This window comes from Lethenteron reissneri, chromosome 66 (genome assembly GCF_015708825.2).
Source record: "Lethenteron reissneri isolate LAM-NWPU_2019-01 chromosome 66, ASM1570882v1, whole genome shotgun sequence".
NCBI classification, from domain to species: domain Eukaryota; kingdom Metazoa; phylum Chordata; class Hyperoartia; order Petromyzontiformes; family Petromyzontidae; genus Lethenteron; species Lethenteron reissneri.
Genome location: NC_083844.1, coordinates 1,349,975 through 1,401,514, shown reverse-complemented (window position 1 = coordinate 1,401,514; position 51,540 = coordinate 1,349,975). Strand labels below are relative to the sequence as shown.

The 51,540-nt window shown below is 46.4% G+C and overlaps 1 protein-coding gene across 1 annotated transcript; it reads left to right on the top strand.

Annotated features, from left to right (window-relative positions):
* The first annotated feature begins 6,471 nt into the window (after positions 1–6,471).
* LOC133359964 (chitotriosidase-1-like) lies at positions 6,472–51,174 on the top strand. The gene is made up of 12 exons (XM_061578530.1): positions 6,472–6,574; positions 14,343–14,391; positions 15,486–15,521; positions 18,189–18,402; positions 19,149–19,205; positions 26,083–26,248; positions 27,435–27,559; positions 29,203–29,314; positions 38,111–38,293; positions 39,491–39,622; positions 41,636–41,774; positions 49,674–51,174. Exons 2-12 carry the CDS (start codon positions 14,361–14,363, stop codon positions 50,054–50,056), a joined length of 1,578 nt encoding a protein of 525 aa, XP_061434514.1. The 5' UTR covers positions 6,472–6,574; positions 14,343–14,360; the 3' UTR covers positions 50,057–51,174.
* Positions 51,175–51,540: the final 366 nt, after the last annotated feature.

The window sequence follows — 51,540 nt, the reverse complement described above, 5'->3', positions numbered from 1 at the left end:
TTTGATGTTCATTCGAGAGACTGTGAATGATTAGCTCCTGGCAATGATTAAGCGCCTATTATCTCGTCTGTGGGATCCATGCTCATACCAAAGACAAAGATCCCCACATCGTATAGCCTTCGCAGGCTGTTGGGGACAAGTGATGTTAGTGACGAGCAGCGCCTATAGACCAGCACCACGCCCGGTCGCCTTTGTCTCCCCCAGTTGCTGGTGTTATATACACACTCGCACACGGACACCGCACAGGACTCAGGCCCTCGGAACCACGCCCAGCCGCCTTTGTCTCTCTCTCCCCAGAACTGACGTTCACGCATTATACCACGTATTCGGATCGACCTCAGGTGGTTAGCCTGGGTTCATTAAGGGGGAAAGGGGGGGAGGCAGCGGTCTATCCACTGCGCCACCGCTCCCCACATAGACAAAAACAAAGTTCCCCATGTAGCCTCTAAGAGACTGTTGGGGAAAGTGCTGTTATGATGGCCGGCACGGTGGCACACGAGGGGGTGATGTGGCGAGCAACACAGCCAGTCTCTACCCCTGGGCTGATGTTGTATACACACCGCTCCAGATACAAATTTGTGGCTAAGTCGACCAAGAGGGGAGCCAGGACCGGATTAAAATATTCACCGTCACTGATGTTTGGTTGTGAGCCAAGATCGAACTCGGGTCTCTGCTGCCGAGTTGGTTAGCGCAGTGCGACGCGCTAACTGCAGCGCCAACGTTCCCCGTGCAGAGGCAATTCGCGCACAGGGGGAACCGTGTTGATAGCCGAGCGGTCATAATCGACTGGGCTGCCCTGCTTATTACTGCGTCTGCTGTTCATTAACCTGTAAATATACTACTGCTGCGAGTTTGTGAGTGAGTAAGTGGGTGTGTGAATAGTTGAGTGTGTGTGAGTGGGTGTGCGAGTGGTTGGGTGATTAGGTAAATGGGTGAGTGGGTGTGAGTGGGTGGTTGAGTGTGTGAGTGGGTTTGTGAGTGGGTTTGTGAGTGGGTAAGTGGGTGTGCGAGAGGCACCCTCTCGCACACCCACTTACCCACTCAACTGGTCCCGCTCTTTAAGAAGGGGGACCGCACAGACTGTAACAACTACAGGGGCATCTCCCTCCTCAGTGTGCCGGGAAAGGTCCTGGAAAGGATTATTCAACATCGCCTTGCCAGGAACCTTGAGGAGAGGCTTGCGGAGCCCCAATGTGGTTTCAGGAAAGGGCGGTCCTGTACAAATGCCATATTATCTGTTCTTCTACGATAGCCGAGGTGTAGGGAATTCCAACAGGACCTACATATCTGTATTTGACCTGGTTAAGGCCTATGATACCATCAATAGGGCTGGGCTGTAGGTTGTTCATCGTGCTTTCGGAGTCACTCACTCTCTGCTCAAAATAATTAAGAACCTTCATGATGGTGGGCAAGCTACGTGGCCAGGAGTTGGAGCCATTCCCTGTTCACTTTTTTTCCAACCACATAGTTCGTGAAACCTTCAATGGCTGGAACGGAGGAATCTCCATATGGTACAGATACAATAGGAGGCTAATTGATGCCAAGGTGGGGTCGAAGGATGGCTCCCTATTGGTTTATCATGTTACGTATGCTGATGATCTGGTGATTGATGCTCACTCAGAGGAGGAGTTGGAGCCGCTGCTGCTGAACTTGGAGCGTTCCACTTAGAGGTGGGGCCTTACCATCAGCCCCACCAGAACTGAGCACCTGCCTGGGTATTTTGTGTCACCAAACACTCCACCCTCTCAACTCCCGATTGGTGACGGGAATAGTTGTGGAGAAAGTAGAGAGTTCCGCATACCTGGGAAGCGTGCTTATGACCAGCTCCGGTTTGACATCAGAGGTATCACTCCGAATCAGTCGAGCGGCGTTATCTTTTGATCGGTTGCGTAACGCTGTGTAGCAGTTACCTGGTCTGTTGCTCCACACGAAGCTTCAGGTCTTTTCAGCCACGGTCATGCCCTCCCTTCTCTATGCTTTTGAAACGTAGAACTCTATAATGGAGCCTCTTCTCTGGTTAGAAATATTCAGGCTGGCCTGCCTACGATCCATCCCAGGCTTAACCAGGATGGACTGTGCGATGAGCTCACAAATCCTCGAGAGATTTGGACACAGCCTCATTAGTGAGCTCATCCGGCAGGCAAGGCTGCATTGGCTGCGTCATGTAGCCAGGATGCCCAGCCACCGCATGCCCAAAGAACTTCTGGTCAGCCAGATTGAAGGAGCTAAATGGGCACGCCATAGGCTAGAGAGGAGATGGAGTGATGTGTTACAAGAGGATGTGGAGCTGAGTCGACTTGCAGATGACTGCAATCAGCGGTGTCAAGATCAGCCTCTGTGGATGAGGCTCGTGAAAGACGCTGCTACTTGGCAGTTGGAGACAGTCGCCCTCCAGCAACAACGGAGGGCAGTGGAGCGACGCTCAAGCAACGAGCGGAGCGCCAGATGGCTAAAACAGAGCAAGTTGGGACTGTAGAGGGCACAGGTGGTTCATCGGCCAGTCATCTCAGTCAACCCATGGCACTCCAAGTGGCCTTAAAGTGCACATCGCCTAGCACAAGTGCCGTGGTGGCGTCACCACCACTTAGTGGCGAATGGTGGTTGTTGTTGGATGAGTGATTTAGTGGTAGAGTGAGTGAGTGGATGATTGGGTGAATGCTTTGAGAGAGTGAGTGGGTGGGTGAGTGGATGGGTGAGTGAGTGCTTTGAGCGAGTGAGTGGGTGCATCAGTGAGTGGATGAGTGAGTGGGTGATTGAGTGGATGAGTGCGTGATTAACTGAGTGTGTGGACGAGTAAGTGAGTGGGTGAATAAGTGTGAATGAGTGGGTGAATAAGTGAGTGGATGAGTGAGTGAGTGGATGAGTGAGTGGGTTGATCGGTGCGTGAGTTGATGAGTGGGTGAGTGAGTGAATGACCGAGTGAGTGGGTGAGTGCATACCTGTCAACCCGTTATCAGTGCCTATCTTATTACAGACCAAGTCAGACCTTGTTGGTCACACGTGTAAGAATAAAAATAGTTTAAGCTTAAATATTGTTGAATTTGTTTCACTAGTGGCGATGTTTACTCCACACCACTACACCGGGTAACTCATTTGAGGCTGAGTCGACCTAGGAGAGGCTACGTGTACCGGTTCAGATAAACGTTACTGGTGGTGCCCGTCAGCGGGAATCGAACTCGGGGGTCGCCGGGTTCGTTCTGACCTCCCTCTCACTCCACGGCAATGACAAAGATTCCCCGTGTAGCCTGTTAGCAGACTGTCGGAGCAAGTGCTGCTAGTGAGCAGCACGTTTGAAGGGCCCAGCAATGTGGCACACGAGGGGGGGGGTTGGGACTGGCCAGCACCACGCCCGGCCGCCTTTGTCTCCCTCCGGTGGCGACGTTTACTACGCATCGCACCGGGTAACTCATTTAAGGCTGAGTCGACCTAGGGGAGAGAGGGGCCCCCAGGAATGGGTTCAGATGATCGTCACCTGGTGTCGGTGGTGGAATCGAACTGGTGCCTCTGTTAGGTTGGCAGCACAGCGCAGAGCTAAACCACCACCACCTTCATAACTTCAACCGAGAAGATGGATACAAATTGAGCAATCATTGGAAAGATGTTATTAACCAGGTAAAACCTTAACTGCTTTATGGTGTTGTCTTAATATCCACATCTCCAGTTTCTTCAGCCTCTCCCAGCCCCGCTCACTTCTCCCCCCCCCCCCCCCCCGGGATTTTGTCGTGCTCGTGCCTTGCTCGCCCTGTAATCCCTCTAACTTGCAGCACTCAACTCCCCTACCCCACACCCCCCTCTCTATCTCTCCTCCCTGGCTCCTCCCCCCTCTCTTACCTATATAGCCTCTTGTTACAGCAGCCTTTTTGCCCACTTCAGCAATTGTTTATTGTTGTGGTTGTCCCACCTGATGACGGACGCTTATGTTGCGCCCGAAACGTCGTGATTTAATTTATGTTATACCTACGTGACTTTACCGAAAGAACCAAAGAGTACACCACCGCCGCCGTCACCACACCGCGGACGTTAGTAACGCGGCGCATTGTGTGATCTGAGCCATTTTACTTGGGGGAGACAAAGGCGGCCGGGAAACTTCATCCCCCGTCGCGACCAAGACACAAATAGGAGCTTGCTAACTATGGAAGCGGTGGGGGGAGGGTGGGGATGGTGATATGGGGAGCGGACCCGGCTGGAGACCCGAGTTCGATTTCCCGCTCACGGCCACCACCACCCCTCAGTGATAGCGATTATTTGAACAAACCGTAACCTGGGCCTCCCCTATGTCGACTCAGCCTCAAATGAGTATCTTGTGCAGCGGTGTTCAGTAGTAAACATCTGAAGTCCTGCACCTAGCCTGGCACAGCAGTCATCCCATAGACACCTGCAGGGTTTGTCCCGTGACCTCCTCCTCCTGCACCTAGCCTGGCACAGCAGTCAATCCATAGACACCTGCAGGGTCTGTCCTGTGACCTCCTCCTCCTCCTGCACCTAGCCTGGCACAGCAGTCGACTCATGTGGCACCTGCAGGGTCTGTCCCGTGACCTCCTCCTCCTGCACCTAGCCTGGCACAGCAGTCAACCCATAGACACCTGCAGGGTCTGTCCCGTGACCTCCTCCTCCTCCTGCACCTAGCCTGACACAGCAGTCAACTCATGTGGCACCTGCAGGATCTGTCCCGTGACCTCCTCCTCCTGCACCTAGCCTGGCACAGCAGTCAACCCATAGACACCTGCAGGGTCTGTCCCGTGACCTCCTCCTGCACCTAGCCTGGCACAGCAGTCAACCCATAGACACCTGCAGGGTCTGTCCCGTGACCTCCTCCTCCTCCTGCACCTAGCCTGGCACAGCAGTCAACTCATGTGGCACCTGCAGGGTCTGTCCCGTGACCTCCTCCTCCTGCACCTAGCCTGGCACAGCAGTCAACTCATGTGGCACCTGCAGGGTATGTCCCGTGACCTCCTCCTCCTGCACCTAGCCTGGCACAGCAGTCAACCCATAGACACCTGCAGGGTCTGTCCCGTGACCTCCTCCTCCTCCTGCACATAGCCTGGCACAGCAGTCAACCCATAGACACTTGCAGGGTCTGTCCCGTGACCTCCTCCTGCACCTAGCCTGGCACAGCAGTCAACTCATGTGGCACCTGCAGGGTCTGTCCCGTGACCTCCTCCTCCTGCACCTAGCCTGGCACAGCAGTCAACTCATGTGGCACCTGCAGGGTCTGTCCCGTGACCTCCTCCTCCTGCACCTAGCCTGGCACAGCAGTCAACCCATAGACACTTGCAGGGTCTGTCCCGTGACCTCCTCCTCCTCCTGCACCTAGCCTGGCACAGCAGTCAACTCATGTGGCACCTGCAGGGTCTGTCCCGTGACCTCCTCCTCCTGCACCTAGCCTGGCACAGCAGTCAACTCATGTGGCACCTGCAGGGTCTGTCCCGTGACCTCCTCCTCCTGCACCTAGCCTGGCACATCAGTCAACCCATAGACACCTGCAGGGTCTGTCCCGTGACCTCCTCCTCCTCCTTCTGCACCTAGCCTGGCACAGCAGTCAACTAATGTGGCACCTGCAGGGTCTGTCCCGTGACCTCCTCCTCCTGCACCTAGCCTGGCACAGCAGTCAACCCATGTGGCACCTGCAGAGTCTGTCGCGTGACCTGCCAGCAGCGAGCCTTCGACACATAACGTGGCCTCAAGGTGCACCTAGCCTGGCACAAGCGCCGTCACCGCCACTTTGCGGCTGTATTGGCATTGGTCTGTGTATCTCTGTGTGCATCTCTGCACTTGCCCCAACAGTATGTTCAGGCTATACGTGGGATCTTTGCATGTGTATCTCTGTGTGTCTGTGTGTGTGTCTCCGTGTGTTTGTGTGTGTGTGTCTCTGTGTGTGTGTCTCTGTGTAACTGTGTGTCTCTGTGTGTGTCTCTGTGTGTGTGTGTGTCTCTGTGTAACTGTGTGTGTGTCTCTGTGTGTGTCTCTGTGTGTGTCTCTGTGTGGCTGCACTAGTGACGATTATCTGAACTGGTCCTGGGCCTCCCCTAGGTCGACTCAGACTCAAATGAGTACCTGGTTCGGTGTGTACACATCGCCACTGGGGAGACAAAGGCGGCCGGGCGTGGTGCTGGCCACCCACCCCCTCGTGTGCCACAGTGCCGGTAGCCTTCATCGGTGCTGCTGGCTGCTCGCTACTAACAGCACTTGCCCCGACAGTCTGTATGAGGCTGCACGGGGAATCTTTGTCTCTGTGTGTGTATAGGTGTTGCTCGTTACTAGCAACACTTGCCCACAACACTCTGTTAGAGGCTACCTGGGTCATCTTTGTCTTGTTGGGGTGCTGATGGATGGCTGCGGAGTCTTCGAGGGAGGGAGGGAAGGAAGGCCTCTGATTGGGTCCCCCGAGTCCCCAAACCTCTCCCCTCCTCTCTTCACGCGGCCCCCCACACCCCCGGGGTGAATTTAAAAGGCGGCGTTGCATCGGCTACTCCGGCAGAGACCAGAGGACCAACCCTCCTCCATCTCTCCCCATCTCTCTCCCCATCCCATCCCACCACGCGCAGCGCTCCCCAGATCTTCCGAGCGTCCACAGGTGAGCGGAGCAACTGTGGACTCGTTTCTCTGTGACTCTGCCTTGTCTCTGTGTCTCTGTGTCTCTGTGTAGCTGCCTTGTCTCTGTGTCTCGGTGTCTCTGCCTTCTCTCTGTGTCTCTGTGTCTCTGCCTTCTCTCTGTGTCTCTGTGTCTCTGTGTCTCTGTGTCTCTGCCTTCTCTCTGTGTCTCTGTGTAGCTGCCTTGTCTCTGTGTCTCTGTGTCTCTGCCTTCTCTCTGTGTCTCTGTGTCTCTGTGTCTCTATGTGTCTCTATGGGTATCTGTATATGGCTGTGGGTCTATATGGGTCGTTTTGTGCCTCTGTGGGTATTTATAACGCGTTATGGGTTTCTGTGAGTCTATGAACCTCTATGTATGTATGAGTCTCTATGGATCTGTTTCTATATGTGTGTCTCTATGGGTCGCTATGAATCTCTATGTATTACTATGTATCTGATATGTCTCTATGGGTCTCTATGTCTCTATGGGTCTCTATGTGTCTGTGGGTCTCTATGTTTCTATGTGTTTCTATGGGTCTCTCTGCATCTGGTATGTGTCTCTGTGGGTCTCTATGTATATATGTGTCTCTGTCGGGCTCTGTGAGTCTCTATGAGTATCTGAGTCCCTGTATATATGGGTATCTATGTCCCTGTGGGTCCCTCGAGGTATCTGTCGGTATCTGTGATTCTCTACGAGTCTCTATGAGTTTCTATGTATCTATGTGTCTCTGTGGGTTCTCTATGAGTCTCTATGAGTCCATATATCTACGTGTCTCTGTGTGCCTCTATGGGTCTCTGAGTCTATATGTATCTATGTGTATCTAATGGGTTCTCTATGAGTCTCTATATGTCTGTATGAGTCTCTCTGCATCTGTTGTGAGTCTCTGTGGGTTTCTATACGTAATTTTCTCAAATATTTACGCGATCTAACCCAAAAAATGTCTTATGGACCATACGGTTTATCCTGTATTCTTTTAATAAATATATATATATATTTGTGTTTCTCCCTTGTTATGGAACGTTGCAGGATGAACGTTGAGATTTATAAAGGGCACGGGGTTACCAATAAGGTCTGAATAGGTCTGTAATAAGGTAGGGCACTGATTAGGGGTTGACAGGTATTTTGAAGTCTCCCATAAACTCCAATGTTAAAGTCTCCCATAGACTCCAAAAATAAAATCTCCCATAGACCCCAATGTTAAACGCTCCCATAGACTCAAATGTTAAAATCTCCCATATACTCCAATGTTAAAGTCTCCCATAGACTCCAATGTTAAAGTCTCCCATAGACCCCAATGTTAAAATCTCCCGTAGACTACAATGTTAAAGTCTCCCATAGACTCCAATGTTGAAGTCTCCCATAAACTCCAATCTTAAAATCTCCCATAGACTCCAATGTTAAAGCCTCTCATAGACTCCAATGTTGAAGTATACCTGTCAACCCATACGGTTTAACCGTATTTTTGTACAGGAGAAATTGAGTTTTCAGTTTCACACTGTTGACAGCCGTTTCAATACGGGCAAAAAAATAAGAATTTTTTTTTTATTTGTTTGTGTTTCTCCCTTGTGATGGGACTTTGTAGGATGAACGTTGAGATTTTTAAAGGGCACGGGGTCACTAATAAGGTCTGAATTGGTCTGCAATAAGGTAGGGCACTGATTAGGGGTTGACAGGTTTGTCGTTGATGGTTTTAGAAAGGACATCCGAAGTCCTTAGCCACGGTACTTCTGTCAAACATCCACCCATAGCCCCCCGGTCTTTGGAAACATTTGACCCTGCGACCTGGAGAGCAGGGGCAAATTCTATATTTCAGCGATCTAACCTAAAAGAATAACCTGTGTTATGGATGGAATGATATTGGTCACGAAAGTCTACGTGTTAAACTAAACCGTATGGGTTGACAGGTATGCAACTAAATCTTGACTTTTGTGACTACAGGAATTCATATTTGTTGGGTCTTTCGGTAAAGTCACGTAGATAGTAATCTAGATTTGAAGTTTTCGTGACTTCAGGGATCCATACTCTTTGGTTCTTTCGGTAAAGTCACGTAGGTATAAAATAAAATAAATTAAATCACGACGTTTCGGGCGCAACACAAGCGTCCGTTATCAGGTGGGACAACCACAGCAAGAAACAATTGCTGAAGTGGGCAAAAGGGCTGCTGTGACAAGAGGCTATATAGGTAAGAGAGGGGGGAGTATGAGAGCCATGTAAGTTTGCATCTTCACCGCAAGTACTGTGTGGTTAATGCAGAGACTTAATGCCTTGCAAAAGCTATAATCCATTTGGTGTTTGAACATCTTAACACAACTCTTGTTGTATTACTGCCAGAAAGGGGAAAACACTCATTCTTATTATTCATACGTTTACACTGGCAAAAAGGAATCCCATGATGTAGCTGCTGCTCATCCGGAGATGAATGTGGCTCTGCTACGTGTGGCATTTCCCTTGTACCGTTCGCCTTTGGGCGTTGTTCTCTGGTATGACGCGAGTGGTGAGACGAGTACTCTGTTATAGGGCAATCCGTTTGAAAAGCAATACATGTAATATTACTATCAGAGCCATGTGTGTTTGCATGTTCATCACAAACACTGTGTGGTTAGTGCACAGACTGCATTCCTTGCTAAAGGTTTAATCTATTTGGTGTTTGACCATCTTTACACAACTCCTGTTTTATTGCCAGAAAGGGTATGAACCTATTCTTATTTTTCACACGGGTTATCTGTGTGCTGGAGATAATTGTACATTTTGCTATGGGTTAAAATCTCCAACACACAACCGGTTAGTGCTGAACTAAGTAACTTCCTTGGGCACAAACCCTTAATTAATTAGCTGTGGTGTCGAGTGTTGGTGGGTTTAACGACACAACATCTATATTTACAGAGATTTAACCCAAAATACATCTCATTTATGGATGATTATTAGTGTAATAGTGATGTTGTTGCTGCTGCTATCAATGTCCAAATGATAAACCCAACGTTTGATGAGCTATAATTTGTGGTTGGCCAGTTCACTTCAGAAACATACGTTGATCATTACATTAGTAGGCTTTGTCTGATAGGATGTGGGATGGTTCAGTTGTATGTCTGAATGTATGTGTGTTTGTGTGTATTGTGTGATGAGTCTACGGGTCTCTGTGTGATGCGTCTGTGAGTCTCTGTCTGATGAGTGAATGGGTCTCTTGTGTGGTGAGTCTGTGGATCTCTGTGTGATGAGTCTACGGGTCTCTGTATGATGAGTCTGTGGGTCTCTGTGTGATGTGTCTCTGGGCCTCTGTATGATGAGTCTATGGGTATCTGTGTGAGTCTCTGGTTTAGGTTAATTTATATTGTAATTGGTTTGTTTACCTTACGTATACTAATAGGGGTTTTCCGCTGTTTTATAGCAACAAAACTGACACCTTTTGCAAGGAATCATGCTTACATTAACCACAATACTTGCAGTCAAATGCAAACAAAAAACAATACTCTGATAATTCATGCATTGTCTTCGAAACTGATTGGTCCACACCAGAGACAGCTTTCTTTGGAGCCTAGTCTTATATGGTGTTCGACCAGATGACGCCAAAAGTCATCTGGTCGAAAAAAGGGGAAAAACCCTATTAGTATATTTTGGTACTGGCAAAGGAGGTCCCATGATACCTTACCTATACTTTTCACTCCCATCCTGTGTCCGTATTGGTTACTGTTGTAACGTTCTAACCGCGTGCCGCTTACTGGACCATCTGTGACTAAAAAGCTTCACAGCTCATCAGATACCTCCTGCCGTCTAAATGACTGATTCTGATATAAAACGTCGTAAACGTCAGACCGCCCGTAACCTACAGAAGTTTGATTTTCCTCCCCGATATATTTAACAAACTAAATCGGAGCGTGTCGTCGAACAATATACTCAGCCACGTCAAATCACTTATCTAATACGTTGTCCGTAATTTTTCGATTTAAAGCTTTCGTGACTGCAGGGATTCATCTTCTTGGTTCTTTCGGTAAAGTCATCACGTAGAAGGAAAATAATAAAATAATAAAAATAAAACGTGAAAAAATAATTCTCACGACGTTTCGGCCGCAACGCAAGCAGCCGTCTTCAGGTGGAGAACAGGTCTGCCTTCTCGATAGATCTGCCTTCTCGACAGGTCTGCCTTCTCGACAGACCTATTCTCCACCTGAAGACGGCTGCTTGCGTTGTGGCCGAAACGTCGTGAGAATTATTTTACTATGTTTAATTTTTATTATTTTAATATTTTCCTTCTACGTGACTTTACCGAAAGAACCAAGAAGACGTTGTCCGTAATTGAAAATGTAATTACGTAAGCTCCTAAAAGCCACACTTATTGACATCAAAGGCATTGCCGCTACGTGCTCATAATCACACGCGCGGTGGCGGTGTGTGTACAATTACATTGGCACGAATGAGGTTGACCACGCAAAAGACAAAGATGCTGCTAGTGAGCAGCACCTACGAAGGCCGGCACTGTGGCACACGAGGGGGTGGGTGGCCAGCACCACGCCTGGCTGCCTTTGTCTCCCCAGTGGCGATGTTTTCGACACACCGCCCGACAGGCTGAGTTGACTTAGGGAGGCCCAGGAGCGTTCCAGATAATCGTCACTGGTGGTTGGCCGTGAGCGGGAATCGAACTCGGGTGGCCGGGCTCGTAGCACAGCACTCACCGCTACGCTACCGCTCTCCAGACATACACGTACACACAGATACACACCCATCCACCTAACCACTCAGTCACCCATACACTCAACCACCCATCCACCCAACCACCCATCCACCCATCCGCCGAACCACTTATACAATCATCCACCCAACCACCCATCTAACCAACCACCCATCTACCCATCCACCCAGCCACTTATCCATCCATTCACCCAACAACCCATCCACCCTACCACCCATCCACCCTACCACCCATTCACCCATCCACTCATCCAACCAGCCACTCGACGACCCAATCACCCATCCGCCATCCACCCACGCGGGGCCACTCTATGTCACGGAGCTGTCGCTCATCAGCATTTGAGTTCCGCGAGGTGCTTGGCAAGTGACATTTCTGAGCGTTCGACGTTCGTGAGAGATTAAGTGGATAGATTAAAATAATGATGATTACAATAATCGTCATCTGTGGAGCCGAGATCCAGTTTGACCACAAGTGTGTATGTTCGTAACCCGTGGGGAGTGGTGGTGCAGCGGTTAGCGCTCTGCTGAACTGCGCTTCGACGAACCCGGCGACCACCCGTGTTCGATTCTCGCTCAAGGCCACCACCAATAGCAGCAGTGATAGCGATGATCTGAACCGGTCCTGGGCCTCCCCTAGGTCATCTCAGCCTCCCCTGGGTCGACTCAGTACCCGGTGCGCTGTGTGAAACATCACCCCTGGGGAGACAAAGGCGGCCGGGCGTGGTGCTGGCCACCCACCCCCTCGTGTGCCATAATGTTGGCCTTCATAGGTGCTCGCTAACAGCACTTTCCCCAACAGTCTGTTAGAGGCTACGCGGGGGATCTTTGTCTTTCTGTGTGTTTAACCTCATTCGTGTCAATGTAATTGTAGACACAGGCAGACACCACCGCGTGTGTAATCGTGAGCACGTTATTAGTGGCAGTGCCTTTGATTTCAATAAGTGTGTGGCTTTTAGGAGCTTAGGTAATTACGTCTTAAATTGCGGATGATAAGTGATTTAACAGTTACTCTGTCGATTGTTCGACGATTCGCTCCGATTTAGTTTGTTAAATATATCGGGGTGGAAAATCAACTTCTGTAGGTTATGGGCGGTTTCCCGTTTACGACGTTTTACACGATGGGAGTGCAAAGTATAGGAAAGGTCAACAAATCACTTAAAATATAAAAACACCCAAAACATAGACTAATATGTTTTGGGTGTATTTGAGACCCATAGACTCATCACACAGAGACCCAGATACTCATCACACAGAGACCCAAAGACTAATCATACAAAGACCCATATACTCATCATAGACAAACCCATAGACTCGCCACACAGATACCCATAGACTCATTATACAGATACTCATAGACTCATCACACAAAGACCTACAAACTCATCACACAGAGACCCCTAGACTCATCACACAGAGACCAATAGACTCACACACATACCCATAGACTCACACAGAGACCCATAGACTCATCACACAGAGATTCATAGACTCATCACACAGATACCCATCGACTCTTCACACAGAGACCCATAGACTCATCACACAGAGACCCATAGACTCATCACACAGAGACCCACAGACTCATCATACAGAGACCCATAGACTAATCACATAGATACCCACAGAATCATCACACAGAGACATATAGACTCATCACACAGAGACCCATAGACTCATCATACAGAGACCTATAATCTCATCACACAGGGACCCAAAGACTCATCACACAGAGACCCATCGACTCATCACACAGAGACCCTCATACTCGTTACATAAATACCCACAGAATCATCACACAGCGACCAACAGAGCTGTGTAACTTCTTCTTCAGAAGCGACTTGGCCATCACAAAGGATAGCAGCTCAGCAAAGTGGCTTATCATCATTCTCATCATGTCGACATTTATAGCGGCAGCCAACGACTCCAATGCAGTGGTTGTTAAAGCTTTACTGCAGCCTTGCACCCCTTTGTCTCTCAATCGTTAAAAAAGTGCATAATGTTAATATTGGTATGAACCTCCTGGTTACACCAGCCCACAGGGGATTATTGTGTCCGTCGTGCAGGGATGAGCTGGGTGGGGAGGGAAGGGTGGGGTGGGGCTGGGTGGGGAGGGTGGGGAGGGGCTGGGTGGGGAGGGTTGGGAGGGGCTGGGTGGGGAGGGAGGGTGGGGCTGGGTGTGGGGTGGGGTGGGAGGGGTGGGGCTGGGTGGGTAGGAGCTGGTCACCCCGTGGTGCCCTTATAAAACTCAACGTTTAACCTACTCACGCCGGCTTATGCCCGCCCTCACAGTCGGGCATATTTGCGGAATACACCACGCCGCCGTTGACCCTGGCCATTGACCGAGCAACCCAACGTTCCTACCAGCTCCCTCCGCAGGAATGTATTACATGCATAGGGTTTGATTAAACAAAGTAGTTGTAACTTACGTGCCCGACCTTAATTTGTGTTTTCTATGATTTACCTTCAATAGTGAATTTGGCCATGTCTCTCTGAGTGTATGAAATTGATGTGGTTGAGGAATTGGTTCAGAGCTGGTCGGCCATGTGGCCAGATGACAAATGTGTGATCCACGTACCTCTTCCACAAGGATGGGCATAGCGTGGATACCTGGATGGTATCCATCTCAAATTTTTCCATTAAAATATAGGCAACAACCGGAGATAAGGAAGAACCCATTGGGGTGCCTTCAATTTGTTTGTAGAATGTTCAATTCCAGGTGAAGTATGTATTGATAAGGCAGTGTCTCACCAGGGCCAGTACATCAGCATGCAATCATTGTTGGACAAAATCTTCAATGATTGCAATGGTATTGGGCACATGAACTTTGGTGAACAAAGAAACTACATCTAAACTAACGAGCCAAATCACCTGGGGACAGAGAGATGTCCTTAATTGACAATACCAGGTGAGCTAAGTACAGAAGAGGTGGTCTTACCAGTGAATGACTGCAAGATATTGGGCCAGTTTGTAGGTGGGTGAGCCAATGGTGGGACGAAGGGGTGTACACCATCGTCTCCACGCAGAGCCCAGAGGCACATAGGGTGTGGGTAGGGGACGCCTAACCATTGATTTCGATTCTCCTTTGCAGGAAGCAACTTGCGGAGACATGGGGACGATACCGCATCTGTTCCTCCTGTGTGAGTGACATCACCCGATCAGCTACTCCGCTACAGCTACACCTAGATGCCTGGTGTCTCACAGCCTGCTGCAGCTACTCCGCTACAGCTACACCCAGATGCCTGGTGTCTCATAGCCAGCTACAGCTACTCCGCTACAGCTACACCCAGATGCCTGGTGTCTCATAGCCAGCTACAGCTACTCCGCTACAGCTACACCCATATGCCTGGTGTCTCATAGCCAGCTATAGCTACTCTGCTACAGCTACAGCTACTCCGCTACAGCTACACCCAGATGCCTGGTGTCACATAGTCAGATAGTCAGAGATGTATATAGAGACTCATAGAGATAAATATGGACTCATCGATATACAACGAGATACATAGAGACACATGGAGATACATTGAGATACGTAGAGAGGCATCGAGACTCCTAGATATACATAGGGACTCAGAGATACATAGCGACGTAGATATATCCATAGAGACTCATAGAGTTACGTAGAGAATCATAGATGTACATATAGACTTATATAGATATGGAGAGATACATAGAGACTCATAGAGATTCATAGAGTTGTATATATAAAGACTTAGAGATCTACATAGAGACATATAGAGTCTCATATATATAGATGCTTACTCAAAGATACTCATAGAGACACGTGGAGACTCATAGGGATGCATAGATACACATAGACTCATAGAGAAGATACAAACAGATACATAAAAATTCAGAGATATACAGAGACTCATATAGATGTATAGCAACTAATAGAGATACGTAGAGATTGATAGAGACGCATTCATATACTGTACATAGAGATACCCAGACATATAAAGATACGCATAGAGATTCAGAGATATACATAGAGACTCATATAGATGCATAGAGACTAATAGAGAGTCATAGAAATACAGAGATATATGGAGACTCCGAGACTCAGAGATGTACATAGAAAGTAGTAGATATACATAGAGATGCATAAATATTCAGAGATATACATTGAGATGTCCATCCTTCTTCTTAGGCACTGCCGCTACTCGCTAACAACACATGCCCCAACAGTCTGTTAAGGCTACACGGGGGATCTTTGTCTTTGTGTGGCGTGCAGGCCTGGTGGCTGGAAGCTTCATCGTGTTCACCGAAGGTATGGACAGTCGCTGCTCTATGATCTTCCCGGGTCCGACCCTGATGAGAAGTTAACTACCTCGCCTGGTGGACAGGAGGTCGTGGGTTCCATCCCGACCTTGATGAGATATTAACTACCTCTCCTGGTGGACAGGAGATTGCGGATTCAATCCCGATCCTGATGAGATGTTAACTACATCGCCTGATATGCAGGAGGTTGTAGGTTCGATCCCGACCCTGATGAGATGTTAACTACCTCGCCTGGTATGGAAAAGGTCGTGGGTTCAATCCCGATCCTGATGAGATGTTAACTACCTCGCCTGGTATGCAGGAGGTCGTGGGTTCGATCCCGATCCTGATGAGATGTTAACTACCTCGCCTGGTATGCAGGAGGTCGTGGGTTCGATCCCGATCCTGATGAGATGTTAACTACCTCGCCTGGTATGCAGGAGGTCGTGGGTTCGATCCCGACCCTGATACCTGCTGTATACGTCTCTATCTCTCTCTCCCCGTGGTCGTGCAGAATTTTCTCTGGGTCCTCCAGTTATTTCCCTCCACATTTAATAAACATGTGCTTTTACCATTTGGCTTCAATACGTTTCCACGTGATGATTATAAGCCACTTGGTTGAGATATCGTGTGTTGCCAGTTGATAGTTATTATTGAGCTGATCTGGCCCATACCTAACCAATCACTCCAGACCAGGTGCCAGCGCCATGACCCACTCGGGCATTAAAGTCACCCAACAAGATGACTATCACGAGGGGCCACTTTAGCTAGCACCTGTGACAGGAGTTCATAGAAGGCGTCTGGCTAATCGGCCTTGCCTGCATCCCTCAACTGATGTTCGTCTTTCGGTGCGGGCATAAGTAACAACCACCACTCCTCGCCTCTTATTGATGGAGAGGTGAGCTCACAGTAGCCTGGGGCTTACAGCTTCACACACCTCACCGTCACGCTCCCACACCCCCTTCATTATTTTGTTCAGAAGAACAGTCACCCCCTGTTTCAGGAGCCAGAGCCAGTCCACCGGCTACCACTAGTCCTATCATTGCTCCTATCAGTACCCCTATCACTATCCCTACCACTACCCCAACCCCGATCACTACTCCTACCCCTCCTTAACCACTCCCACTTGTCCCCTTGTCACCATAACAACAACACCACCACCGCTTTCAACAACAACAACAACCCCACCACTCTTTGTTATCTCAAACACGATCATTTTTTCACAAGCGACCTGCCTAAATTACAGCTGAACGAAGGGGCTGACCATGTAGATATTTATAGCAGCAGACAAATATTCTATATGGAGAAAAATCCACGCGACCACGGGGGAAGAGAGAGAGACATAGAAACTGCAAATACGCAGCAGCCGTTAGAGTCGGGATCGAACCCACGACCTCCTCTATACCATGCGAGGTAGTAAACATCTCCGAGCCACAGTGGCGCTCCTAACGGTAGGAGGCTGCTAGACTTCTGTGCAGCCCATGGGCTTGTAATTACCAACACGCTGTTCCGACATCGGCGCATCCACACAACATCATGGATGGGTCCAAGTAAGAATATCCGCTGAACTATATAGTGACGGAACAGCGCATGCGGGCCCATTTCCTTGACATCAGGACCTATCATGGAGCTGATCTGCCCTCTGACCATCGACTTGTCATCTGTAAGATGTGCTTGACATTCTTCCACTCCGGTCATGAGAGTACACCCAGGACCCCATTCAAACCCACAGTGACCTGGTCTCAGATAGCTATTGAAAGTTGTAAGTGAGAATTTAATCATCGCTTGCACCTGGAGTTGGCATTGCCCCCCCCCCCCCTTGCATTGGATATGAGTGCAGATCTCCACAGAGACCCTGGGTATGCAGTCCAGACCTCCACAGAGACCCGGGTTATGAAGTCCAGACCTCCCCAAAGACGCTTGGTATGCAGTCCAGACCTCGCCAGAGACGCTGGGTATCCATTCCAGACCTCACCAGATGCCCTGGGTATCCAGTCCAGACCTCACCAGAGACGCTGGGTATGCATTCAGACCTCACCAGAGACCCTGGGTATGCATCCAGACCTCCCCAGAGATGCTCGGTATGCAGTCCAGACCTCCACAGAGATCCTGAGTATGTCGTGCAGACCTCCCCAGAGACCCTGGCTTATGGAGGAGTTGTTCCAGCTGGTTCACAGAAAGCGAAAGGCCGACTCCCATCGTTCACAACATTCCAAGTTAGAGAATGAGGTTTACTGCAGCTTTCGCTCGGAGGTTTGGAGAGCCATGCGGCGATGACGATGACTTAGCATGACGATGACTTTGACAATGACGATGGCGGTGACCATGATGATGACTGTGGCGATCGCAGTGACGATGGTGGTTACCATGACAATGACTGTGACGATGACGATGACTGTGACAATGACTATGGCGGTGACCATGACGATGACTGTGACAATGACTATGGCGGTGACCATGACGATGACTGTGACAATGACTGTAACAATGACGACGGCGGTGACCATGACGATGACTGTGGTGATGACGACGATTAGAGTGATGGTAGCGGTAATGACTGTGACCATGACGATGACTGTATCCATGACGATGGCGGTGACCATGATGATGACCATTATCGAGGGCTAACGGACTCCCCCCCCCTCCCCCTACTTCCCCCCTCATTCTACCCTCCCAGGCACCGCGACCGAGTACAAGCGCGTCTGCTACTTCACCAACTGGTCCCAGCACCGCCTAGGCATTGGCCGCTTCACCATGGACAAAGTCGACGCCACCCTGTGCACGCACATCATCTATGCCTTCGCCGGATTCGACGAGAAATTTCAAGTGATCACCACTCAGCAGAACGACCTGGAGACGTTCAACAACACCATGAAAACGATCAAGCTGAAGTGAGTGGAGTGTGGGCGGGAGGGGAGGGGTGGGGAGGGAGGAGAGGGAGGAAAGGGAGCGAGGGAGGGAGGTAGGAGAGGAAGGAGAGGGAAGGAGAGAGGGAGTGGAGGGAGTGGTGGGAGGTTTGGGAGTGAGGGGAAAGGAGGGAGGGGGGAGAGGGAGGAAAGGAGGGAGGGAAGAAGGGTGGGAGGGAGTGGAGGAGAGGGAGTAAGGGAGGGGAGGGAGGATAGGGAAGGATGGAGGGAGTGGAGGGAGGGTTGGGAGGGAGGGGCAAGGAGGGAGGGAGGAGAGGGAGGGAGGAAGGGAGGGGAGGAAAGGGAGAAAATGAGGGAGGAAGATCGGGAGTGAAGGGAGGGGCAGGGAAGAAGGGAGGAGAGGGAGGACAGGAGGAGAGGGAGGAGATGTAGGAAGGGAGCGAGGAGAGGAAGGAAGGGAGGAGAATGAGCTTGGAGATGGAGGAGAGGGAGGGAGGGTGGGGAGGGAGGGAGGGAGGAGAGGGAGGGATGGTAGGGAGGTAGGAGATGGAGGAGAGGGAGGGATTGGAGAGAGGGAGGGCAGGAGGAGGGAGGGAGGGACATCAATCATTGCAAATCATCATTCATCAGCATCATCAGTGGCATCAGCAGTAGCATGATTACCACAATCTTCAGCAGCAAACATGATTATCATTATTTCCCCAATCATAATTCTGCTACTGACACTGACACTGCTGTTGTTTGCTGTTTGCCGATCTTCTTTGTGGCAGGTACCCTGATCTCAAGTTCCTCCTCGCCATCGGAGGGTGGAACTTCGGCGTGGAGAAGTGGGTGAACGCACAAACTCCACCCACTCCCAACCCAATCCTCGAACCCTCTTCTTCATCCCTTCACTCCCCTTTCACTCTCTCCAACCCACCCCCTTCACCTCCTACCTACTTATCCATGGGTCTCTATCAGGGGCGGCTGTAAAACGATAAAATGACAGAATGAATGATAAGTTTTGTTCACGCATAGGGAAGCCAATCAGCATCACGTGGTGGCTTTTTAATCCACGAATTGTCTATTCGTGGTGCGATCCACGAATCGTTGGTTTCGATCCGGAAATCGCGCGACAGGAATCGCTTTAACGATGTAAACATTTGCATTAAAAATATCTCAGCTTGATCCACGCTCGATCTATGCTCAATCACATACACACAGGTATTCCACATATATCAGCTTGATCCACGCTCGAGCCATGCTTGATCACAGAGACATACTCAAAATCCCATAGCTTGAACACCACTCAATCGGTGCTCGATCGATGCTCTTTATTGTTAGAAATCATTCGATTGCCATTTTAAATTGAGCGTTGGATCATCAAACAATACGTCGATTCCCGTTACAGTTTTACATTATATGGGCAAATCCATGGCCAAATTACACCATATATGGGCCTGAAACATGACACAATTGATAATTTTTCATTCTTTCAGTGATGAGTTTTTCCTGGGTTTTTTATTCATTACAAGACGCAACTTTTAGTAAGGGCTTGCGCCAGTTTATTAACAAAAACGATAACGGTTTACACCAGAGATAGGTGGCCCTACACTCGGTCCTTCACTCGGACCTCGGGCTCTAGCTGGTCCTAGCCTCGGCTATCTCTTGGGCTCTCTCACTCGAGTCGGGACTGGGGTTCAGCCAACACAGCCCGACCGAGGAGAGCAGCACCCCACGTAACCTTAGCTGGCTCTTACAGCCTTCTTAGAGCCCTACCCCTGGCTATATCTTTGGCTCTCCTACTCGTAGAACCGGACGGGGGATCAGCCAACACCGTCCTGTCACGAGCAGGAGAGACCTGCTTTTAGATGCTCTGCATCCCGGTCTCCCACAACGACCCCGCTTTCATCACGGGGTCCCGCCTAAAGTATCCCCCATGACATGACGTCATCGCGCCTCACAGCGCTCATGACGTCACGTCGTCATACTACTCCTTTACACAATTACTAGCATAAGTACCCGGCGTTGCCCGGGTGAAAAATATATTTCTTAATAACCTTACATATATACACAGATGGGCTGCTACCCCTGCCCCCCCCCCCCCCCCCCAGCCACGATCTCCTCGGCCGCTGTGCAGTAATATGTACGGCCTATTGTGTGGTGGGGTGTCGAGGCCTAGTACCGTGCAGAGCCTCCGGCCTCGCCTAAATTGCCCCCCCGGCTGAGGCTGGGTACCGGGGCCGTTCCCCCCCCCCCCCCCCCGCGCTACAATAATACTGTCTAATCGCTATAATTTAATTATCTACCGACCCTATAATAGTAATTGCACACATTGGGGTGGCGGGGGAGTGAAGAGGACGTGAAACTTTGATGAATTTACCTCAGAGTCGCGTGGTGGGTGTCGAAGCCTAGTACCGTGCAGAGCCTCCGGCCTCGCCTAAATTGCCCACCCGGCTGAGGCTGGGTACGGGGGCCGTTACCCCCCCCCCCCCCGCGCTACAATAATACTGTCTAATCACTATAATTTTATAATCTACCGACCCTATAATAGTAATTGCACACATTGTGGTGGGGGGGAGGAGTGAAGAGGACGTGAAACTTTGATGAATTTACCTCAGAGTCGCGTGTTAATGCGTGCGCCTATTTTTAACGGGAATTAAAAATGGCGTCCACCCCGCGGCGAATGCGTCGCTACCCGTTGCCAGGGGCAACCGCCGGACCAATCGTGTCTCGCAAATCCCTGACATTTCGTCCAATGAAACTGCGTATGGTCCGATACACAGACACACACACAGACAGACGGACAGACAGACAGATTTGCAATTTTATATATAGAGATACCTGTGGTATACCGTGGACGAAGCCCCATATATAACTATAGAGACCCGCAGAGACAGATATAAAAACCATAGAGACGCACAGAGACTCATATAGAACCATAGAGACCCAGAGACTCGTCGAGACCCACAGAGACTTGCAGAGACCCAGATACTCATATAGAATCATAGAGAACCACAGAGTTCCAGAGACTCATATAGACCCATAGAGACACAGAGACTCAGAGACTCATATAGAACCATAGAGACCCAAAGAGACTCAGAGACTCATATAGAACCACTAGCGGTAAGTCCCCGGTGTTGCCCGGGCGAAAAAGGCAGACACACACATTGACTTACACACAGACATCGACCTACACACATAGAAACACATCGACTTAGACGCACACACACACACATATGGTTAAACCCAGGATGGATCGTTAGCAGGCCAGCCTAAATGTTTCTTACCGGCAAAGATGCTCCATTAGAGGGGTGCACGTTTCTCAAGCCTAGAGAAGAGAGGGAATGACCGTGGCCGAGAAGACCTGGAGCTTCATGCGGAACGAGAGACCAGGTAGCTTCCAGACAGCGTAACACAGCCAATGAAAAGATAATGGCGCTCGACTGATTTAGAATGAGACCTCTGCTGTTAAACCGGAGCCGGTCATGAGCACACTGGCCAGGTATGGGAATCTCTCCAATCTCTGCGCAACTGCCTGTTCACCAATTGTGAATAGTGGGGGTGGATTGTCCGATGGTACAAAATACCCAGGCAGATGCTTAGTTTTGGTGGGGCTGATGGTAAGGCCCCACTTCTTAGTGCAAGCTCCAGGTTCAGCAGCAGTGCCTCTAACTCCTTCTCTGAGTGAGCAGCAATCACCAGAGCATCGGCATACTTAACATGGTTGAGCAATAGGGAGCCATCCCTTGACCGCACCCGGGCATCGATCAGCCTCCTATTGTATCTGTACCATATGGTAATTCCTCCGGTACAGCCATTGAAGGCCTCACGAACTACGTGGTCAAAAGATATGTTAAATAATGTGGGAGCCAGAGGACATCCCTGTCACACCCCAAGGTGTAGAGGGAATGGCTCTGACTGACGGCCATGTAGTTTGACGCGGGGCCGCTCACCATCACGAAGGTCCTTAATGATCGTGAGCAGAGGGTGAAGGACTCTGCAAGCAGGACGAACGACCCAGAGGCCAGGCCTACTGATAGTATCATAGACCTTGACCAGGTCAATAAAGCACACACATTCATTCACACGCACACATGTACCTACAGACACGCAAAGAAATGGACTTACACTGACTCACATGGAGCCACGCACACAAAGCGACTAACACACACGCCCATGGACTGACACACACAGACATATCGACTCACACACACAAACACATGGACTCACACACAGACATATGTGGACTCACACACACATTGCCCTACACACACATACACATATGGACTGTGACACACAGACATCTACTTTAGATACACACACATGGATTAACACACACATATCGACTCACACACACGCATTGACTTACACACACATCGAGTGACACACACACACACATGTATGGACTGACACCAACATGTGGACTAACACATACACATATGCACTGACACACAAATACACATCGACGTACACACACACATCGACTGACACACATAGACACACAAGCGCACATTGACTTACCCACTCAGATGGAGCCATGCACACACATGGACTAACACACACACATTGACTAACACACACACACAGAGCGACTGATACACACACACAAATGGACTGACACGCACACTTGGACTGACACACACACACAAACACTTCGACATACACACACACATCGGGCGTTGTCCGTTCGAAAAAGCCAGACACACACATGAACTTAAGCACAAGCATGGACCTACACGCACACACATATGGACTCAAACACACACACATCGACTCACACACACACATCGACGTGCACAGCAATCCCCGATGATGGTAGAGCTATCAGTATTGCAGTACTACGTATGAGTAAATAGCGTGACGTGAGCAATCGAAACAATAGAAATGCATTCAAGAAATAAGCATAAATAAGTGTAAATTAAAGAGCAGCAGTACGCACAGGTAAGTTGAGAAGCAGGCTACAGTCTAGATTATAGACTGCCAGTACGCCGACTCAATGACATAAGCATTGCACAGTCGACATTAAAAGCTGGCAATACGGGCAGCAGCTGAAAAAGCAGAATACAGTCGACATGAAAGACTGGCAGTACACTGAGTGAGGTAAAGAAGCAGGCAACATATTATAGACTGGAATACACTCGTAATGGTCAAAAGGAAAATTAGCAGTGTAGATAATAGAGTGCCAGTGCACTGACGTTAATTAATCAGCAGGTAGCAGTCCACATCACAGACTGGCAGTAGACTGTTGCAGCGTCATAAAAGCACAGCTAAATAATGAAATATTTAGCAACCTAATAATGAAAAATTTGTTTTGTGCACACAATAATTATTATTGTAACATCTGCCAACGTATTGGTTTAATAATAGTAAACAATAACAATACAATAATGCTATGTAAGCGCTGTAATAATATTAATATCTACTGACTTTATAGCAGTAACTGCACGCATCGTGTTGCGGGGGGGGGGGCGAAGAAGACATCACACTGTGAAGAAATAGCCGCAGCGTTGTGTATATTTATTGCATGCTAAACGCATAAATGAAAATGTTGCCCGTGAGCTCGACCGAACGCGCATCACTTGGCAGGGTCCCCCCCCCACGCAATTGGCGTGAGTTAGTACAGCCGATGTCGCGCAATAAATAGATAAATATAGCGACATCGCACTAAATCGCTAATTCAACTAATTTAAAGGTGATTGACGTAAAAAAGGGATTGCCTATTCCCACCGCGGGGCTTAGGGCGTGCTGCCTGTCAAATCCCTCGCAAGTGCGCGCGGAGACTTTTATATATAAGAAAAAGAAGATAGACTCAGAGACTTATATAGAATCATAGAGACCCACAGAGACCCAGAGACTCATTTAGAACCATAGAGACCTACAGAGACCCAAAGACTCATATAGAACTAGAGACCCACAGAGACCCAGAGACTCAGATAGAAACATAGCTACCCACAGAGACCCACAGAGATCCAGAAACTCATATAGAATTATAGAGACCCACAAAGACCCAGAGACTCATACTCAAAGAGACCCATATGTAGGGCTGTTACAGAGGGGCTGTTTGTGTAGGGCTGTTTGCATAGGGGCTAACGGATAACAAACACAGTGGGCGGGGACTCCGTGAGCACACGGGGTGGTGCCCGCAACGACGTCCGTACTGGACGGCGTGAGGGGGGTTTCGATCCTCTAGGGGGGTATAAAAAGGGTTGAGCCAGAGAGCTCGGGGCTCAGTCTTAGTGTAGTTAAGGGAAGAGAGAAGACCGGCCAGATAGGCCCTGGACTCCCCCTGGGACGCCGCCCTTGTAAGGGCAGTGCAGGCTGGAGCCAGTGGCGTGGTCCCGGAACCAGAGTCAGATCTCTGGGATTCCGGGTACCGTAGCCCGACTGACCAGTGTCGGGCCAGAACAGCCTCCCCTAGCCCGTTAGCGGAGGACTCGGCTAGGAAGGCTAGCTAGGGGTGAATTCCCAGTTGTACGGGTGAGGGGGCCGATACATCCCTCCAGTATTGTAAAGACATTGTGCAAATAAATACGTGTGCCTTACCCCGTTGTCCACGCGTCTTCAAGAACACTTCACATACTAAAACTAAACTACTTTACTTACCTGATAAGGCCCAACTGAGCTACTGTGTAGATCTTTTGTCAGAAGTCCTGACCTGGCTATCATAAATGATAGAAGCTCAACAAAGCATTGACTGATATCATTAGCATTTTCATCACGTGGAAATTTATAACAGCAGCCAAATACTCTAAAGGCATATGTCTACAGACTCATGACGAGCCATTGACCCACGGAGACTTATAGAGAGACATAGATCCGTAGAGACCCACAGAGATTCAGAGACTCATAGAGAATCATAAAGACCCATATTCATTAAGACCCAAACTTAAACGTTACCAGGCCGTCAGAAGCCGCGACGTGGCCATCACAAATAATAGCAGCTCAAACAAGAGGTGGCTTATCATCATCGTCGTCGTCACCACGTGGACATATATAGCAGCAGCTGAATAGTCTAAACGCATAGAGACGTTGATTCTAAATGTAGAGGAGAAAAAAACACAGTACCCGGAGACAAAATCCACACAGTGACCATGGGAGAGAGAGAGAAACGCAGACTCCAAATATACAACAGGCATTGTCAGGGTCGGGATCGAACCCATGACCTCCTATATATCAGGTGAGGTAGTTAACATAATAATAATGTGCATTGTCTTTCAAACCGATTGGCCTACACCAGAGACAGCAGCCTTCTTCATGGCCTAGTCTCACTACCAGTATCAGAACAGAGAACAACACCAAAAGAGATGCATAGAGGACCAGGGGGCGCAGTGTTAGTGATAGCCTGTTCGTGAGCGACGTACCTAGCTAGCGAGCTGATAAACAACCGGGTGAGCGAGCAGGTGAACGAACGACCGATTGTTGAGTGAGTTAGTTGAGCGGGTGAACGACTGGCTGAGTGAGTGAGCGAGTGACATAGCGAGCAGTTGAGTGAATGACCAGGTGAGCGAGTGGCGAGCGAGCGAGCAGGTGGGCGAGTGAGTGAGCGAGTGACTGGGTGAGCAAGTGAGTGAGCGAGCGACCTGGCGAACGAGCAGAGCGGGCGAGCTGAGCAGGCGAGCGAGCGAGAGAGCGACCGGATGAGCTGAGCGAGCGACCGGGCAAGCTGAGCGAGCGAGCGGACGAGCGGGCGAGCTGAGCGGGCGATCATGTGACTGAGCGTAGGTTTTCCCGCATGGTGTCCTGCGCCAATAACCGGAAGGAATTCATTAAGTCTGCCATCGCCTTCCTTCACAAGTACAAGTTTGACGGCATCGACTACGACTGGGAGTACCCGGCGCACCGTGGCAGCCCAGCCACCGACAAGCACCTCTTTACCCTTCTCATCCAGGTGACACGGGGAGCGGGGGGGGGCTCCTCCTATAAACTCTTTCGTTTCTTTCATCCCTGCCCCATCTATTTAAGACCGAAGCAGGAGGAGGATTTCTCCACAACTCTGTGGCTGTCTGCCTCATGATGCTGCTGCTGGCTGTTGTTATTACTGGCGAAAGGTCACTACTAATATGCGCCTATATTAGTAGCCACAGAGATTCGATGCAAAATTGTCATAGTTTTTCATTGTCCACGATTTTGTATTATCTGCGACTGTCCTGCCCGTCATAATCGAGAGTCCTACTGCGTTTAAGCTCCTTCTTTTGTTTTCATTTTACCACTTAGTCACAGATGGTCCCGCTGTTGTAACGTTACAACAGTGCAAAGTCTAGGAAAAACGAACAAATGGTTAAACAATTTTTATTTTACCGGGTAAGACCCAACTAAAGCTATGTAGCTCTTTTTCAGAAGACCTAATCTGGCCACCACAAATGAGTGCTGCTCAACCATGTTGGTGGCTTATGCTCCCATCACGTGGACATTCATAGCAGCAGCCAAACAGTATAAACGCGTGGTGACGTTGATTTCTAAATGTGGAGCGAAAAACTGGAGGACCCCGGAGAAAAATCCAAGCAGTGACCATGGGGAGAGAGACGCAGACTCCAAATATATAGCAGGGATCAGGGTCGGATCGAACCCACGACCTCCTGCATACCAGGCGAGGTAGTTAACATCTCCTCGCCAGTGCACTCCTGGTTGAGGTGGTGGTGAGGCTCCTGGTGGAGGTGGTGGTGGGGCTCCTGGTGGAGGTGGTGGTTTGGGCTCCTGGTGGAGGTGGTGGTGGGGCTCCTGATGGAGGTGATGATGATGGAGATGATGAGGGTGATGGAGATGATGGTGCTGAGGGAGGTGATGATGACAATGATGATGGGGGTGATGATTATGATACTGCTGGAGATGATGATGATGCTGATAGAGGCGATGATGACGATGATAATGCTGATGGAGGTGATGATGCTGATAGAGGTGATGATGATGATGCTGATGGAGGTGATGATGACGATGATGATGATGGAGGTGATGATGATGATGATGCGGATGGAGATGATGATTCTGATGCGGATGGAGGTGATGATGATGGAGGTGATGATGATGACGACGATGATGCTAACCACGCCGCGTGTGTGCCTGTGTGGCGTCTATAGGAGACGAATGCAGCTTTCACGGTTGACGCCCAGAGAAAGCGGTGTTCACGGTTGCTGCTTTCCGCGGCCGTGGCCGCTGCCAAATCGACGGTGGCCGCCGCCTACGAGATCAACTTGATCCATGAGTGAGTCGCTAGCCCAGAGACCAAGGTCCCCCCGTGTAGCCTCTAACAGACTGTAGGGGCAAGTGTTGGTAGCGACCACCTATACACACACAAAGATAAAGGTCCCCCGTGTAGCGTGGGACAGACTGTAGGGGCAAATGCTATTAGTAGTGAGCTACCAATACACACACAGAGACAAAGATCACCCGGGAAGCCTCTAACAGAGTATTCGGGCAACTGGTGGTAGCAAGCAGCACCAATACACACACACAAAGATCCCGCGTGTGACATCGACAAGACTCTAAGGGCAATTGCTATTAGTAGTCATGAGTAGCAGCAGCGTTTATGAAGGCTGGCAGTGTGGCACACAAAGAGGGGGTAGGTGGCCAGCGCCACGCCCGACCGCCTTTGTCTCCCCCCACTTGTGATGCTTACTACACACGATCACACCATGGAACTTATTTGAGGCTGAGTCGACCTAGGGGAGGCCCAGTAGTCACGAGTCTCATGAACCTGATGTAGCTGCTCACTCCGAGCTCTCAATGTCCTGATAGTGTGTTGTGTTTGTGCTGTTCGCCTTTTGGCGTCCTCTGGTCTAACACCGTTTGAGACGAGGCTCTAAAGAAAAATGTCTCTGGTGTGGACCAATCAGTTTCAAAGACAATGCACATACTGTCAGAACATGCGTTTTCTTTGCATGATCATGACAAATATATGTGGTTAATGCAGACATGATGCGTTGCAAAGGTTTCAGTTTGGTGTTTTAACATCTTAACACCTGTTTTATTGCCAGAAAGTGGAAAAATCGATTATCGTAATTTAATACTGGCAAAGGAGGTCTCATGATCTATTCTTATTTTTCATACGTTGTAGTAAATAGTTTATTATTTTCCCCCTGCACTTCCGATAAGCATGGTTGGCTGAATTCGGTGCGAAAGAAGTTCAATGTACACACATATAAAAACTCAGACAGAGACCCAAAGACTCATCACAGAGAGGCCGATAGACTAATCAGACAGAAACTCGTAGACTCATCACAAAAGGACCTATAGACTCACAGAGAAACCCACAGACTCATCACACAGTGACCCACAGACGAACACAGAGACCCATACATTTAGTAATAGGTTTTACCCTTTTATCTGGCAACAAAACTGCCACCTTATACAAGGGATCATGTTTGCAATAACCACAACACTTGCAGTCAAAATGCAAACAAAAAGAGACAACTCTGATAATGATATGCACTGTCCTTGAAATTGATTGTTCCACACCCGAGACGGATTTTCTCAGAGCCTAGTCTCACATGGTGTTGGACCAGATGACGCCAAGAGGCGCACAACTCAAAAATAGCGCACTATCAGAGTATTGAGAGTTCGGGGTAAGCATTTACATTATGAGACCTCCTTTGCCAGTAGCAAGATATAGTAATAGGTTTTTACCTTTTTATCTGGCAACAAAACTGACACCTTTATATAAGGGATCATGTTTGCAATAACCACAACACTTGCAGTCAAAGTGCTACTGGCAAAGGATGTCTCATAATGTACATGCATACCCCGAGAGAGACAGAGAGAAACAGAGAGAGATCGAGACATAGAGACACAAACAGAGAGCTACAGAGAGAGACGGAATGATGCGGCTGCTTTTTCCACGGCGTGCAGGCACCTGGACTTCATCAACCTCATGTCGTACGACCTGCAGAAGCAGAACGGGAAGACGAGTCACCACAGCCCCCTGTACGCCTCCAAGTCCATCATCCAGACGGACACAGTGGTGAGCCCAGAGGCGGTGGTGTGGGGGGGGTCATTCCCCCTTGCTGAAAGGTTTACGGCGATCCGGTGAATCGTTCCACGGCTCTCCTCACCGTTGGAATGAATCGGGAGCCCCGGCTCGGCGTAAAAAACGATTTCCCTTTTCCACCGGGTTGCGGCCCCGCTGAGCGAGTAGGAATCCGAAAAGCTAGAAAGCTCTTTATATTTTAATCTATTGTAATTTTACCAGAGATTCTCCTGGTAGGTGCCACACGTTTTTTTTTTTTTCGTTTTTTTTTGTCGTTAGGTTTTTTTCGGTTTTTAGTGGTTTTGTTTTTTTTTAGTTTTTTCGTTTTTTTTGTGGTTTTTGTGTTTTTTCGGTTTTTAGTGGTTTTTGTTTTATAACAATGCACTGACACGACAGGATAGCAAAGCCTCGGAAAGGACTTGATAGAGCTGCTGCTCACTCCCGAGCTCGAAGTGGCTCTGCTCACACATGTGGCCATTGTCCTTGTACTGTTCGCCTCTTGGGGGTTGTCCTCTGGTCTGATACTTGGTGGTGAGACTGGGCCATGAAGACAGGCGGCTGTTGCCTCTGGTGTAGGCCAAGCAGTTTAAAAAACAATGCGGATATATACTATGACAGCCATGTTTGTTTGCATGTTCACCGCAAGTACTGTGTGTGCTTCATGCAGAGAGACTTAATTCCTTGCTAAAGGTATAATCTATGTGGTTTCTGAACATCTTAGCACACCTCCTGTTTCATTGCTAGAAAAGGGTATAAACCAGGGGCGATTTCTTCATTAGGGCGATTGGGCGACGCACCACCAATGTCATTGAACCACAGAGTCACGCTAGCCGTCACTGTCAGCCTCTGGATATAGTCCAATCAGCGTCATGTCACGTTCTGTGGAGTACCGCCTCTTTTTGGGCGATTTCACTCCGGCTGAGAATCGCCCCGAGTGGCCCCATAGACTTACATTGAAAGATGTTTTTTTCGAACGGCGGGCGCTCCAATGCATTCTCTATGGCTTCCGGGAGGGCAAGCCCTAACGTGCTTACGTCATCATACGTGCTAACGTCATCATATGTAAGCACGTTTCATCCAACAATATAATTTATCGCCACCTAGTGGAATCTTCTTCTTGGTTCTTTCGGTAAAGTCACGTAGAAGGGAAGTAATAAAATAATAAAAATAAAACATAATAAAATTATTCTCACGACGTTTCGGCCACAGCGCAAGTTATTCTCACGACGTTTCGGCCACAACGTTCCACTCACTGGCATGGTGCAGTGTGCAGAGTAATGTATGGTGTCGTAATTGTATAGTAAATATATAGCAGTGTGATACACATTAGGGTGGGTAGAATAATACATAGTGTTATATTAAAATGGATAAGGCAGCAACTGCAGCAGCAGCAGCAACTGCAGCAGCAGCAGCAACTGCAGCAGCAGCAGCAACTGCAGCAGCAGCAACTGCAGCTCCCTTTGATGCTGTTAATCCTGCATAATGCACATGCATATGCAGTACTAATCAAATTCCTGCATTTCCCATAAATATGCTAAATTCCTCTTGATATGCAAATTCCTTTGTCAAGGCGCCCAGCTTATATATATGCTCCAAGCTCGTGTGCTGTTTCATTCAGACTCTGTCGCCTCGACGGACCTGGTTTTCACCTGAGGACGGCTGCTTGCGTTGTGGCCGAAACGTCTTGAGAATAATTTTATTATGTTTTATTTTTATTATTTTATTACTTCCCTTCTACGTGACTTTACCGAAAGAACCAAGAAGATGAATCCCTGCAGTCACGAAAGTTTTAAATCAAAATCTAGTGGAATCTTTAATAAAATAAACTTGAGTGGTTTGTTTTAATAGTGAGTATAGAAACAAACAAGATGTATTGTAAGAGTCACTTTATTTTTCATTAATATTAAAGAAGTGAAGTTGCCTTTACATGCTTAAGCTGTTAATTTATCCATTGCATGGGTGGACCTTATCCTTATCAATCATCCAGACATTTGCCCCCCCTGAGAGATTTTGCAGGAGCCGCCACTGGTATAAACCCATTCTTATTTTTCATGAAACTATTGTTTATTGTCACAGGAAGGCCCCCAACTAAGCTTCCGTTTCGCTCTCTTGTCAGAAGCCCTGACCTGAACATCGCAAATGGTAGCGGCTCAACCGAGTGGTGGCTCATCATCATCATCATCGTCGTCATGTGGACATTAATGTCGCATAGAGACCCATAGAAATACATTGAGGCACATAGAGATACATGGAGACCGGTAGATATACACAGATATGCACGGAGACCCACAGAGATGCATAGAGAAACATAGAGACACAGAGACCCATAACGATACATAGATAAACATGGAGACCCAGAGAGATACATAGAGAAACAGAGGCGCATAGAAACGCAGATACATATAGAGACCCATAGCGATACATAGAGACACATAGAGACCCACAGATATAGACAGAGGTACATAGAGATGCATAGAGACCCACAGACCAAACTCAAACCTAAACTATTTTTTTTATTTTACCATGTGTAAGACCTAACTGAGCTGTATCTCTTTTTCAGACACAGAGATACGTAAAGACACATAGAGACACAGAGATACGTAAAGACACATAGAGATACAGAGATACGTAGAGACACATAGAGACACAGAGATACGTAGAGACACATAGAAACACATGGATACGTAGAGACACATAGAAACACATGGATACACAGAAATACATAGAGACACATCGAAACACAGAGACACAACGCTACATAGAGACACGTAGAAACACAGAGACACATAGATATGCAGAGACACATCGAAACACATAGAGACACAGAGATACATAGAGACACAGAGATACATAGAGACACGTAGAAACACACAGAGACACATAGAGATACATAGACATTTCGAAACCCATAAATGATAAGCAGCTCAATCAAGTGGTGGTTCATCATCATCACGTGGACATTTATAGAAGCAACCAAAATAGTCGACACGTGTGGAGACGTTGACTCTAAATGGGGAGAAAGATCCACGCGACCACGAGGAGAGAGAGACACCGTAGACTCAAAATATACAGCAGCAGCAGGCGTCAGGGTCGGGATCGAATCCACAACCTCCTGCACACCAGGCGAGGTAGTTAACATCTCACTATGGGGAGAGAGAGACACCGCAGACTCCAAATACACAGCAGCAGGCGTCAGGGTCGGGATCGAACCCACGTCCTCCTGCACATCAGGCGAGGTAGTTAACATCTCGTCAGGGTTGGGATCGAATCCACGACATCCTGCACACCAGGCGAGGGAGTTAACACCTCGTCAGGGTCGGGATCGAATCCACGACCTCCTGCACACCAGGCGAGGGAGTTAACATCTCGTCAGGGTCGGGATCGAATCCACGACCTCCTGTAGACCAGGCGAGGTAGTTAACATCCCGTCAGGGTCGGGATCGAACCCACGACCTCCTGCACACCAGGCGAGGGAGTTAACATCTCCTAGCCACCGTGATGATGAAAAGAGAGACACGCAGACTCCAATTTGACTGCAGCAGGCGCCCGGGTCGGGGTCGAGTCTCCTGTACCCCCTCGCATACTCGCCGCAGGGTACGTGTGAGGGTTAATGCGTACTTGGTTTGTAAAAGGTTTGCGTGCATATGTGTGCGTGTCTATGTTGGTTACGAACCTGGCAACACAAGTTCGATTCCCACTCACGGTCAACACCAGTTACAATTATCTAAACCGGTCCTGGGAATCCCCTAGGTCGACTCAGTCTCAAATGAGTACCTGGTGCTGTGCATAAACATCGCCACTGGGGAGACAAAGGCGGCCGAGCGGGGTTCTGGCCACCCACCCCCTCGTGTGCTGTGCCGGCCTTCATAGGTGCTACTCGCTAACAGCACTTGCCTCTACAGTCTGTTAAGACTATACTGGGGATCTTTGTCTATTTTGGTGTTAGAACATCTTAAACACAACTCCTGGGTTTCAATTGCCCCAGAGGCGACACACAGACCTCATGATGGCGATCCGCCATGCTGAGCTACGGGAAATCTACAAAAATGAGAATAGGTTTTACCATTTTTGGCAATAAAACACGTGAACAAAAGCGCGTGGCCAATTCGTTACCAGTGCAGCACTAGTAGTGTATATTGTAGTGTATCGTGTAGTGTATAGTAGTGGACTGTATAGTAGTTTATAGTAGTGTAGTGGATAGTGAAGTGTATAGTGAAAATTTTTTCCGCCTGAGGACGACCGCTTATGTTGCGATCGAAACGTCGTGATATATGAATTTTTGTTTTATTTTACCTTTCTACCTACGTGACTTTACCGAAAGAACCAAAGAGTATGGATTCCTGCAGTCACGAAAGCTTCAAATCAAGAATAAAACAAGTCAGTTTTGATGTAGTATTTCTGTTTACCAAGGTCCCAGTACCTGACACCCTAACAATAATTGAGGACTTGGTCCAACATGGATTGAATTCGGATGTACCTGCGCTGGTTAGGCATTGCCTCACCAACACTTATTTTACCTGGAATGGCACCTTCTACAAACAGAATGAGGGTACCCCTATGGGCTCCCCCTTGTCACCAGTAATAGCCAACATGTTCATGGAAAAGTTGGAATCAGACGCCATCCAGACATCCACCCTGCGTCCTTCCCTGTGGAAGAGGTATGTGGATGACACTTTCGTAATTTGGCCACATGGCCTCCCAGCATTGAACCACTTCTTGGACCACATCAATTCCAGACACCCATCCATCAGATTCACCATGGAAGTGGAGAAAGATGGTAAACTACCATTCTTAGATATTGTTTGAGAGGAGACCTGACGGATCCTTGGGACATTCTGTCTACAGGAAAGCCACCCACACAGATTCCTACTTGAAACCCGATTCCCACCACCACCCATCTCAAACGAATTCTCTCATCAAAACGCTATACCACAGAGCTCATTTCTGACCAACACCACCTGGCCAGTGAATTAAGACATGTACATCGGGCCCTCAGGATGAACGGATACCCTGACCGCACCATCCGCCAAGCTGTTTCTCCCACCATACAGAAACAGCCACATGAAACTCCGATCAAAACTGTCACGTTACCATACATAGCAGGCGTGACCAAAAATATCTCCAAAATTCTAAACAAACGTAAGATTCAAGTCCGATTCAGTACAGTACATAAAATCCGTGATCTAATTCTATCTGTGAAAGATGTCATTCCTGACTTACAATACCATGGAGTCTACAAACTGAGTTGCAGTTGTGGTGATTGCTACATTGGAGAAACGAAACGTCATATCTCTGATCGTGTCCGCGAGCACAAGTCAGTTCTGAAACACGGCAAAACTGATTCTTCCGCCACTGCCGATCATTGCTACAACGCTGTGGGCTCTCATGAAATTGTCTTTTCCGAGACTAAGGGGCTCTGCAAGCCTCCTGGCTACCATCAAAGGTTTGTACACGAGGCCATCCAAATATACAAACACAAACATAATTTAACCGTGATGATGGGTACAAACTTAGTAATCATTGGAAAGATGTTATTAACCATGCAAAAAAGATTTAACTACACATTTTGGAGCATTCCTGGCAGCGATTTCAGCCGCATCACCTCTACATAACAATAGGCTCAGTTAACCATTCTACACAACAAAGACTAATTTCCTGGCAGCGATTTCAGCCGCACCACCTCTACATAACAATAGGCTCAGTCAACCATTCTACACAACAAAGACTCATTTCCTGGCAGCGATTTCAGCCGCATCATCTCTACATAACAAAAAGACTCAGTCCCTTTTACACGCACCTTTACATCATCCGCACATAGTTTACACAAGAAAGGCTCATTCCTAACAGCGTGCTTCAGCCGCACCGAACCTCACAAAAATAATATTCAGGGCCTACCTTGGCTCCTCCCACCCTCAACCAGTATATATACAAGGACTGTTTTCTTGGAATTTCTCTCACTTGATACAGCTATCGTGCTGTGACGGTTCCACCTGAAGACGAAAGCTTGTGTTGCCTCCGAAACGTCATGATTTTTATTTTATTTTTATTTTACTTTTATTAATTTTTATTTTTTACCTACGTGACTTTACCAAAAAAACCTAAGAATATGAATCCTTGCAGTCACGAAAGCTTCAAATCTAGAATAAAACAAGAGTTGTGTTAAGATGTTCAAACACCAAACAGAAACCTTGTGCAAGGAATCATGTACTGCATTCATCATCACATATTTTGAAGTCGATGTGTGTGCGTGGGTCCATATGTGTAAGTCCATGTGTGTGTATCTTAGTCGATATGTGTGTGTAAGTCCATGTGTGCTCATGTCGATGTGTGTGTTAGAGTCTACGTATGTGTGTGTGTGAGTCCATATTTGTGTCTTTGTAAGTCAATGTCTTTGTGTGTGTGGGTCCATGTCTGTGTGTGTAGGTCGATGTGTGTGTCTGTCTTTTTTGCCCGGGCAACGCCGGGTACTTACCACTCGTCACATATAATTGTGGTGAACATGGAAACAAAAACATGCTCTTGTAATGTATGATGGCATTGTCTTTGACATTGATTGTTCCACACCAGAGGACATCTTTCTTTAGAGCCTAGTCTCAAACAGTGTTAGACCAGAGGACGCCACAAGCCGAACAGCACAAAGGCAATGCCACTATCAGTGCACTTTATAGCTGGGGATGAGCGGCTCACATCATGGGGCCTAGTTGAGATAAAAAAAAACACACGTCCGGCGTGTATCTGTGTTTCTGTGTTGTATGCGTACTCTTTCATAAGCAATTTGTTCTCCGCTCCAACACGTCGCACTCCTGTGGCGGTGTTGTTGCTGTGTCAGTCGGTGGGTCGCAACGTCCGCAAGGGAGAGGTTGGTTTGGATCGCGTGAGTGTGGAGGTGTCAATTCTAGATTTGAAGCTTTCGTGACTGCAATGATTCATATTCTTAGGTTTTTTTCGGTAAAATCACGTAGGTAAAAAATTTAAATTAATAAAAGTAAAATAAAATAAAAATCACGACGTTTCGGAGGCAACACAAGCTTCCGTCTTCAGGTGGAACCGTCACAGCACGATTGCTGTATCAAGTAAGATAAATTCCAAGAAAACAGTCCTTGTATATATATTGGTTGAGGGTGGGAGGAGCCAAGGTAGGCCCCCTTTTTATTATTATGGTAAGGTTGGTGCGGCTGAAACTACGGCTAGTCTACACAACAAAGGACTGAGCCTTTGTTATGTAGAATGGCTGAGAGGGGGGGGTGCCAGAGTTGTTAAAGTGCAACTGCTGCTAATGGGACCAAGCCCCTGCCATGTAGAAGGTAAAAGCAAAAAAGCAGATCAGGAAGAAACAGCCTCCTGCTATGTTGCTTGGTGGGTAAAACTTATAGCAGGAATTTTTTTACCTACGTGACTTTACCGAAAAAACCCAAGAATATGTGGAGGTGTCGGTTAAAACGCCACTCGGCGCAGCCCGACCAGTTGAAGGCGTTGTCACGTGAACAAAAGCGCGTGGCCAATTCGTGACCAGCGCAGCACTAGTGGTGTATGTTGTAGTGTATCGTGTAGTGTATAGTAGTGTATATCAGTGTAGTGGATAGGGAAGTGTATAGTGTAGTGTATAGTAGTATAGTGTATGGTGTAGTGTATAGTAGTGTACTGTATAGTAGTGTATATCAGTGTAGTCGATAGTGTAGTGTATAGTGTAGTGTATAGTGTAGTGTATAGTAGTGTATGGTATAGTGTATAGTAGTGTAGCGTATGGTGTAGTGTTTTGTAGTGTACTGTATAGTAGTGTATAGCAGTGTAGTCGATAGTGAAGTGTATAGTGTAGTGTATAGTGTAGTGTATAGTAGTGTATGGTATAGTGTATAGTAGTGTAGCGTATGGTGTAGTGTTTTGTAGTGCACTGTGTAGTAGTGTATATCAGTGTAGTGGATAGTGAAGTGTATAGTGTAGTGTATAGTGTAGTGTATAGTAGTGTCGTGTATAGTAGTGTAGTGGATAGTGTCGTGTACAGTGTATAGTAGTGTAGTGTGTAGTGTATAGTGTAGTGTATAGTGTAGTGTATAGTAGTGTAGTGGATAGTGTTGTGTACAGTGTATAGTAGTGTAGTGTGTAGTGTATAGTGTAGTACATAGTGTAGTGTATAATATTGTATAGTGTGGTATACTAGCACAGCACTAACCACCTGTGTGTTGGAGAGTAAACCCATTACAGCGTTTACGATTATAGTGTAAGTGTATAGTGTAGTGTATAGTGCAGTGTATAATAGTGTAGTGTACAGTGTAGTGTACTAGTATAGCACATCCGTTGTGTGTTGGAGAGTAAATACACTCCAACATTGAGCGGGAATTGAACTCGGGTCCTAGTCGGGATCTTAGCACCCACACACCTACGTACAACACGCATCACTGCACCTGAATGAGTTAAATGATGACGTCACCCTGCTGCTCTATTTAAGACCAGGAGCAAGTAAGGGATTCACCATTCTGGCGAATTGCCCGATGATGCTGGATGTAATTACCAGCGAAACGGCGTGCTCAAAATATTGTAAATGCTGTGGATTCACTCTTCAACACACCGGTGGGCTAAAGTAATGAACTATTTGTCTCTTGTCAACGTGACACATGTTTTACTGTTTGGCCGTGTTGGGTGGTGGAGGGTTACGACACATTTATAAATAACGCGATCTAACCCAAAAACCTTCATTATGAACGCATGCAAAGCGTCAGTCGTGACCCCGAAATCCCACCAAGTCCCCCCTCCAATCCCCTCCTTAACTGCCCTTGGCCCTCTCCTCCCCAGGAATCGTCGGTGCAGACATGGCTGAGGGGTGGAGTCCCTCCGGAGAAGTTGGTGGTTGGGCTGCCCTTGTACGGCCGCTCCTTCACCCTCAGCACCACTTCCACTGGCATCGGAGCGCCCGTCAGCGGACTTGGCTCTGCCGGACCCTACACCAAGGAGAAAGGCATACTGGCCTACTACGAGGTGAGAGGCTAACACACTCACACACAAAGACAAAGATCCCCGTGTCGCTTGTAACAGACTGTAGGGGCAAGTGCTATTAGCGAGCAGCACCTATGAAGGCCAGGTACTCATTTGAGGCTGAGTCGACCTAAGGGAGGCCCAGGACCGATTCGGATAATCGTCACTGATGTTGGCATTGAGCGAGAATCAAACCCAGGTCGCTAGGTTCATAGCGCAGCGTAGCACTAACCGCTACACTACCGCTCACTTACTCACTCAAATACTCAATCACACATCTACTCACATACATTCACCCACACACTCACACACTCACTCAATCACACACCCACTCACCCAATCACAAACCCGCTCACAGGCCCACTCACATACCCACTCCCCCCATTCACTCACACTCACTCGCCCACTCAATCAGACACCCACTCACATACAAACTCACATATCCACTCACTCACACATCCACTCACGTACATACTCACATACTCACTCCCTCACTCACCCACTCATCCACTCACACATACGCACTCACACGTTCACTCTCCAACTCACTCACACACCCATTTACACACCCTCAATAATACACTCACTCATACATTCATCCACTCACTTACACTCACTCACCCACCCACACATACACTCACACACACACCCACTCACTCACACACACTCACAGCCACTCACCCTCATACTCGCTCACATACCGACTCACCCACACATACACATTATACATTACACTACCATACTACACTACGATACGCTACACTACTATACATTACACTACTATACACCACTATACACTACTATACACTACACTACTATATACTACTATACACCACTATACACTAGACTACTATACACTACACTACATTACTATACACTACGCTACTATACACTATACCACTGTACACTAAACCACTATACACTACTATACACTACACTAGTATACACTACACTACAATACACTACACTACGATACTCTAGTATACACTACACTACGATATACTATAAACTACACTAATTTACACCACTATACACCCGTCGTTAAGCGTTTAGTCATTAACAGGGGTGCTCGCTAAGAGGGATTCTGCAACAACCTCAATGCACGTTTACAGGTAGGGGGTAACATTGTTGTTCAGGCTATAATGCGGCGGTGGCGGGGTTGGAAATGGGTTGAACATCTTCCATTGTGTGCCGTGCAAGGTGTGCCCTCTGCTCAACTCTGGCTACAAACGCGTGTGGCTCGACGACCAGAAGGTTCCCTACGCCTACCGCTCCATCTACCGCAGCGGCCAGTGGGTCGGCTACGACGACATCCCCAGCTACAGGCAGAAGGTGCGCATAGTGGTGGTGGTTGTGGCGGTGGTGGTGGTGGGTAGTAGCGGAGTTGGTGGTGGGTGTGGTGGTTGTGTCGGTGGTGGTGGTGGTTGTGTCGGTGGTGGTGGTCGTAGCAGTGGTCGTGGTGAAGGTGGCAGTGGTCGTGGTGAAGGTGGTGGTGGCGGTGGACTTAGTCTCAGCTAGCTCAGGATAGTTGCAAGCAGAAATGTCAACATCGCTTGTATCTGGGGTTGGCATCGTCCCTACTCCTTGTGTTGCTGAGGGGAAATGGCTGAGGTTCAGGACTGTGGCTTATACAGCTGCAATGGCTGCATTGGGTATGCGGTTCAGACCTCCCTAAAGATCCTGGTTGGAGGAGGAGGTGTTCCGGCTGGTTGAGAGAAAACGACAGGCCCACTCCTGTCGTCTACAACATCTAACATTGGATAATGAGGAGGCTTACCGCAGTCTTCGCTTGGAGATTCGAAGAGCCATGTGGCACAGCAAGGATGAGTGGTGGGTGCGGGTTGTTGAGGAAATGGAATCTACCTCAGTAGCCCGCAATCACAAATCACTCTTTAATTCCATAAAAAAAAGTAACTCGCCTATCACCATCCTTAAGGGAACGAGTGGTGATCTGATCTCCAACCACCAGGAACAGGTCTGCAGGTGTTCAGAACATTTTGTGAGGTCTTGGGGGAGGGGAATTCCCTCAGCCCAGACAACATCATGGGGCAATGTGGGGACGGCCCTGCTAGGGCTGCCGTACCTCAAATATTGAGAAAATGAGCCACCCTATCTGAGTGGTTGGCTGAGGTGCCATTTGTGGAGGAAGTGCGAAGGGCGATCCAGAGTCTGAGACCAGGAAAAGCACCAGGCAGAGATGATTTCCTAAGCAAAATTCTGAGGGAGGGTGGCATCTGTGTGCAGACTGCCCTACATGACATCATCACAATTGTCTGGACCACAGGACGGGTTTTGCAGGATAAGAAGGATGCCCCAGTGGTCCCCCTCTTAGGGGGACCGCACAGATTGTAACTTCTTGACCACAGTCATGCCCCCCCCCCTCCTCTATGCTTGTGATACGTGGACCTCTCTAATGGAAGATCTGTGCCAGTTAGAAACATTCAGGTTGGCCTGCCTACGATCCATCCTGGGTTTAACCAGGCTGGATTGCGTGAGGAGCTCACACTCCTCTGGCAGGCAAGGCTGCATTGGCCGGGCCATGTCGCCTGCATGCCCAACCACAGTATGCCGAAGAAGCTGCTGATTGACCGCATAAAGTGGGCTAATTGGGCACAGCACGAGCTATAGAAGGGATGGACTGATAGGTACGGGAGGATGTGGAGCTGAGTGGACTTACCGATGACTGGTACCAGCAGTGTCAAGATTGCCCTGCATGGAGGATGATCGTGAAGGATGCTACTGTGCAGTTGGAGGAAGTCGCCCTTCAATAGCAACGGAGGGCAGAGGAGCGACGCTCACAACAATGAGCGGATCGCTGGGTGGATAAAATGCAGCAAATTGGCACAGTCGGTGGTGGTGCATCTACCGGTCATCTCAGTCAGCCAACCTATGGCACCTGCTGGGTCTGTCCCGAGACCTTTCGTCAGCAGCGAGCCTTCGACACTTCACGTGGCCTCAAAATGCATCTGGCCTGGCACAGGGACCGTGGTAACGTCACCGTCACTTAGTGACGAATGGCAGTTGTATTGGTATTGGTGGTGTCGGTGGTCGTGGCGGTGGTGGTGGCTATTCTGCTGCTCCACGTGGTGGCAGTGGTGGTGGCTATGCTGTTACATGTCGTAGTGGTGGCTATGCTGTTGCTACACGTGGTGGTGGTAGTGGCATTGCTGCTGCTACACGTGGTAGCAATGGTTGTGGCTATGTTGCTGCTACACGTGGTAGTGGTTATGCTGCTACTGCACGCGGTAGTGGTTGTGGTGGTGGTGTCTATGCTGCTGCTACACGTGGTAGCGGTGGTGGTGAGAGAGGGGAGAGTGGCTCTGACTCCCTCCCCGTCCCTCCCAGGTGTGCTGGCTCAAGTTGAAGGGTCTGGGAGGTGCCATGATGTGGTCTCTGGACATGGACGACTTCACGGGCAAAGCGTGCAAAGGTGAAGCCTACCCACTCCTCAAGCTCGTCAAGAAAATCCTCACCACCGACACCGGTGAGCAATAAAAAATAATTCAAATGTGCAATGCGCCATTCCATTCTAGGATCCCAATGCACCAATGCACGAAAAGCGCGTAAAACAAAAACAGAACCAGGGTCCAACCGGATATACTAGAGAGTGAAGGCCACTTTAAAGAGATTGGTTTTCAAAGCAGTTGTAAATCGATCTACCGACTCTGATTGCCTGATTTTGAGTGGCAAGGCGTTCCATAGCTTGTGGCTGCCACGCTAACAAAAGCACTGATCGGCAAAAGAGCTCAACCCGAGACCCTGGCAGTGCCGAGGGAGATCTGAAGATCTTAAAGGACCTTGCGGTATATATACATGTAATTAGTTCCTGCAAGTAATGTGGGATGAGTCCTTTTGAAGCCTTATAGGTTAATAGCAGTATCTAAAGTCGTCGTAGTCATCTTCTCTTGGTTTTGCAACAAGCAAAGAATATCTGCAATGAGTCGGTCTCATTGATTTTCAATTCGTCGCTTGTATTAATGCTCCCACGCCGCTACCTACGGTGGCAACTGACTTGAAACACTACTATACACAACACAGTACCAGGATTACAACTATACACTACGTACTAGCACTACACTATACCTATATTACTGTGCACTACTATACACTACACTATAACTATATTACTGTTGCACCTACTATACACTACACTAATACAACTATATTACTGTTGCACTAACTATAGCACTACACTATACACTTATATTATAATATGCACTACGTACACTATCACATACACTATATGTACTGGTTGCACTACTAAACATACACTGTACACATATTACTGTGCACTACTATACACTACACTATACACTATCAATGACTACTGTGCACTACTATACACTACACTATACCTATATTACTATGCCCTACTATACCTACACTATACACTATATTACTGTGCACTACTATACCTACACTATACCTATATTACTGTGCACTACTATACACTACACTGTACACTATATTACTGTGCACTACTATACACTACACTAACACTATATTACTGTGCACTACTATACACTACACTATACACTATATTACTGTGCACTATACACTACACTGTACACTATATTACTGTGCACTACTATACACTACACTGTACACTATATTACTGTGCACTACTATACACTACACTGTACACTATAACTGTGCACTACTATACACTACACTGTACACTATATTACTGTGCACACTATACACTACACTGTACACTAATTACTGTGCACTACTATACACTACACTGTACACTATATTACTGTGCACTACTATACACTACACTATACACTCTATTACTGTGCACTACTATACATACACTATACTATATACTATGCACTACTATACACACTATACACTAATTACTGTGCATTACTATACACTACACTATACACTATATTACTATGCACTATATACACTACACTATACACTATATTACTGTGCACTATATACACTACACTATACTATATTACTATGCACTACTATACACTACACTATACACTAATTACTGTGCACTACTATACACTACACTATACACTATATTACTGTGCATACTATACACTACACTGTACACTATATACTGTGCACTACTATACACTACACTATACACTATATTACTGTGCACTACTATACATACACTATATTACTATGCACTACTATACACTACACTATACACTATATTACTGTGCACTACTATACACTTCACTATACACTATTACTGTGCAACTATACACTACACTGTACACTATATTACTGTGCACTACTATACACTACTATACACTATATTACTGTGCACTACTATACACTACACTATACACTATTTACACTACACTATAACTATATTACTGTGCACTACTATACACTACACTATACACTATATTACTGTGCTACTATACACTACACTATACACTATATCTGTGCACTACTATACACTACACTATACACTATTAACTGGCACTATATACACTACACTATACACTATATTACTGTGCACTACTATACACTACACTATACACTATATTACTGTGCACTACTATACACTACACTGTACACTATATTCCTGTGCACTACTATACACTACACGTACACTATATTACTGTGCACTACTATACACTACACTATACACTATATTACTGTGCACTACTATACACTACACTACACTATATTACTGTGCACTACTATACACTACACTATACACTATATTACTGTGCACTACTATACACTACACTATACACTATAGTACTGTGCACTACTATACACTACACTATACACTATATTACTGTGCACTACTATACACTACACTATACACTATATTACTGTGCACTACTATACACTACACTATACCTAATTACTCTGCACTACTATACACTACACTATATACACTATATTACTGTGCACTACTATACACTACACTATACACTATATTACTGTGCACTACTATACACTACACTATACACTATATTACTGTGCACTACTACTAATACACTATATTACACTACACTATACACTATATTACTGTGCACTACTATACACTACACTATACACTATATTACTGTGCTACTATACACTACACTACACTATATTACTGTGCACTACTATACACTACACATACACTATATTACTGTGCACTACGATACACTACACTATACACTATTATACACTACACTATACACTATATTACTGTGCACTACTATACACTACACTAACACTATATTACTGTGCTACTATACACTACACTATACACTATATTACTGTGCACTACTATACACTACACTATACACTATATACTGTGCACTACTATACACTACACTATACACTATATTACTGTGCACTACTAAACTACACTATACAATATTACTGTGCACTACTATACACTACACTATACACTATTACTGTGCACTACTATACACTACACTATACATAATTACTATGGCACTACTATACACTACACTATACACTATATTACTATGCACTACTATACACTACACTATACACTATATTACTGGCACTACTATACACCACTATACACTATATTACTATGAACTATACATACACTATACACTATATACTGTTCACTACTATACATACACTAACAATATATTACTGTGCACTACTATACACTACACTATATTACTGTGCACTACTATACACTACACTATACACTATATTACTGTGCACTACTATACACTACACTATACACTATATTACTATGCACTACTATACACTACACTATACACTATATTACTGTGCACTACTATACACTACACTATACACTATTATACATACATACACTATATTACTGTGCACTACTATCACTACACTATACACTATATTACTGTGCACTACTTACACTACACTATACACTATATTACTGTGCACTACTATACACTACACTATACACTATTACTGTGCACTACTATACACTCACTATACACTATTACTGTGGCACTACTATACACTACACTATACACTATATTACTGTGCACTACTATACACTACACTATACACTATATTACTGTGCACTACTATACACTACACTATACACTATATTACTGTGCATACTATACACTACACTATACACTAGATTACTGTGCAACTACATACTACACTATATTACTGGCACTAATACACTACAATACACTATATTACTGTGCACTACTATACACTACACTATAACTATATTACTATGCATACTATACACTACACTATACACTATATTACTGTGCACTACTATACACTACACTATACACTATTATACACTACACATACACTATATTACTGTGCACTACTATACACTACACTATATTACTGTGCACTACTATACACTACACTATACACTATATTACTGTGCATACTATACACTACACTATACACTATATTACTATGCACTACTATACACTAACTATACACTATATTACTGTGCATTACTATACACACACTATACACTATTATACACTACACTATACACTATTACTGTGCACTACTATACACTATACACTATATTACTGTGCACTACTATACACTACACTATACACTATATTACTGTGCACTACTATACACTCACAACCTCTATTACTGTGCACTACTATACACTACACTATACACTATATTACTGTGCATACTATACACTACACTATATTACTGTGCTACTATACACTAACTATACACTCTATTACTGTTGCACTAACTATACACTACACTATACACTATATACTATGCTACTATACACTACACTATACATATATACTGTGCACTATAACTACACTATACACTATATTACTGTGCACTACTACACACAATATACATATATTACTGTGCACTATACATACACTATACACTATATTACTGTGCACTACTATACACTACACTATACACTATATTACTGTGCATACTATACACTACACTATACACTATATTACTGTGCACTACTATACATACACTATACACTATATTACTGTGCACTACTATACACTACTATACACTATATTACTGTGCATACTATACACTACACTATACACTATATTACATGCACTACTATACACTACACTATACACTATATTACTGTGCACTACTATACACTACACTATACACTATATTACTATGCACTACTATACACTACACTATACACTATATTACTGTGCACTACTATACACTACTATACACTATATTACTGTGCACTACTATACACTACACTATACACTATATTACTGTGCACTACTATACACTACACTATATACTGTGCACTACTATACACACTATACACTATATACTGTGCACTACTACACTACACTATACACTATTAACTATGCACACTATACACTACACTATACACTAATTACTGTGCACTACTATACACACACTATACACTATATTACTATCACTACTATACACTACACATACACTATATTACTGTGCACTACTATACACTAAACTATACACTATATTACGGTGCACTACTATACATACACTATACACTATATTACTGTGCATACTACACTACACTAACACTATATTACTGTGCACTACTATACACACACATATATTACTATGCATACTATACACTACACTATACAATATTACTGTGCACTACTAACACTACACTATACACTATATTACTGTGCACTACTATACACTACACTATACACTATATTACTGTGCACTACTATACAACTATACACTATATTACTGTGCACTACTATACACTACACTATACACATATTACTGTGCACTACTATACACTACACTATACACTATATTACTGTGCACTACTATACACTACACTATACACTATATTACTGTGCACTACTATACACTACACTATACACTATATTACTGTGCACTACTATACACTACACTATACACTATATTACTGTGCACTACTATACACTACACTATACACTATATTACTGTGCACTACTATACACTACACTATACACTATATTACTGTGCACTACTATACACTACACTATACACTATATTACTGTGCACTACTATACACTACACTATACACTATATTACTGTGCACTACTATACACTACACTATAAACTATATTACTGTGCACTACTATACACTATACACTATACACTATATTACTGTGCACTACTATACACTACACTATACACTGTATTACGGTGCACTACTATACACTACACTATACACTATATTACTGTGCACTACTATACACTACACTATACACTATATTACTATGCACTACTATACACTACACTATACACTATATTACTGTGCACTACTAAACACTACACTATACACTATATTACTATGCACTACTATACACTACACTATACACTATATTACTATGCACTACTATACACTACATTACTATGCACTACTATACACTACACTATACACCACACTACATACTACTATACACTATATTACTATGCACTACTATACACTACACTATATACCACCCTACTTTACATTACACTATATAATACACTACTATACACTACCTATACACCACACTACATACTACTATACACTACGCAACTATACAATATACTATACACTACTTTATACTACACTATACACTACACTACTTTACATTACACTATATTACTATGCACTACTATACACTACACTATACACTATATTACTATGCACTACTATACACTACACTATACACTATATTACTGTGCACTACTATACACTACACTATACACCACACTACATACTACTATACACTATATTACTGTGCACTACTATACACTACACTATACACCACACTACTTTACATTACACTATACAATACACTACTATACACTATACACTACACTATACACTATATTACTGTGCACTACTATACACTACACTATACACCACACTACATACTACTATACACTACGCAACTATACAATATACTATACACTACTTTACACTACACTATACACTACACTACTTTACATTACACTATATAATACACTACTATACACTACACTATATACTATACACTACACTCTACTTTACACTAGACTATACACTGCATACACTACACTACTACACACGACACTACTTTACACTACACTATATACTACTATACACTACACTGTACACTACATTACTGTAAACTACACTGCTATACAATGCACGAATTTACACTACACTATACACAACACCATACACTACTATACGCTACACTGCTATACACTACTTTACACTACACTACTGTACAGTACGATACTATATACACTATACACTGAACTATTTTAGACTACACTATACACTACAAACTACACTATACACTACACTACTAAACACTACACTATATACACTACTGTACACTACACTATACACTGCAATATACACTATGTTACACTACACTATACACTACACTCCTATACACCAGACTACTTTACACTACACTATACACTACTATATACTACACTGTACACTACATTACTATACACTACTATAATCTACACTACTATACCATACACTAATTGACACTACACTATACACTACTATACACTACACTGCTATGCACTATTTACACTGCACTATACACTACACTATACACTACTATACACTACACTATATAATACACTACTATACACTACACGACGATACACTACACTACTATACACTACACTATTTTACACTATACATTATTTTACACTATACACTCCACTACTATACACTACACTACTATATACTATACACTACTAAAAACTATACTACTATACACCACATTACTATATACTACACTATATGCTACACTACTATACACTACACTATGTACTACAGTATATACTAAACTATTATACACTCTGCTACTATACACACCTCTACCCTACTATACACTACATTATTCTACTATGAAATGCAGTATTATACACTAATATATTATAAACTACTATACACTATTCTTTGGTTCTTTCGTTAAAGTCACGTAGAAAGAAAAATAAATTAAATAATATCATACGTTTCGATTGCAACACAAGCAATCATCAACAGGTACAAATATACACTACTCTACACTACTATATACTACTATATACTACACTATTATACATTACACTATACACTACACTATACACCAGACTACTATACTCTACACTACTATAAACCACATTACTATATACTACAATATCAACTTCAATAATATATACTACACTACTATAAGTTACACTAAACACTATACCGCTATAGACTACACAATGCACTATACACTGCACACTACGTTGGTTAAATACCTTGCCTCGTCGGCCTTTCACCTCCGATTCCGTTCGGAGTCGATTCCCAATTACGTCCCCAGGTGTCCCCGGCAAGCTTAGTAGAGCGGAGCTCCCCCCGCAAACGCGACGACGTTTCGCCCACTGAACCCTCGCCACCCCCCTTACCCCCCTCCGCTCCCCGACCTGCCAGGCACCTTTGGCCAGTGCACATTGCCGAGGCTGTATGACACCTTGGCCTCGAAGGAGAGCGGTGCCACCTCCACCCCCACCGCCAGCGGCAGCAGCAGCAAGCAGGAGAGCCCCACCTCCGGGGAAACGTCGCGGGAGGAGGATTCGGTACCCACTGACGCGGACGCCGACGCCATCATTGCCGCGTTCGTCGGGACCGGACGGCCGTCGGGGACTCTGGCGGCAGCTGGCGATTCGTTCTGCGCAGGGCAGAGCGACGGCCTCTACCCCCACGCAAGCGACTCCCACCGCTTCTACCACTGCGCCAATGGAGCGACGTCTGACAAGGCGTGCCCCGAAGGCCTGGTGTACAGCGCCGAAATTCATGTGTGCACGTGGCCCTGAGGCCGAGCTGTCATCGTCGTCGCTGTTGCGGTCGTCCCCAACCCCAAATTACACCCAACCCAGTTAAAAAGCGGAGTGTGACGGATTCACCGATCTTGCCGGACGTAAAGCCGGCAAGCAAATGAAAGCGGAGGATGCGTGTCGCACGACTTACTCGATCCCGAGTTAGTCGTAATCCCGAGTAATCGCTCGCCATTCAATCAATTGCCAGTGTAGAATCAGAACATTGCATTTAGACTGCAGGAGGCGGAATTCGATTAGCTATAAAGCTGTTTTGTCACACATGTCCAGTACAACACACAAACACGGTAGTCGTGCAAAGTACAAGAAAGTTAAACTAATCACCAAAACACATACAAATACAACTAAACCATCCTACCAGGCAACGGCCAATGATGTATTAACTTATTTTTTCAGATGTGAGCTGGCCACATATAATAGCTGCCGGACAAAGTGAGCTTACCATTTGGACATTTATGTCGGGAAAAAAATAATCTAAATAATCTCAATGCGTGTTTCTAAATGTGGAGGGGAAAACACGAGGACCCGGAGAAGAGATCCACGTGACCATGGGGAGTGAGAGAGAGACACGCACATTCCCAAATATACAGCTGGCATCAGTGGTCGGGATCGAACCCCCGACCTCCTGCATACCAGACGAGGTAGTTAACATTTTCTAGCCACCATGGTGCCCCTTTAAATAAATAAATCGACATATTCATGATGGCTGCCCGATCAACTTTGGGCTGAATCGATACAAATGATACCTCGATTCACGGATCCAACAATGGCCACGTAACATGGGCAAATACACGCTCCCCCCCAACTCCACGCCTGACTCTCTTCCGTATATCTCCGATCGGTGATACCGTCGAGAGTGTTAAATAACCCCCCACGACGCTCTCCATTAAACGTCGTGATCAGTGGGCTGGTGTCGTTTGGCCGTGATTGACGACAATGATGACGATGACGATGATGGCGATCATGATGACGATCGATAATTTTACCTTAATCGTACTCTTCACAGTGATTGGTGTTGTGTAATCGCGGTTTCCCAGACCCACAGCCTGGGGAATCGTTCGGAATCAGCACTCTGCAATAAAGTGGTTCGGATTGGTCATGACGATCAGTGTTTGTTTTATTGGCACGTTCAGACCCCTATCAGCAGGAACCACTGCCCATTGTATTTCCCGGCAGTGGACAATATTCCGTTTCTGGGATGTTGTGCATTAAGTAGTCTCTCCCCTTAACCTCCTACCGTTCCTCTCTCAAATGCTCACGTCTTATCCATTACCTAATGTCACTAAAGAAGCCCGGAATCTTTTATTATTACTTTTTCGACGTCCGGGCATGAGCAAAACGCCTGTCGATAGTTTGTCTTGTGCCCAGGGATAGATGACAGACAATCGGGAGGATTCCCCAATTAATTTTGCCCTTCTGTTTGTTGTTTAAGGTGTCCATGCGTGGATTTAAACTCTGCATGA

Excerpts from the sequence above, each read along its gene's own strand:
- LOC133359964 (XM_061578530.1), top strand. The coding sequence starts at position 14,361 with ATGGGGACGATACCGCATCTGTTCCTCCTGT. Across the intron at positions 18,403-19,148 it reads ATGAAAACGATCAAGCTGAA|GTACCCTGATCTCAAGTTCC; the intron begins GTGAGTGGAGTG and ends TCTTTGTGGCAG. Across the intron at positions 29,315-38,110 it reads TCATCCAGACGGACACAGTG|GAATCGTCGGTGCAGACATG; the intron begins GTGAGCCCAGAG and ends TCTCCTCCCCAG.